The sequence below is a fragment of the Phacochoerus africanus genome, chromosome 8 (genome assembly GCF_016906955.1).
Source record: "Phacochoerus africanus isolate WHEZ1 chromosome 8, ROS_Pafr_v1, whole genome shotgun sequence".
NCBI lineage: Eukaryota > Metazoa > Chordata > Mammalia > Artiodactyla > Suidae > Phacochoerus > Phacochoerus africanus.
The window spans coordinates 155531318-155603406 of record NC_062551.1 but is presented as its reverse complement, the minus strand read 5'-3'; the positions used below and the strand labels follow the sequence as shown (position 1 = coordinate 155603406).

The 72089-nt window shown below is 42.4% G+C and overlaps 1 pseudogene; it reads left to right on the top strand.

Annotated features, from left to right (window-relative positions):
- The first annotated feature begins 12192 nt into the window (after positions 1 to 12192).
- LOC125133393 (glutamine synthetase-like) lies at positions 12193 to 57777 on the top strand (annotated as a pseudogene).
- The last annotated feature ends 14312 nt before the right edge of the window (positions 57778 to 72089 follow it).

The following is a 72089-nucleotide window of genomic DNA, read 5'->3' as shown; positions in this document are numbered from 1 at the left end:
GCTTCAGGAAGGATTTAAACATCCCAGTTGAATCTCATAAATCACAGGAATAATTTATCTCAGTCTTTTTGCCTTTCAAGGAGATTTACCGAAAAACAAATCAGTTCATATCCTTTCCTATACTCATTGGGTCCCAGGACCCCAGCACTGGAAGGACCCCTCACATCCAACCTCACAAAATACCACCAGTTCTATCCTATTGCCATTTCCCACACCTACCTCTTTAACTTTATCCCAGCTTTCATTCCCCCAGTCAAGCCTTCATCACTTCTTACCTAGACTATTGCAATCATGCCCACATCTTCAGGATGCTGCCAGTCTACCCTCCATGTTGCTGCCAAAATCTTTACAATGTATCAGTAGGCTCATACAACTCCTTGCTTAAAATCCTCCAGTGGATCAGCACGAAATGCTCACTTTGGCCACTGGCACTCAGCATGCCTTGCTCTCCAGATGCCTCCTCTGCTACCATCTTCTTTATACTTTGAAACCCAACCATAAGGAACTCTAGATTTCTCTTTTGTTTCTAGAAAGCTTTAATACCACCTAAGAGCCCCTACGTGCCTTTCAAAATAATGTAAATATAATCTCTTTTTGAAGGCCATTTCTGACCTCTCTGCCCACCCCCAAGCACAGTTATTTGCTTTCCTCTCTGTGGGCCCATTTGCTTTGTATCCACTCTATTACACTGTCTTAGAATTATCAGTGTGCATGTGTAAGTTCCCCACTACGCTTCAAATTCCTCAAAAGCTAAAGCAATGTTGTGTCACCTTGTCTCCCACGTTCAGAGAGTAGGTGTGCTTGCACTGACAGTTTGAAAATACTCACTGAACATCTACTATGTGTGTAGCACAGAGAATCTAGGGATGAACATGTACCCTACACTCAAAGACCCTCCCGCTAGAAGGCATAGCCAATACATAGGTAAATAATAACACAATATGACATGGTAGAAGGAAGCACACGACGCTCTTGCTGGAGCCCCAAGGAGGGGCCCTGAACAGTATGAATGGGGAGAGAGGGGAGAGAAATGCTTCTACAAGGAAATGATACAAATTATTTTCTTTAAATTTGAATTGCATTTAGACTTTCGGAATTTCAGGTTTATGGTTTACGATGGCAAAATGGACATCTCTCCCAGACAAGACATCACTGAACAGGTAATAAAGATATTCAAGATAGAATACATCTTTTTGATGGTCGAGTTTTTGAAAAAGAGAAGGTGCTATCTACATACAAATTTCTGAAAGGTAGAAGGCAAATGAGATCACTGAGGCATAAACTAGAGCATTAGAGGTGGGTATAAAACCTGGAGAGACGACGGCAGTGTGTGATCTGATGTAATCTGATGGAGCAGGTATGGAGAGCCAGAGAGGGCTGCGGGATGGCCATTGTGAGGGAATCATTACTAGCCTGGGAGGGCCTAGAGTCTGGGTGGAGGCAGAGAGGAGCTCAAGGTAAATATTTCCCCCTTGACCTGAAGAAAAGGATGAAAGATGCTTCTACCCAGGAGGGAAAAATGTGCTACAGTGAACTCATTTTCAACTTGGAAATTGCAGAGTTTCAAGAAAACTGGTCTGCTCCCACCATGCATAATAAAGACAAGCCTGCCATTCATTAAGACCTGTTCATCCACACAGAGCCCTCCATTTGCCCTCCCGTGTGGAGAAAAAGCCCTTTGTGGTAAGTGGACCTGCTGGGTTACTAAGGGAAACCATGCCAGCTACCTATGCTGCCAGATGAGAGATTCACAAATAAAAGTAAGGCACTTCAGTCAAGAGTTGAGGCAAATTGATGTGAAAGAGAAAGCCCAAGACTAAAAAATGCAAACAGCAGCCCCCAAAGGGAGTATGCATAGGCAATAAATAAAAAAGGATTTTCAAAACAAATCTGATCAGCACCCTTAGAGAAATTGGAGAAGCTACTGTTACTATGAGAGACAGGCAGCCAAGAGTTATTGGAATTGTGAACTACCTTGGCAACATTTTAAAACCACCATGAATTGGTCATGGTTAAAGACCAAATTAGTAATCTGGATGATGAAGTCAAGGAAATCTCATGGAACACATCCACAGGAAAAATGAGAGAAGGAAAATACAAGAAAATTAATAAAAGTTACACTAGATAGAGAATAGATTCACGTGATTCAGCATCCTTCTCGTTCAGATGTAAAAAGAAAAGATGCAGATTAGTGGAGGCCATGGGGAGGGGGAGGGTGCAGATGTTGAAGAAAAACAGAAAAGAAAAAATATTTCTTGTCCTTAAATAGAAATTCAAGTTTTTGTGTTGAAAGGATCATTCCAGTATGAAACCTGGTGGATGAAAACAAATCAAACAAACGAATAAAATAAAAACTCACTCCCTATTGTAATCTGATGAAATTTTGAGGAGAGGATCCTAAAAGATGCCAAGCAGTAAATGTGCCTTAAAACAAAAACAAGGAGTTCCCATTGTGGTGCAAGGGAAACAAATCCGACTAGGAACTATGAGGTCGAAAGTTCGAGCCCTGGCCTTGCTCAGTGGGTTAAGGATCCAACGTTGCCATGAGCTGTGGTGTAGGTCGAAGACGTGGCTCGGATCTGGTGTTGCTGTGGCTGTGGCTGTGGCATAGGCCAGCAGCTGTAGCTCCAACAAGACCCCTAGCCTGGGAACCTTCATATGCTGCAGGTATGGGCCTAAAAAGCAAAAAACAAACAAACAAACAAACAAACACAAGAATCAGACTTCACTCAATTCTTGTGTCAACAATCATTGACTCTAGATGACAAGAAGAATATCTCCAAAGTTACAAGGAAACATATTTTTGAACCTATAACTCTCTTAGCAGTGTGAAGCTAATTTAAGAAATTTCAGGAGGGGAGTTCCCATCATGGCGCAGTGGTTAACGAATCCAACTGGGAACCATGAGGTTGTGGCTTCGATCCCTGGCCTTGCTTAGTGGGTTGAGGATCCGGCGTTGCGGTGAGCTGTGGTGTAGGTCGCAGATGCGGCTGGGATCCCGCGTTGCTGTGGCTCTGGTGCAGGCCGGTGGCTACAGCTCCAATTCGACCCCTAGCCTGGGAACCTCCATATGCCGCAGGAGAGGCCCAAGAAATGGCAAAAAGATAAAAAAAAAAAAAAGGAAAGAAAGAAAGAAAAGAAATTTCAGGAGGAGGCAGACCATGACGGTGGAGGAGTAAGAGGTCGCACTCACCTTCTTCCACAAACACATCAAAAAAACACATCTACATGTAAAACGACTCCCAGGAGAATCTACTGAATGCTGGCAGAAGAACTTAAACCTCCAAAAAGGGCAAGAAACTCTTGACATAACTGGGTAGGACAAAAGAAAAAGAGAGAGAGAAGTAATCAGGACAGGACTGGCTTTCCTAAGAGGGAGCTGTGAAGGAGAAAAGGATCCCACACCCTGGGAAGCCACCTAACCAATCAGCCAAGATCGAGGGACCTCAAAGTCACTGAGAAAAGTGCAGCAGCTGAATTCAGGAGGGCAAAGTAGAGTGACAGCACAGATCATCTGCAGCATCGGCCCAGACACCACAGCCTGAGAAGCTTGGGCAGGGGCTGTGCACTGAGACCTAGGTTCCAGAGGTCAGTCCTGGGGAGAGGACCAGGGTTGGCTGTGTGGGGCTAAGCCTAAGGGGCTAAGAAGCGCTGTGCCACAGGCTGAGGAGCAGTGTGCTAGGGGCTAGGGAGTGGAATGCCACAGCAGAGGGAACCCAGGAGAAGGTCTGGGCCTGCAGGAGAAGCAAGGGGCCATTGTTGGGGAGGGTGAGAGGAGGATGGGCAGATGGCCATAGGAATCTCCCTGCGCATGCCAGCCCAGGCTCTCAGAGGGCAGGGCACCTCTGGTGCAGGCTACCGGTGTCTAGAAGCCACTTGCTTGGGCTTCGGGAGATGGGGAGCTTCTTGCGCAGGCAACGTGTGGCTGGGAACCTCTTGTGTGGGCTAAGGGCAGCGGGGGCTCAGTGCAACATGGTGCCTCTTGTGTAATCTACAGGCAGCAGGGACAGGACATGGCAGTCCTCTTGGAGGCCAGAGGGAGGCGTGGCCTGCCACCACTGGGAGCCTGTGAGTGGGCTCCACCTGTGGCCTCAGTCACGTCAGAGGTCAGCAAAAAAAAAAAAAAAAAAAAAAAGAGGGCACTGCAACCAACACCACACATTACTGCTCTCACCCCTTGCCCACCCGCAGGAACACACCTGCCCTGCAGCTGCCACTGCCAAACACTCTGGACCGCACCCAGATGCTTGATCACTGTCCCTTCCCAAGACCCTACAACTAGGACCAGCTGGTGCAGCACCTCCTGCGTGGGCTAAGTGGAGCGGGGTGCTTCTTGTGTGGTCTCCAGGTGGTGGGGGCAAACCACGGCAGTTATCCCTGACTCCAGAGGTGGGCGTGGCCCACCGCCACTGGAGATCCCTGAAGAGAACCACTTGCAGTCCCAGCCACCTCAGAGGGCACCGCAAAGGAGGACATTGTGACAGAACACCACATGCTGTTTCTCTCGATCCCCTGGGAGCACACCTGCCCTGCAGTTGCCACTGCCAAACGTTCTAGGCAGTGCTCAGACACTTGATCACTGTCCCTTCCCAGGAAGCTACAACTAGGAGCAACTGGTAAAGTACCTCCTGTGGGGGCTAAGCAGGACAAGGTGCTTCTTGCAGGACAAGGTGCTTCTTGCATGGTCTACAGATGGTGGGGGGAAACCACCACAGTTATCCCTGACTCCAGAGGTGGGCATAGCCTGCCACCATTAGGGGTCCATGAACAGGCACCACTGTGGCCCCAATCACCTCAAGGGTACCACAGAGGAGGGCATTATGACTGAACACCACCTGTTGTTGCTCTCGCACCCCTAGGAGCACACTGGCCCTCTTGCTGCCACTGCCAAACTTCAGGCAGTGCCCACATACTTGATCTCTATCACTTCCCAGGATCCTGAAACTAGGAGCAGTCTGTGCAGCACCTCCTTTGTGGGCTAAGTGAGACGGGGTGCTTCTTGCATGGTCTGCGGGCGGAGGGGGCAAACCACCACACTTATCACTGACTCCAGAGGTGGGTGTGCCCCACTACCACTAGGGGTCCCTGAATAGGCACCACCTGTGGCTCCAATCACCTCAGAGGAGGGCATTGCAATTGAGCACTATCTGTTGTTGCTCTCGTTCCCCTGGAAACTCACACCCTCTGCTGCAGCCACTGCCAAATGCTCTGGACACCTTGTATATCCACCTAGGCTCATTACCACTTCCCAGGGCCCTGCAACTAGGAGTAGCCTGCAGGTCCTTGCTGCTGTTAAGAGCCCAGCAACCAGGCACTGACTACTAGACCTACCCATTGCCTCCTTCTCCCTGGAAACACACTCAGCACCCTAGGGATAACAGCCTGCTCACACCAAAGAAAGAGACAGAAAATATTCAAATTCCCATGCCAAAAATAAATAGTAACCCCCCACAAAATACAAAAGGGTGCTCTTGCATAGAAGTAGCCCTCCAAGACTACAGTTTGGCTTCCCTAAACTCACAGAAAAAGAAAAACACAAGCAAAATGAAGAAGCTCAGGAACCATTCCCAGTTAAAAGAACAGGATAATTCACCTGAACCAGCAAACAATAAAACAGAACTCTGCAGCCTGACAGACACTGAATTCAAAAGGGAGGTAGTGAAAATACTGAAGGAATTAAGGCTGACTATCAAGGAATTAAGAGCGGATATGAACAGTAATGCAGATCCCTTTAGAAAGGAACTAGAAAATATATGGAGGAACATAGAAAAATTATAAAATTCATTTGCAGAGATTCAAACTGAGGTAAAGGCACTAAAGAGCAGAATGAATAATGCAGAGGAACAAATGAGTGACTTGGAAGATAAAATAATAGAAATCACCCAATCAGGACAGAAGACATAAAACCAAATGAAAAAACATGAAAGCAATATAAGAGATCTATGGGATAATATAAAGTGGGCCAAACTATGCATAATAGGAATTCCAGAAGGAGAAGAAAAAGAAAAGGGGATTGAAAATGTATCTGAAAACTTTCCAAATCTAAAGGAAACAGATATCAAGATACAGGAAGCACAGAGATCCCCAAACAAGTTGAACCCAAATAGGCCCACACCAAGAGATATTATAATAAAAGTGGCAAAGGTTAAGATAAAGAGAGGATTCTAAAGGCAGCAAGAGAAAAACTAAGTGTTAATTGTAAGGGAACCTCCATAAAAATATCAGCTGATTTCTCCACAGAAACACTACAGTCCAGAAGTGAGTGGCAAGATAGACTTAAAGTGCTTAAAAGAAAAAAATCTGCAGCCTAGAATACTCTATCCAGCAAGAATATAATTTAAAATAGAAGAGGAAATAAAGAATTTCTCCAACGAACAAGAGCTAAAAGAGTACAGCAATAGTAAACCCATTCTAAAAGAAATATTGGAAGAGCTTCTCAAAATAAAAAAAAAGAAGTAAAAAGAAAGAGGACGGAGGAAACCACAATTGGAAAGCAATCACTTAAAGAAGCCAGCATATAGATCTAAAAGAGAGAGGGAAAAAAAACTACTATAAAAGTTATGATAAACACAAGGATCAGCAAAAGGATGCACATGAAGATGTTAAAAAAGGAATACAAAATCACAAAATGTGGGCAAGGAAAGTAAGAAAATACAGATTCATCTTTCTTTTTGTTCTTCTTTTTTTAAAATAATGTGTTTGAGCCTATATGACTATCAGGCTAAAGCAAGCAGATATAGGAAGGGGTTAACAGACTTAAAAAACAGGGCAACCACAAATCAAAACCAAACATTACATTCATAAAAACTGAAAAGAAAACTACTCAAGTATAAAATAAATGGAAATCATCCAACCAAAAAAAGAAAGGAAGAAAGGAGAAACATAGAATCAACTGGAAAACAAGGGTTAAAATGGCAATACATACCTATCAATAATTACCTTAAATGTCAGTAATTGGACTGAAGGTTCCAATCAAAAGACACAGAGTGGCAGACTGGATAAAAAAGCAAAAACCTACAATGTGCTGTCTACAAAGGACACATATAGATTGAAAGAGAGGGGATGGGGAAAGATATTTCATTACCATGGACAAGACAGGAAAGCAGGGGTTGCAATATTCCTATCAGACAAAATAGACTTTAAAATGAAGGCCATAAAGAAAGACAAAGAAGGACACTATTTAATGGTAAAAGAATCCATTCAATAAGAGTATATTAGAATTGCCAATATATATGCCCCTAATATAGGAGCACCCAGGTACCTACAACAAATACTAACAGACATGGAAGGAGAAATTGATGGGAATACGATCATAGTGGGAGATTTTACACCCCACTCACATCAATGGACAGATCCCTAGACAGAAAATCAATAAGGTAACAGAGATCCCAGATGACACAATAGAAAAATTAGACTTCATTGATATTTTCAGAATATTATATCAAAAAAATCAGAATATACATTCTTCTCAAGTGCACATGAAACATTCTCAAGGATTGATCACATACTGGGGCACAAAGCTAACCTCAACCAATTTAAGAGTATAGCATTTATTTCAAATATTTTCTCTGACCACAATGGCATGAAAGTAGAAATCAACCACAGGAAAAGAAATGAGAAAAAACTAACTGTATGGAGACTAAACAACATGCTACTAAAAAAACAATGGGTCAATGAGGAAATCAAGAGGAAATTTAAAAATACCTCCAGACAAATGATAATGAAGACTCAACAATTCAAAATCTATGGGATGCCCCAAAAGCAGTGCTCAGAGGGAAGTTAATATCAATACATGCCTTCCTCAAAAAAGAAGAAAAATCTCAAATCGACAGCTTAACCCATCCACCCAAATTGGGAAAAGAAGAACAAATGAAACCTAAAGTCAGCAAAAGGAAGGAAATCATAAAGATCAGAGAGGAAATCAATAAAATAGAGATTCAAAAAACAATAGAAAAAATCAATAAAACCAAGAGCCATTTCTTTGAAAAGGTAAACAAAATTGACAAACCTCTGGCCAGACTCAGCAAGGAGAGAAAAAACCCAAATAAACAAAATAAGAAATGAAAAAGGAGAAATCACAATGGATACTGAATAAATACCAAACAAAAAACAAAAAACAAAAAACAAACAAACAAACAAAAACCATAAGAGAATACTATGGGAACAATTGTATGCCAGCAAATTTGACAACCTAGAAGAAATGGATGACTTTCTAGAGACTTACAGCCTAACAAAACTGAATCAAGAAGAAATAGATCAACTGAACAGACCAATCACTATAAATGAAATTGAATATGTCATAAAAACACTCCCTACAAATAAAAGTCCAGAACCAGATGGCTTCACAGGTGAATTCTACCAAACATACAACAAGGAAATTTCCATCCTTCTTAAAATTTTCCAAAAGGTTGAAGAAGAAAGAACACTCCCAGAGACATTCTATGACACCACCATCACCCTAATACCCAAATCAGACAAAGATACCATGAAAAAAGAAAACTATAAGCCAATATTTCTGATGAATATAGATGCAAAAATTCTCAACAAAATTTTAGCCAACTGAATCCAATAACATATATAAAAGATCATACTCCATGACCAAGAGGGATTCAGCCCAGGTTCACAAGGATGGTTCAACATAGGCACATCAATCAATGTCATACACCACATTAACAAAAGAAAAGTCAAAAACCACATTATCATCTCAATAAATGCAGAAAAAGTCCAATATCCTTTCATGATCAAAACTCTTACCAAAGTGGGTATATAGGGAACATACCTTAACACGGCAAAAGCCATTTATGACAAACCCACAGCAAATATAATACTCAATGGAGAAAGGCTGAAAGCCTTCCCACTAAAATCTGAAACAAGACAAGGATGCCCACTCTCACCACTGTTATTCAACATAGTATTGGAAGTCCTAGCCACAGCAATCAGACAAACAAAAGAAATAAAATTTATCCAAATTGGAAGAGAAGAGGTAAAATTGTCACTGTATGCAGATGACATGATGCTATATATAGAAAACCCTAAGGTCTCAACGCAAAAACTACTTGAACTGATCAGCAAATTTAGCAAAGCATCAGGATATAAGATTAACTTTCAGAAATCAGTAGGATTTCTGTGTACTAACAATGAAATATTAGAAAAGGAATGCAAAAATACAATAACTTTTAAAATTTCACCCCAAAAAATCAAATACCTGGGAATACACCTGACCAAGGAGGTGAAAGACTTATATGCTGACAACTATAAAACATCAATCAAGGAAATTAAATTCAAAGAAATGGAAAGATACTCCATGTTCCTGGGTTGGAAAAATTAATATTGTAAAAATGACCATACTATTCAAAGTAATCTACAGATTCAATGCAACCCCTATCAAATTACCCAGGACATTTTTCACAGAACTAGAGCAAGCACTCCAAAAATTTATATGGAATCACAAAAGACCCAGAATTGCCAAAGAAATTGCGAATAACAGAAATTAAGCAGGAGGCATAACTCTCCCAGACTTCAGGCAATAATTACAAAGCTGCAGTCATCAAGACAGTGTGGTACTGGTACCAAAAAAGACATACAGACCAACGGAACAGAATAGAGAACCCAGAAATAAACCCAGACACTACAATCAATTAAACTTTGACAAAGGAGGCAGGAATATATAATGGAAAAAAGACAGTCTTTTCAGCAAGTGGTGCTGGGAAACCTGGACAGCTGCATGTTAATCAATGAAACCGAAACACACCCTCACACAATGCACAAAAATAAACTCAAAATGGCTTAAAGACTTAAACATAAGAAAAGACACCATCAAACTCCTAGATGAGAACATAGGCAAAACATTCTCTGATATCAACCCTTACAACTGTTTTCTCAAGTTAGTCTCCCAAAGCATCAGAAATAAAAGCAAAAATAAACCAATCTCACTGACAAGCTTTTGCACAGCAAAGGAAACCAATAAGAAAACAAAAAGACAACTTACAGAATGGGAGAAAATAGTTTCAAATGATGTAATGGACAAGGGCTTGATCTCTAGAATATACAAACTTATACAACTCAACAGCAAAAAAGCCAACAACCCAACTGAAAAATAGGTAAAAGACCTAAATAGACATTTCTCCAAAGAAGCTATACAGATGGCCAACAAGCACATGAAAAAATGCTCAACATTGCTGATTATTAGAGGAAGGAAAATCAAAACTACCATGAGATACCACCTCACACCAGTCAGAATGGCCATCATTAATAAGTCTACAAATTACAAGTGCTGGAGAGGGTATGGAGAAAAGGGAACCCTCCTGCACTATTGGTGGGAATGCAAGTTGGTACAACCACTATGGAAAACAGAATGGAGGTACCTTAGAAAACTATATATAGAACTAGCATATGACCCAGCAATTCTACTCTTGGGCATATATCCAGATGAAACTTTCCTTGAAAAAGATACATGCACCAACAAGTTCATTGAAGCACTATTCACAATAGCCAAGACATGGAAACAACCTAAATGTCCATCAGCAGATGATTGGATTAAGAATATGTGGTATATATACACAATGGAATACTACTCAGCCATAAAAAAAGAACAAATTAATGCCTTTTGCAGCAACATTAATGGAACTGGAGACTCTCATACTGAGTGAAGTAAATCAGAAAGAGAAAGACAAATACCATATGATATCACACATCTGGAATCTAACATACAGTGCAAACAAACCTTTCCACAGAAAAGAAAATCATGGACTTGGAGAACAGACTTGTGGTGACCAAAGGGGAGGGGGAGGGAGTGGGATGGACTAGGAATTTGGGGTTAATTGATGCAAACTATTTCCTTTGGAATGGATAAGCAATGACATCCTGCTGTATAGCACTGGGGATTATATTTAGTCACTTATGATGGAGCATGATAATGTGAGAAAAGAGAATGTATACTTGTATGTATAACTGGGTCACCTTGCTGTACAGCAGAAAATTGACAGAACATTGTAAAGCAGTTATAATGGAAAAAATTAAAATCATTATAAAAAATAATAAAAAATTTTAAATAAAAAAGATATATTTAAAACTAAAAAAAAATTTCAGGATTTAGGGGGACACCAAAAGTTTACGTGATAGGCAAAAGAATGACCTCCCCCCAAAGGTGTCCACATCCTAATTCCAGAAACCTGTGAGTACGTTACCTACCATGGCAAGAGAGACTTGGAAATGTGATCAAATTAAGGACCTTGACATGGGTCATTAAAAGTAGGAAAAGTTTTCCTTGGTGGTCAGTGGGAGATGTGACTGTATAAGAGTGACTAGAGATATTACTGAGCCACGTTGCTGGCTTTGAAGTTGGATGAGCAGACCATGAGCCAAAAGATGTCAGTGACCATAGAAGTCAGGAAAGGCAAAGAAGCAGATTTCCCTGAGTGTCTGCAGAAAGGAATCCAACCCTGATGATACTTTGATTTTACCCTAGTGATATCCAAACAGCACATCTAACCTATAGGACTGTTAAAATCATCTATCTGTGTTATTTTGGGATAATAAGTTTGTGATGATATGTTACAGCAGCAATGGAAACCTTTACATTTACCTCCTACTCTTCTCTTCTGAAAATTACTTGAGGACATACTCTAGCAAAATGAAAAAAGGAAGCTAAAAAAGAGAAATCTATGTGATGCAAGAAACAATGAAACTAATTCAGAAGTAAAATATAAAGCCAGATTTATAGCTGTGCAAAAAATCTACCAAGCATTCTGTCAAAATCAGGTTTTGGGGGGAAAAAAAAGGAGAAAATGACTTCTATTGCAAAATTATAGGGCTAAGATGACCAATGATGTTAAATATATCATGAAAATGTATATTCTATGATTTTTCTCAGAGATTAGAATTTTGTGAAAATCAAAATTGTGTAAGGACATCATGATCCAAATGCACCTGATTTTAAGCAAGTGACTTAGAATAAGAAAAGATCATCCAGATCCAAGAATTGGAAGAAGAGAGGATTGTCTAAGCAGCACCCCTGGCCTTGCCTCTCGTATCCACACCTCACTCTCACAGCCTGCTCACCCTGCCACCTGCTTGGACCAGCAAGAGCCTGAAATCCACAAGAGCTGTGAACGCATCTCCAAAAAGAGAAGGGCTAAGGAGGGCTACCCCATCAATACCATTAATCTCATGTGGCTGGGAACCCCTTCCACCATGGCCACCTCCACAAGCTACCACTTGCACAAAGGCATCAAGCAGGTGTACAAGTTCCTGCCTCAGGGCAAGAAAGTCCAAGCTACATCTGGATTGATGCTAAGGGAGAGGGATTGCACTGCAAGACCCGGACCCTGGATTCGAAGCCAAGTGTATAGAAGAGTTGCTTAAGTGGAATTTTGATGGCTCTAGTACTTTTCAGTCTGAAGGCTCCAACAGTGATATGTATCTGGTCCCTGCCGCCATGTTTTGGGACCCTTCCCAACAAGCTGGTATTCTGTGAATTCTTCAAGTACAACCGAAAGCCAGCAGAGACCAATTTAAGGCACACCTGTAAATGGATAATGGACATGGTGAGCAGCCAGCACTCCTGGTTTGGAATGGAGCAGGAATATGCTCTCCATGGGCACAGATGGGTACCCCTTTGGTTGGCCTTCCACCGACTTCCCTGGGCCCCAAGGTCTGTACTGCTGTGGTGTTGTAGCAGACAAAGCCTATAGCAGGGACATTGTGGAGGCTCACTACTGGGCCTGCTTGTATGCCCAGATCAAGATCAGGGCCACGAATGCCAAGGTCATGCATGCCCAGTGGGAATTCCAGATAGGACCCTGTGAAGGAATCGACACGGGAGATCATCTCTGGGTGGTCTGATTCATCTTGCGTCGTGTGTGCGAAGACTTCAGAGTGATCACCACCTTTGATCCCAAGCCCATTCCTGGGAACTGGAATGGTGCTGGCTGCCCCATCAGCTTTAGCACCAAGGCCATGAGAGAGGAGAAGGATCTGAAGTATATTGACGAGGCCATCAAGAAACTAAGCAAGCCTACAATCATCAGTACCACATCCAAGCCTAAGATCTCAAGGGGGCCTGGACAACGCCTGGCGCCTAACTGGATTCCACAAAACCCACATCGACAACTTCTCTGCAGGCGTGACCAACCATGGCGCTGGCATCCACATTCCCCAGACTGTCGGCCAGGAGAAAAAAGGTTACTTCTAAGACTGATTCCCCCTTTCAGCTGTGACCTTTTTGCTATGACTTTTGCAGAAGCTCTCATCCGCACATGCCTTCTCCACGAAACTGGCAACGAGCCATTCCCATACAAAACTAAGTGGACTCAACTTGTACCCCTCCTACTTCTACATCCCGCCCCCACTTTCACCCCTGTCAACTGTTATAATAGCTATATTCAAAAGGCAGAATAGCAAGGTCTTTTTTTATTCCTCATGCCCAATTAATATCTCTTGCTTTCTTTGGCCAGAAGAGAGGGCTCAAGTTCTTAATCTCTTCACACACACACACACACACACACACACACACACACACACACACACCTTTTTTATTTTCTCCTATCACTGAAGTTTTCTAGTACTTAGTGGGGAGGGAGGTTGGGAATCACAACTCCTGCTTCATTTCAGCAGGTGTGTTTGTCCAGTAGGCACAGCTATCTGGACGGAGAACATGGTGTTTGTGAAGGGAAGGGGAGGACTTTCTCTGAGTGGTAGTTGCGTGGCGGTCAGGGGACCTGACTCTGGTTGGGTTAGAATTTCCCTGCTTGGTGGAAGTTCCATTGCTTCTAAGGTTATAGCCAACTTTCCATTCAGTGTAAGAATTAGGGGAGAAGGAAGTGTGGGCAATCAGGTAGGAAAATGCCCTAGATCTGGTGTGGTGCTTTCCTTGCCCGGGGCTAATGCCGTGATAAGTTCAGCATAAATGAAAGGATAGCCCTACATTAAAAGAAATAGATCTTATTGTTGGGTCCTCCATTTATAACACAAAGAAGAATAGTATTTAATATTTCAATGCAAAAACGAAAGGTTATATATATGGGTGTGCAGGTAAATATGTGTTTTTTCCTAAGGGGGAAAAAACCATTTTGGTCACTGGGAACCAAATTCGAGAAGGTAGTCTGCTTAGAAATAAGGATCTCCTGGAATGCCCCTATGGCACAGTGGGTTAAGGATCCCACTGCAGTGGCTTGGGCCACTGTGAAAGTTCAGGTTCAATCCCCACCCAGGTTCAGGTTAAATCCCCACCCAGGTGCAGTGGTTTAAAGGATCTAGACTTGCTGCAGTTGCAGCTCGGATTCAGTCCCTGGCCCAAGAACTTTCATATGCCATGGGTGTGCCCATTAAAAACAAGGATCTCCTTCTGAATGGGGTGGGGGTGGAGCACATGAAAAGTTAACTATTTGGGGCTGTTATTCCCTCACTGCCATCTCAGGGCTTCTCTGTGCCCAGCCCACCCTTCTGAGGGGGACCAACACTGGTTGGTTAACAGGTGGAAGCCCGTGATAGCAGGAGCTGTCACCTGATCTCTGGGGCTTTGGTATAAAAGACACATGTACTTATACACACAGGGGTTTGGAAATCTGAGTTGACTGATCAACTTGGGCATGTTACTGACAAGGGGGTATTGGGGTTATTTTCTGGTGGGGTTCGCATGTCACTAAAGCAGGGCTTTTGATGTAGTAAAAAAAAAAATTTAAGCAAAAGAGTTTAGATTTTAATCCTATTTGTAAGATTTCTAACTCTTTGTTTCACAGAATTGCTTGTTTGCTTCAGCTGTCTCCTTCCTATGCTCTTGGAAGAAGTGGGTCCTAAATGCAGTCAACACACTTGTAATTTTGTACCCAAATGTCTATCCTTTAGAGTGTGAAATAGTCCCTTCCTTTGCAATATTCTTGAGGAGCTATTTTTTTTTAATAAAAAACACCTTCATCCCTAAAAAAAAAAGAAAAGAAAAGGAAAGATCATTCACTGACTCTTGATAACAGGAATACTTCTCTTCAGGTACTAATGGCTTACAATTATTATTTCTTCTCCATGAGTTTAATAATACTTCTAGATTCTATAGTTTACCCATTTACAAATATGTAGCTGAATGCCTTTTTCAGGTCAAGCATTTTTAGAATCAACCTATAGACAAAACAAAGATTTAGTTATAATTACAGTACAAGGCTTAATATGAAAACAATATGATGGCCTCCTGGCCATCAGAAGTCAAGTCAAACTGTGTCTTCATTTTATATGGTGGGAAGTCAGTAGAGTCTGTCTAAATGGCTGACAAAAGTTTAAGTACAACATATTTTAACTCAAATATAATCACTTATTCATTTCACAGATACTGATTGAATGATTCCCTATGTTAGGCCCCTTTCTAGGTATTAGGAATATAATAATGAACAAAATAGATAATGCCCTTTTTTTCTTTACAGTGGTTTAAACAGATAACAGTTTACTTTTATTGCACAACAAAGAATCTATGAATAGGCAGCTTAGAGTTAGAATTCAACCAAAAACTCAGGGGCATCAGCCACATCCATCTTTCTGCTCCACCATCCTTAGTGTCGTGGCCTTCATCCTTAAGCTTGTAACCTCATAGTTACAATACGGCCTCTGTACCTCCAGACTTACAACCATATTCCAGGCAGGAGGAAAATGGAAGAAAGAAAGAGAAAGAGGTAATGCATGTATCGGGTTGGCTAACATTTTCTCCGAAATCATCACTGTGTTGAGACAAGATAAATCATAAGCAAATAAATAGTGATTTTTAAGTCAGATGGTGATGAATGCTACAAAGCAGAAATCAGCAAACTCTTTATGTAAAGAGTCAGAGAGATAGTAAATATTTTAGGTTTTGCAGACCCTAAGGTCTTTACTATTATAGCAAGCAAGCAGCCATGAACAATATATAAATAAACACAAGTAGCTTTATTCTAACAAAACTTTATTTCCAAAACAAGCGGAAGGCCAGATTTGAACCATGACCCAAAAGAAGTTTGTACACCCTGGCTATGTAGAAAGATTAAACAGGGACGGGGGCTATAGGGTGAACCATAAAGAGAAGGAATGCCATTTTAAATAAGGAGATAAGGAGTTCCCATCGTGGCTCTGTGGTTAGCGAATCCGACTGGGAACCATGGGGTTACGAGTTCGATCCCTGGCCTTTCTCAGTGGATTGAAGATCCGGCGTTGCCGTGAGCTGTGGTGTAGGTTGCAGACGCAGCTCGGATCCAGCATTGTTGTGGCTCTGGTGTAGGCTGGCGGCTACAGCTCCAGCTGGACCCTTAGCCTGGGAACCTCCATATGCCGCTGGAGCGGCACAAGAAATGACAAAAAAGACAAAAATACATAAATAAATAAGGAGATAAGAGAAGGCTTCAGAAAAAAGTTGATATGTTAGAAACAACCTATGCGGGGCGGGGTGGGGGGGGCAAGAGTGAGCCTTACAAATACCTGGGAGAGGAGTGAAGGCAGAGAAAACAGCAAGTGTAAAGACAGAAGTGGAAACATGCATGAGGCTGGAGCAAGAAAATGGAGGAGGAGAACCATAAGAGACCAGCAAGGGAGGATAGTATGCTGGTTGTGGAGATCAAGAAGTCTTGTAATAAAATTGCGGTCCATGAACCAATAGCATCAAATCACCTAGGATCATAATCTGCACTTTTAACAAGACCCCAGGTGAACAATATGCACAGTAACATTTGAAAAGTCTTGGTAGGAGCTTCTTGGCTGTCACAAGGAATTTGGCTTTTATTGTGAATGAGAAGGAAAGTCATTGGTTGATGTTGAGCAGAGGAGTAACATGATCTGATATTCATTTAAAGAAGAAAAAAAAAACCTTCTTGGCTAAAACTAACACAATACTGTAAATCAACTATACTTCCAAAAAAAAACAAAAACAAAAAATCTTCTTGGCTACTATTTTGTAATTAGACTGTAGCAACCCAAGGAAGGAAGTAGGAAGACAAGTTAAAATATTTTAATAATTCAAGTGAAAAAAATAATTCAATTGAAAGATGACAATGGTTTAACAAGGGAAGGTAAAGAGGAGTGGTCAGTGTCTGGATATAATTTGAGGTAAAGCCAACAGGATTTTATACCACTTTGGATGTGAGACATGATGGGGACAAAAATGAATGGGGTGCAATTATAAGATTTGGGATCCAAACAACTACAAAGATGAAGCTGGCCTTTACTGAGTAAGGAAGACTGGGTGGAGGGGAGAGGCAGAGTGGGGTGAGGTCAAAGGCCATGAATTTAGTTTGAGATATTTTAAATCTGAGATGTTTTGTTAGATATCCAAGTGGAGATATCAAGTAGGCACTTGAGTATGAGTCTAGAGTTCAGTAGAGAGAAGCACCTACTTGAAGAGGTAAAAGTGCCAGGAAGAGGAGTTCCCGTCGTGGCTCAGTGGTTAACAAATCCGACTAGGAACCATGAGGTTGCGGGTTCGATCCCTGGCCTTGCTCAGTGGGTTAAGGATCTGGTGTTGCCGTGAGCTGGTGTAGGTTGCAGACGTGGCTCGGATCCCGCGTTGCTGTGGCTCTGGTATAGGCCGGCGGCTACAGCTCCAGTTCGATCCCTAGCCTGGGAACCTCCATGTGCCGTGGGAGCGGCCCAAGAAATGGTGAAAAAACGACAAAAAAAAAAAAAATACCAGGAAAAAATAAAAACAGTAACATGAGAGATGGGTAGTATGAAGGAATTCTGGAAGTGCAGCTACAATGTTAAATCTTTCATTGGAAGGAATCAATAAAGACGGTTTAAATTTGAGAGATTAAGTAACATCATATAAGCATGTAAATTAGAGTTATGGTGGTAAACTACCTAAAATTAAAAATAGTCAAAAAGACAAATACCATATGATATCACTTATGGCTGGAATCTAATATATGGCACAAATGAACATATCTATAGAAAAGAAACAAACTCATGGACATGGAAAACAGACTTGTGGTTGCCAAGGGGGAGGGAGAAGGATGGACTGGGAGTTTGGGGTTAGTAGATGCAAACTGTTGCATTTGGAGTGGATAAGCAATGAGATCCTGCTATATAGCACAGGAAACTGTATCTAGTTACTTGTGATGAAACATGATGAGGATAATGTGAGAAAAAGCATATGTATACATATGCTTATATACTTATAATGCTTATATATATATGTGTGTGATTATATGTACACATGCTTTTTCTCACATTATCCTCATATATATATATATATATATATATATATATATATATGAGGTTACTTTGCTGTGCAACAGAAATTGACAGAACATTGTAAATCAACTATAATTAAAATTTTTTTAATAGTCAAAAAGAAATGTCATGTTAAGTGAAATAAGCCAGTCACAAAAGGACAAATATTGTATGATTCTACTTATATGAGGAGCCTGGAGTAGTCAAATTCATAGAGACAGGGTGTTTGCCAGGGCCTGGGTGGGGAGAGGGATGGGGAGTTACTGTTTAATGGGTACAAAGCTTCATTTGGGGAAGATGAAAAAAAAATGTAAAGATAGAAGGTGGCAGGGATTAATCTTCAAAATACATAAACAATTCATACAACTCAATATCAAAAAAAATGAAGATCCCAATTTAAAAATGAGCAAAAGACCTGAATAGATATTTTTCCAAAGAAAGTATACAGATGGTCTTTAGGCACATGGAAAAAAAAAATGCTCAACATTGTTAGTCATCAGAGAAATGCAAACCAAAACAACGAGATATCATCTTACACCTGTCAAAACAACTATCATCCGAAAGTCTATAAATAAAAAATATTGGTAATGTGGAGAAAAGGGAACCCTAGTACACTATTGGTGGGACTATAAATTGGTGCAGTCAGTATGGAAAACAACACGGAGCTGCCTCAAAAACTACAAATAGAACTACCATATGATCCAGAAATTCCACTGCTGGGAATATATCCAAAGAAAACAAAAACACTAATTTGAAAAGATATGTGCACCTCAATTTCCTCAAGTAGCATTATTTACAATAGTCAAGATATGGAAGCAGCCTAAAGGTATATCAACATATGAATGGATTAAAAAAAGATGCAGTATACATGCATGCGCACGCACATACGTGTGCACACGCACACACACACACAATGGAATACTACTCAGCCATAAAAAAGAATGAAATTTTGCCATTACAACTGTGGATGGACCTAGAGAGTATTAAACTTAGTGACACAAATCAGACAGAGAAAGATAAGTACTTTGTTATCACTTACATGTGTATTCTTAAAAAAATAAAACAAATAAATTATACAACAAAACAGAAACAGACTCACAGGAAAAACTAGTGGTTACCAGTGGGGAGAGGGAAGAGGGAGGAGCAAAGTACGTGATTAAAAGACACAAATTACTGCATGTAAAATAAATAAGCAATAAAGATATACTGTACAGCACAGGGAAATAGGATATAGTCATTATTTTGTAATAACTTTAAATGGAGTATAATCTATAAAAATATTGAGTCAGTATGTTATACACCTGAAACTAATTTAATATTGTAGATCAACTATAGTCCATTTTTTTAAAAAGGGATAGAAGGTGGTAATGGTTGCACAACAATGTGAATGTGCTTTATGCCACTAAACTAGACACTTGAAGATGGTTTACATGGTAAATTTTATGTTATGCATTTTTTACCACAATAATTCTTTAAAAATTTTTATAAACTCATGTAATAATCACAGACCAAGAAAAGAAATAAATTGCTACCTCATGGGACAGAAGATGAGAAGAGAGGAAGGATGGGAGATTTTTGCTTTGTATTTTGTAGTTTTCTATACTGTTTGGATTCCTTAACCATATGGACACATTATTTTCATATTTAAAAATAAAATATTTTAAAAGAACGAATATGCAAAGGGAGTATTTCAGTCCATGTTTCTGCTTGACTTGCATTCAGTTTCTCAAACACTATTTTATAGAAGCTGATTTCCAAGAAGCGTTCAAAGCCCCTCTTTATTATTTTTTTTGCTAGAAGCCATTCCCTTGGAATCAGACACTCGTGTTTTTCCAATGGAGCTCACATTCAAAGCCTGGGAGGGTGAGTGAATTTGGAAGCCTACTCAGCACAGCCCTCTGCCTTTGAACGGCTATGTTTTCCTGGGCTCCTCACATATTTCTCCTCCAATTGGCCTCCCATCTAACACATCCATCAGGCAGCCAGTATTTATCGAATTGCCCATGGAGGTGGCCAGAGCCTATGGGGAGCATGCCCATTAAAGAGATCCTCCACCAGCAAAGCAGCCCTCAGGAAAATTCCTGACTACAGCTGCTCATCGCCAGGGCTACGACCAGCTGGCTACGCAATGCCCATAGGAAGGCCTCAAATAAGGCCATCTCATCTTAGAGAATTTACAAGAAATTGTAGATTCTGGTTGGAGAATTCTAACATATCAGAGTCGGAAGAGACCTCAGAAGTCATAGTGCAGAACCATTCTATTTCACAGAGGGGGGAGCAAGGCCCAAAGATGCACAATCACAGCAAGTGAGTGGGAAGCTAAGCCCAGACCCCAATGTAGGTGCGAATATCAGGACACATACCAGGCTCTAGAAGAGTCTGAAAGTCCTGGTTGTGGGGGGACTATCCTGTGGGGGTAGGCAGAGGACCAGATGGTGATGAGGGGATCAAGAAGAAGGAAGCAAGCAGGGAAGGAGTACACAGAGTTAGCCTTGGCAGAGAGAGTAATTACATGATGAGTAAACCAGAATTTTTTTTTTTTTTTTTTTTTTTGCTTTTTAGGGTCGCACCTGTGGCTTATGGAAGTTCCCAGACTAGGGGTTGAATCGGAGCTGCAGCTGCCAGCCACAGCCACAGCAACACGGGATCCAAACATCATCTGCAACCTACACCACAAAGCTCACAGCAACGCCAGATCCTTAACCCAGTGAGGCCAGTGATGGAACCCACATTCTCATGGAGACCAGTTGGATTCGTTTCCACTGCACCACAGTGGGAATTCCCCAGAATATTCTTTGATGGGCTATGAAGTCATTCCGTTAATGGACTTTTTCTCTGTTGATGGACTCTTTTTTGTCTTCATGTGTCAGAGCTTTTTCTAGGTACTATGGATATAGACTTGAATCAGACACGGCCCTGCCCTCAAGACAGTCCAGTAGGCCAGATGTTTATCACAGCTGCTAATAGAGACAGTTGCAATACAGTGTTATAAGCAGGGCATAGAGCAGTATTTCCTAGGCTTTTCTAATCATAAGAATTACCCACTCCAGGAGTTCCCATCGTGGCTCAGGGGTTAATGAATCCAACTAGGAACCATGAGGTTTTGGGTTCGATCCCTGGCCTCGCTCAGTGGGTTAAGGATCCAGTGTTGCCATGAGCTGTGGTGTAGGTCACAGATGTGGCTCGGATCTGGTGTTGCTGTGGCTCTGGCATAGGCCAGTGGCTACAGCTCCGATTAGACCCCTAACCTGGGAACCTCCACATGCCACGGGTGTGGCCCTAAAAGGACAAAAGACAAAAAAAAAAAAAAAAAAGAATTACCCACTCCAGTTGTATTGAGTTAGAGTAATCAAAGAGAGGGCCTGGTAATCTGTTTTTTCTTTGTTTGTTTTGTTTTGTTTTGTTTTAGCAATAATCCACCTTTAACCCCACCCTAAGTAGTTCTTATGATCAGTCACTCTGGCTTTAGAATCACTCAGAGCTGGATTCTAACTCTCTCTCAGGCCAACGGCCTTTATCCAGACATTCACCTTTTACCTGTGCCTTTCCCACCTGTCAAAGATCACTTTGTATCATTGTACAGGTTGTGTACTCCAAAAAGACACCAGTCAAAAGAGGGACTATTCGCTGAGATTCCACTCTATCCTAATTCCTCTGCCCAGAAAGGGCTCCATTTTTTCCATTCAAAGGTTGTAAACTTTGCATGCTGCTGAGTGGTGTCTTCTCAAAGGAAGTGAGGGGGCACTTTTTTCTAATTTGTACACAGGTGCCATATAAACTAGCAGGATCCTAAAAACAGTGCTAGCACTTGTCACCACTCCAACATTACCCTACCATGGACGACTGACTTTATCTCGCCAGTGCTTGCATCCTAGTGTAGGATCTTACAGTCTGGATCCTTGCCAGTCCACTCAGTCCTGCAATAAAGTCTGCATCATCCCAAATACCGTCTGTCCCATGCCTGGAATGAGAGGCAGTGTAGCTTGTGATTAAAAATATGAGCTTTGTTGGAGTGGGTAAGCAATGAGATCTTGCTGTATAGCACAGGGAACTATATCTAGCCACTTGTGATGCAATGTGATGGAGGATATTGTGAGAAAAAGAATGTATATATATGTATATATGTATGACTGCATCACTTTGCTGTACGGAAGAAATTGACAGACCACTGTAAATCAACTATAATAAAAATTATGAAAAAATGCAAAAACAAATAAAATAAAAATATGAGCTTCAGAGTCAGACAGACCTGAGTTTAATCCACAACCTCAACTTTTGCTGTGTGACTTGAACACATTAAGTATTACTATAAAACTTTCCTCTTATGCAAAACTTGTGGTAAGGGTTGAACGAGATAATGCATGTGAAGTCCCTAGCACAGAGCCTCACATAGTGAGTTTTGTTTCCTACATGCTATGTCTGTTTTTTGCTGTTGTGATTTTGGGGTTTTTTTTATTTTTATTTTTTGTCTTTTTAGGGCCACTCCACGGCATATGGAAGTTCTCAGGCTAGGGGTCAACTTGGAGCCGCATCTGTGACCTACACCACAGCTCACGGCAACGCCGGATCCTTAATCCACTGAGTGAGGCCAGGGATCGAACCCAAAACCTCATGGTTCCTAGTCGGATTTGTATCCGCTGTGCCACGATGGGAACTCCAGCTATGTCATTTGATTTAAACATCCCCTGAATACCTTTGGATAGCTATTAGTATTATGCTCTCCCTTCCACATCTGAACAAAATGAGGGTTGGAGGCGAGATGGAGGGAAGGGGTACAGAGCTGATATCAAAATCCAACTCTAATCGTCTAATCCACTTTCCCGCTGTTTTGCTTCTAGATCCCGACATCAACTTTTCTCAGGATTCCAGGTTTAAAGAGAGGAAAGGATGAGATTTCACCCTCGACCTATAAATGCACCTAAATTAGGTCTACCAAGACAGGTAGAATGCAAATAGGTTTCTGATCGTGAGTGCCAACTGAGAAGGCTTAGTGATTACCGTGTTCTAAAGGATTGCGGGAGCGAGTCAGAATTCATTAGAGTATCATGATTGATTAATGGCATCAACCACAGGAATGGGAGCCAGGATGATGGCAGGTCCTGCAGAGTGTACCTCACCCCTTTGAGATCCCAAAGTCTGCCCAAAGTCAAGCACACTTGATAAAAAGGGAGGTCCAAGGGTACTAAATAAAGCTGTTAAAGACCATTAGCACCTTATTAAGAACTTTTCCCAGATGCAGCCAGAAACAGCCAAAGAATACAGAGTGGAGGAACAGTTTGCAGAGAAAGTGTGGAGCTATCTGATTCATTTTACATAAGGAGCAAAAGTTCAGTCCTGCCTCTTCCCAAAGGCTCTAGGCTTTTGCTTCCTGAACATCCAGGTAGGTGGAAGGAGGTCACTGTGGAATTCCAAAGCCTCATGAAGTCCAAGAGGAGCTTAATGTGACCTTGGGCAAATAACTTAGGCTCTCCCAACCTTGGGCCTGTCATCTGTGGAATGTGAGAATAATCTCTAACTCAATGTAGTTATGCAAGTATTAAATTAGGTAAATTATCTACAAAAACTACAGACAACCCATGTAAAGAATGTGTTTAAAAATTGGAGTTCCTTCACAACTCAGTGGTTAATGAACCCGACTAGCATCCATGAGGATGCAGGTTTGATCCCGGTCTTATTCAGTGGGTTAAGGATCCAGCGGTGCCATGCACTGTGGTGTAGGTCACAAGCATGGCTCGGATCCAGTGTTGCTGTGGCTGTGGTGTGGGCTGGCAGCTATAGCTCCAGTTGGACCCCTAGCCTGGGAACCTCCATATGCTGCAGATGCTGCCCTAAAAAAGAGACAAAAAAAAAGTGTTCATTCCCCACCACTTCCCTTTCTCCCTCAAAAGGAACACTGCGACATAATTCCTAAGTCAAGGTTGTTGAGGTATAATTTACATACATTACAATTCATCCATTTGAGGTGAATGTTTCTATGAATTTTGGAAAACATATACAGCCATACAACTATTACTACAATAAGATAGAGAAAGGGCCATCACCCCAAAAACTTCCCTTGCCCCCACCTCTAGCCCCTGGAAAATGCTAATCCTATTTCTGACCCTCAAGTACTGCTTATATTGTGACCGATTTTAAAAGCATGAATCCAAATAGCAAATCATTCTCTCAAGTTTTTCTTTCATATCCTACTCAAAAATAGCTCAGCTCTGACAGCTTAGCTTTCTTCCAGGAAAATTCTTCATTAAATAAATGAATTCCATGTGCATATTAAAAAGACATTCTGCTTAGTATTCCTTCTATTTATAGCCAGAGTTCAAGCAGCAGGGGCCCAGCAGGCCTGTCAGGGTCCACTGGAGCTCTCACTCTGCCCTGCCTGCTCCGGCCCAGCTGCAGAGCTGGCTGCAGGCCCAGGTGGCAAATCCAAGTCAGAGTGCTGAAAAGGGCCCGAGGAAGTGTTTCCCTGTGCTCTGTGCTCCTCAGCTTTGGGTGAAACATCAGGACATGCTGGAATTCCCATGGGGAATATATGGCCATATGATAATTAACAAGAGCATATAGAAGAAGGGACTTGGACTAGAAACAAAGGTAGAGGAGGGATGGGTAGGGCCAAGTGGTCTCCAAAGGTCCTTTCCAGCAGAGAAGTCCCATGAGCCAGGGGTCCAGAGGCCAACCCCCCTCCCTCCCCACCATGTACCAGATGTTGCACCAGGCGTAGGAATTCAAGGTGAGCAAGTAGCAGAAAAATAATTAGACCTGGTTTCTGCTCACCAAGAACTATCTAGTAGAGAAACAAAACTTGCAGAGAAGGATATGGCTGAGAAGGAGGAATAGTACGGGCTATGGTGCTAAAGGGAATGAGATTTTAACCCAATTCTGCTATTTGCTAGCTATGTGACCTCGTGCTATTACTTAACCTCTATGAGCCTCAGTGTTCTCTGTAAGCTGGAAGTTACATCCACCCTCAGAGGGGAGTTATGTGAGATGGATGAGGTCATGGATAAGGAGCACTGAACCCAGTTCTTGTCATCTACAGGCTTAGGAAATGAGAGTCTCCTTCGAACCATCTGTATTAGTCAGGGTGGTCCAGAAAAACAGAACCAGTGAGAGAGACATGTTGGGGGGGGGGGTTGGGGGGAGGGATAAAGAGATTGATTATAAGGAATTGGCTCAGGCAAGTCCCAAGATCTGCAGCAGCCCAGCTGGAGACCCAGAAGAGCCCATGGTGGTGTGGACGGGTTAAGTTCCAGGCCAATACTGAAGGCCTGAGAACCAGGAGAGGTGAGGGCGTAGTTTTAGTCTAAAAGCCAACAGGGAATATTTTGTCAGGTCATTCTCCCAAAGCAACAGAAATAAAAGCAAAAACAAACCAATGGGATCTAATCTAACTGACAAGCTTTTGCACAGCAAAGGAAACCAAAAAGAAAACAAAAAGACAACTTACAGAACGGGAGAAAATAATTTCAAATGATGCAACTGACAAGGGCTTAATCTCTAGAATATAGAAGCAACTTATACAACTCAACAGCAAAAAAGCCAACAAGCCAGTGGAAAAATGGGCAAAGGACCTGAATAGACATTTCTCCAAGGACGATGTACAGATGGCCAACAAGCACATGAAAAAATGCTCAACATCCCTGATTATTAGAGTAAGGCAAATCAAAACTACCATGAGATACCACCTCACACCAGTCAGAATGGTCATCATTAATAAGTCCACAAATAACAAGTGCTGGAGGGGGTGTGGAGAAAAGGGAACTCTCCTGCACTGTTGGTGGGAATGTAAGCTGGTACAGCCACTACGGAAAACAGAATGGAGGTAACTTAGAAATCTACACATAGAACTACCATATGACCCAGCAATCCTACTCTTGGGCATATATCCATACAAAACTTTCCTTAAAAAAGACACATGCGGAGTTCCCGTCATGGCGCAGTGGTTAACAAATCCGACTAGAAACCATGAGGTTGCGGGTTCGATCCCTGCCCTTGCTCAGTGGGTTAACTATCCGGTGTTGCCGTGAGCTGTGGTGTAGGTCGCAGACACGGCTCGGATCCTGCGTTGCTGTGGCTCTGGCGTAGGCTGGCAGCTACAGCTCCGATTCAACCCCTAGCCTGGGAACCTCCATATGCCGCAGGAGCGGCCCAAGAAATGGCAAAAAGACAAAAAAAAAAAAAAAAAGACACATGCATGTACATGTTCATTGCAGCTCTATTCACATTAGCCAAGAGCTGGAAACAACCCAAATGTCCATCGACAGATGATTGCACTAGGAAGATGTAGTATATATATACACAAAGGAATACTACTCAGCCATAAAAAAGAATGAAATAATGCCATTTGCAGCAACATGGATGGAACTAGAGAATCTCGTCCTGAGTGAAATAAGTCAGAAAGAGAAAGACAAATACCATATGATATCACTCATATCAGGTATCTAATATAGAGCACAAATGAACCTTTCCACAGAAAAGAAAATCATGGACTTGGAGAATAGACTTGTGGTTGCCCGGGGGCAGGGGGAGTGAGTGGGAGGGATTGGGAGCTTGGGGTCAATGGATGCAAACTATTGCTCATGGAATGGATTTACAATGAGATCCTGCTGTGTAGCACTGAAAACTGTCTAGATACTTACAATGCAACACAACAATGGGAGAAAAAAAATTATGTATACATGTATGTGCAACTGGGTCCCCATGCTATACAGTGGGGGAAAAAAGGTGTTTGGGGGGCAATAACAATAAAAAATAAATTTAAAAAAATAAAAAATAACAACTGTATATCTGAAAAAAATCTACAAATAATAAATGCTGGAGATGGTGTAGAGAAAAGGGAACTTTCCTACACTGTTGGTAGGAATGTAAATTGGTGAAGCTACTATGGAAAATAGTATGAACCTTCCTCAAAAAACTAAAGATAGAGTTACCATATGATCCAGCAATTCTACTCCTGGGCATGTATCCAGACAAAACTAAAATTCGAAATTATCCACACACCCCTATGCTTATTGCAGCACTAATAGCCAAGACATGGAGACAACCTAAATGTTCATCAGCAGGTGAATGGATTAAGAAGATTCGGCACATAAATAAAATGGAATACTACTCAGCCATAAAAAAGAACAAAATAATGTCATTTGTAGCAATGTGGATGCAACTAAATATTATCATATTAAGTGAAGTAAGTCAGAAAGAGAAAGACAAATATTATGTGATATCACTTCCTGTGTGGAATCTAAAATATTACACAAATAAACCTATCTGCAAAACAGAAACAGACTCACAGACATGGAGAACAGACCTATGGTTGCCAAAGGGAGGGGGTCAGGGGAGGGGTGGAGTGGGAAGTTGGGGCTAGCAGATGTGAGCTATTACACACAGAGCAGATAAACAACAAGGTCCTACTGTATAGCACAGAGAACTACATTCAATGCCCTATTATAAACCGTAATGGAAAAGAAAAATAAATAAATAAAAGCCAACAGGCTCGAGATCTGAGAAGAACTGATATTTCAGTTTGTGTCCGAAGGTAGGCAAAGCTGGAGGCCTCAGCTTGATGTACAGGAAGGAGCTGTTTCCTCTTATTCAGCCTTTTTGTTCAATTGACCATGTGAGGCCCATCCACATTAGGGAGGGCAATCTGTTTTAGTCGGCCATCAGTTGAAAAATATGAACCTCATCCCCAAAACCCCTCCACAGACACACCCAGCACAGTATAAAACCAGATGTCAGGGCACCTTACGGTCTAGTCAAGTTGACACATAAGACCAACCATCACAGCCTCCAAGAAAGTAACCTGTGTTCTAAATCAGGTTCGGTTAGAGAACTATAACATCTAAAATCAGAAAACAGGTACTCTTGGCTGAGAGGTATGGAGGAAGTGATAGTGAAACATTCTTGTCCTTTTTTTATTTTTATTTTATTTTTATTTTTTGTTTTTGTTTTTAGGACCATACCCATGCCATATGGAAGTTCCTAGGCTAGGGGTCGAATCAGAGCAGCAGCTGCTGTTCTACACCCCAGCCACAGCAACACCATATTCAGGCTTTGTCTGTGACCTACACCACAGCTCACAGCAATGCCAGATCCTTAACCCACTGACTGGGGCCAGGGATAGAACCCGAATCCTCATGGGTACTTGGGTTTATTACCACTGAGTCACAACAGGAACTCCAACTCCAAAGCTTCTTCTCTTAACTGCAGCTGCACTATCCCCTGAAAACCTGACCCATCCTACAGGGAAGGTCTAGGTTTAAGTCTCATTCACTTCCAACCAGCCTCAGCTACATTCCAAGATGTCACCTCTCACTTTCTACCTTGTATTATGGTCCTATCTCAACTCTACTTGTCAGTAGGCTTCTTAAGGACATTGACCACAACTGATGCAGTCTTAGTGCCTGGCACATGGTAAAGGCACAGGAAATATTGGTTGAATGACTATGCTATCTTATCCAACCCTGTCATGCAACAGATGAAACAGCTAAGGCTCAAGACTTATTTATGTGTTCACTCAACAATTTGTTGACCCTCTTCTATGTTTTGTGAAAATATAGAGATAAGCAGAGTTTCCATTGTGGCTCAGCAGAAATGAATCTAACATCCATGAGGACTCAGGTTCAATCCCTGGCCTCACTCAGTGGGTTAAGGATCCAGTGTTGCTGCAAGCTGTGATATAGGTCACAGATGCAGCTCGGATCTGGCATTGCTGTGGCTGTGGCACAGACTGGCATCTATGGTTCTGATTCGACCCCTAGCCTGGGAACCTTCATAAGCTGTGGGTGCGGTGCTGAAAAGACAAAAACAAAAAAAGACAGAGATAAGCAAGACATCATATACTCCCCTAAAGCTCAGGCCACTACAGTGGAGGGACATGAAAAATGGGAGCTCCCACTTTGTGTAAGGGCCTTTATGTACATGGCTTCACCTTATATCGCCAATGTCCATTCATTCATTCATTTTTCCAAAAACATTTATCGAGCACTAACAGTTCTAGGCATTGTCCTACATTCCAGAGATACCACAGCAAACAAAGGAGGTAAAATTTTGCTGATATAGAGTTCCCAGTCTGGTGGGAGACACAGACAAAAAGAGAGGTAAAACAAAACGTGGCAATTATGAAAATGACAGTATTTGCAAAATGTGGAGGAATCAAAAGAGAAAGCATATGCCATATGTCTGGGGAAGTTAGGAAAATTTAATAGAATGTGAGCTGAGAATTGAAGGAAGAGGGCATTTCTGCAATGAGATGCATAGGAAATATTGAATGTACAAGACAACTGCATCTTAGGCCATGAGAATAGTCCATACAATTTTTTGGCCACATGGGAGAACATGCACAAATAAAAAATTTCATTCCATGATGGTGCCTCTTAGCAGTTTAGTTTTGCCCAAAACATTATATTCAAACACATGACCACAAACCATTGCACACCACAGTCTAGCTCTGATTCTTTATTCTAGCTGGTGAAATGTAACCCTCTCTATGGCTGAAATCCAACTGCCTCCAACATTTCACTGCTCAGAAAATCATGTCAAGTTGGGCTATAACTGCTGGATCATAGAGTGCCCTTGGGCAGGGGATACCCTTCTACCACCACTCTGTATATCTTGTGGCCCTTATGGTATTTGCCTCAACCAATCATTATTACTTCCTTTGGATTAAATTCTGCTTTCAAGGATCATAAGCATGGAAAGCCATCAGAGAGTTGAGCTGGAGGTTTAGTACTGCTCCTAACTTGTTCTGTTACCACAATCAGAACACCCTCATTGAGCCTGTGTTCTCAATGAATAACTGCTCATCTTTCTGGAGGGCTTACTATATGCCAGGCACAGTTCTAGGCACTTATAGTCTACTGTCAAACACATGATACCTCCTCTCATCCTCGCTATAATAAATGACTGTGGATATAGGTGTTAGGATCCTCATTTTACAGTTGTGGGAACCTGAGACCCAAGAGGGATTAGCTGAATTTGTCCAGAGTCATACAGATAGGATGAGAATGTGATCTGGAGCTCAGCAAACTCAACTCCTCGTCTCTACCAACTCCCTTCCAGAATTAAGAGGTGAATACAATTCAACTGCATAAAAAAAAGAGATATGTAAATATGAATTACGCCATGAAGCTTGACGGTGCCGTTCTTAAACTTAAAAAGGTTGTTCACATCCTCCTTCTCCAACCACAAGACAGTCCTTTCTCTTTGTATGGCATTCGATATCTTTTACAATCTAGCTCTCCCCACCCCTTCAGCTTTAACAGCATTCATCTCCTTAACCACACACTAAATACTGCACATAATAACACTTGAACACCAAACTACCTACCATAGGTAATATATGTACAGTTTCTCAGTTTTCTAATCTGTAACATGTGAGATTTGACAACAGACAATAAGTGTTCTGTGAAGATTTCTACTTCCAGCCAAGATGGAGTCATAGGGACCAGATTAATCTCCCCCCGAAACAAAAGCAAACAAACAAAACAGTGGTTCTCAAGACATTGGGTATTTAGGCAATAAAGGACCATGGTCCCTCAGAGCCAAGAACAAGTAAGTTAAGCCTTATGAATGTCCCTTTACAGTCTTAAGTGAGTTTCTACATCATATCACAGCACAGGATGGGAAACCCAAGTGGAAGTCAGGGCATTTCCTGATTGCAGAAACAAAACTGAGAGTCTGGGGAGACCAAGACGGCAGTGTGCTGGAAAGAGAGCGAGAACCCTGAAATCTGCAGATTGTTCCCTTTAACTATTCAGCACATGCATGTAAGAACCAACGTGTTATAAGGAGAAGAATCAATCAGTTGACATGCACCCAGAAGATAAAATTACTAGACAAAGACATAAAAATTTTGTTATAATGGCATTCCATATGTTCAAGAAACTAGAGGAGGAGTTTGAACATGTGAAGCAGGGAAATGAAAGATGTAAAAAAGACCCAAGATACAAAATTGAATTGGATGGGATTAATGGCAGATTGGATATTGAAAAGATAGTGAGCATGAAGGCTAGCCATAAAAAAAAAAAAAAAAACCCACAGAGGAAAAAAAAAAAAAACAGACTGGAAAAACAATGAACAAATATCTGTGAGCTTTGGGAAGACACAGACCATGAAAAGACAAACCACACACTCAGAGAAGATATTTTCTAATTGTATATTTGAAAAAGCACTGGTATCCAGAATGTATAAAGAACTCTCAAAACTCAGCAATAAGAAAACCAACCACCCAATTAAAAAATAGACAAAAGATGTGAACAGACTTTCTACCAAGAAAGATGTATGGATGGCAAATAAGTACGTGAAAAGATGTCCAACATCATTAGTCGTTAGAGAAAAGGCAAATTAAAACCACAATAAGATGTATTACTCACCTGCTAGAATGTCCAAAATTCTAAAAGATGGACCTACCCAGTGTTGGTGAGGATATGGAGCATGTGGAACACTCATACATTACTGGTGGAGGTGTAAATGTTGCAACTAAATTGGATAAGAGTTTGGCAGCTTTTTTTAAAGTTAAACACACATCTATTCTATGACTTAACCATTTTACTTCTAGGAATTTAACAAGACTAAATTTCTTGGCCACTTTCTTTCTAGAAGTCAAAACCTGGAAATAAACCAAATGTTCATCAACAAGTGAAAGGATAAATTATGGAATATATTTACAATGGATGTGGCAACAAAATGGAATAATGGTGCATGCAGGAAATAACAAGGTAAGCCTCAAAATAATCACACTGAGTAAAAGAAGCAGAATTTTAAAAGAATACCTTAGTTGTGATTCTGTTTATATAAAATGCTAGAAATGTAAACTATTTGGTGGTAACAAAAAGCAGATCCGTGACTGCCTAGAGAAGGGGTGAGGAGGGTGGCAGATAAAGGTGGGAAGTACGGATTCTGAAGGGCAGGAGGCAACATGTGGGGTGATGACTGTATTAATTATCTTGATTAGGTTGATGGATTCATTGTTATATACATACACTTAGCAAATTGTACACCTGCTACATGTGCAATTTATTGTGTGTAGAGAAGAAGGAGGAGGAAGAAAAGGAGAAGATAAAAGTTAACTATGATTATCTATTTTTCTTTCACCCTCCCTTTGGTACCGACTTCCCTTGGGGTAAAGACCAGATTCCTTAATGTGGCTGCAAAACCTGGCCCTGTGTGTACCTCTAGTCTAACACTCCACCTTGCTCACCACCCAATATCCTCACTAGGGAGATGACTGCATAATTTCTCATCCAAACAGGTGGCAGGAAGGCTCTATTCATGAGGACTCTGAGCCTAGAAAGGGGCTGTCCCCACCAAACAGAGGCATATTGTCACCCTACACACTGGCCTTCTCTCCTCCCCAGTCTTGGTTTGTGGCAAACTCCTCTGTACGCTTATGCAGGCTGCTTTTCTTTCCTACTCACTTTACTTGAGCACCTATTATTCATCCTTCAGGACTCACCTCAATTGACACTTTAAGCTGAAGGCCCTCATGGTACCCTCAATTCCTTTCTCCCAATACTTCCTGAAACATTTCATTCAACAATTATCTCTATCGGTGTTGATTTATGGCTCTCTCTCCCACTAGACCATAGCCAATAGGCCATGACTGTCTCACTCATCATGGTATCTCAGCTAATGAGTGAATGAAAGAATGAATAAATGAAATCACAATCACATGTGTCCTTGCACAAAAACTATGTAAGATGGAAAAGTATTATCATCATCCCAATGTATAGGTAGAGAAACGGACACAGAGAAGTGAAGCCCAAAAAAAGAAAAGTTAAGCAACTTGCCTAAAGGTGTACAGTGAGTGAATCATGGAGTAAATGGGACTCTGACCCCCAGCTCAGTGCATTTTCTGCTCCCCACATTGTCTCCTTTTTTTTTTTTTTTTCTTTTCTTTTTAAGGCTATACCTGTGGACATTCCAAGGCTAGGGGTCAAATTAGAGCTGCAGCTGCCAGCCTACACCACAGCCACAGCAATGCCAGATCAGAGCCACATCTGCCACCTATGGCCACATCTTGCGGCAATACCTGCAGGGGATCCTTAACCAACTGAACAAGGCCAAGGATCGAACCTGCATTCTCACAGACACAATGTCAGGTTCTTAACCTACTGAGCCACATGGGGAACTCCCACATTGTCTCTTAATACTCCGTATTCCTTGTCTCCTGGCCTAAACAATTACATCTCTACAGCAAATAGCTAATGCAAGAGAAATCTCTCAGAACATAGAAAGCCCTCTTCTTGTTTCAGTAGAGAGACTTTGGAAAGGAAGCTTACTTCAAATAGATACAAGAAATAAACATTTTTACCAGGGTTGAATATAAGCCTATTCCAGTGGTTATTTTGATTAAAGCCCCAGGGCAAGGTCCCAGCCGACCTCATCTCTCTGTGGGCAGCAGAGTGCCACCAAGTTCAGGCCACACTCTGGAGCCTCGGCCCGGGAGCAGCACTCCAGGAAATAGTTCAGAATCCCAGGACTCTAAAGCTGCCTTGATGGCTGTAACCTGAGAGGCCTCTTGAACTTGGAGGGGAGATCAGTCAACCCAAATGCTCCATTGTCTGCTGAGAGAGCCAGCACAATTCTAGATGCCTCCAAAAGAACGTTATTCTCTTACAGCAGAGAGCTTTATGTTTTCTCCAAGTGCTTCCATAAACAGTATTGTCTTCCTTTTATCCTACCAACCAACTAAAATATAAAGGTATGGGAACAGGCAATGCTGCAAAAATGGGTAAGCTCATGAGATTTGAAGCTGGAATGATTTGGATTCTGTTTCTGACTCTTTGTGTCTAGGGAACTCGCGTGAGTCACTGAGCCCTTCTGAGCCTCAACTTCTTCCCCCATAAAATGAAGTAATATTACATGCAGGGATATTACAGAGTTAATTTGGTGATATGAATTAAAGTGCCTGACATGTATATTCAATAGCAATTCAATATTCATCCATCGTCCTTCAGTCTAAATGTCTAGGTTCCATTACATTGAGTGAGATTTCTTTATAAGGAAGCCCACCAGCAAACCTCCCCCACAACCCTGTCAGTTAATCTCCATAGTTTAACCAGCAGGCTGAGTAAATATTTGTAGGATGCATCAATAAACCAGTGAATCCCTGTCCCATGATGGCACCAGGAAGCTTTTTTCCACTCTCCTGGTTCAGAGCATAAATGCTTCTGGAATAACAGACTGTCAGGCATTGATAGATCACAAACGTGTGGATTTACCAATGCCCTTGGAGCAACCAAGTTGAAAGAACAATCTTTTCAGTCCCATTGATGGGGGTGAAGAGAGCCTGGCTGGGTCCTGATGAATCCCACACTCAGCCTGACAGGGTGAGTGGCAGTTTCATCAAATGGCTTCTTGGCAGAGGCCCTCGGGGAGTTCTCACTTACCAACCTCTTCAGACCTGTCTGTCTGTCCCCGGCAGACCCCGCCTCTGATTGGGGAGGCCTGAGTCAGGCAACCAGGAGGCCTACTGATTGGAGTCAGCTCTCTGGGCTGTCAGCTGGGGAGAGGGGGATATTGAATTCATCAGTCATGTTGACAGAAGACGGAGCTGGGGGAAGGGCTCTGAGTGTGCAGGGGAAAACCCAGGGTAGGACAAAGGCTGTGAAGAGCCACTGGTTTGGTTTGAGCAGGGTGACCCCTTAAGCCAGATTAACGACCCACAACTTTTCAGTTTTGCTTCTAATCGCACTAAATGATGGATGATAAACATGAGCCCCTGATCCTCAACCAAATAGCCATTCAAAAAAAAGCAGCGGACAGTTTCCTATGTTTTTTCCTTAGTATTTGCATATATTCTTGTTGTCATACAACAGTTTGCTCTTCAGTAATTGGACATTCTGGCTGAGTGGGTTAAAAACCCGACACAGTGTCCTTGAGGATATGGATTCAATCCCTGGCCTCACTCAGTGGGTTAAGGATCCAGTGTTGCTGCAAGCTGTGGCATGGTCAAAAATGCAGCTCATTTCTGGAGTTGCTTATGGCTATGGCATAGGCCTCAGCTGCAGCTCTGACTTGACCCCTAGCCTGGGAACTTCCATATGCCACAAGTGCGCCTGTAGAAAGAAAAAAGAAAATAAAAGAAATAAAAGTTACATTCTGTTACTTCTGGGAAGAAGAAAAGAAATTGGAATTTATTGAACACTTAATATGTGCCATGCATATAAGTCACTTTATTCCTTGGAGAAGTGTGTTTGAGTATTTCCCAAATTACACATGAGGATGCAGGGAGAGACAGAGGGCTAACCTGCCGCGTCACCTCAAGTCAGTGACAGAACCAGACACCAGCTCAAAGCTATTCAACTCTGAAATGTGTCCATCTAGTTCCCTAGACGAAATTCACTGGTTTATTGATGCACCTACCTCCTCTGCTCCAGGAGTCAGTAATTAGAGTTGATAACATGCATTTATTTTTCACCGGTTAATTTTTGAAGTCAATTATTTCTCTTGATGCAGTTCAGCTGAAGCCCTGTTATACTACCTGGCTAAATCTGCAGGTCAGTTGTCTTCTCTCCTAAGTGTCATGAGGAGGTCTAGTCAAGGTGGAATATGGAGAATCCTTCCTAGAACCCACTCTGGGTCTGGTCCACTCCAGGACCCATGAACTTTTTCCTAGATTCTCAGAGCTGGAATTGTCCCTGAAGTTCTTCTTTTTCAAATTGCTGGGCTTTCCTAATTAGTAAGTGGTAGAAGGAGAAAAAGAATTTTACAATGGATACGGGGAGCTGGGCCAAGGGCTCTGCTGAGTAATATGCTCTGGAGTTCTGTGAATTAAAGGTTCCTTTCTGGTTCGGAATCCATATCCCACACGTCTGCTCTCCCAGCCTGGCTTCCATGTCCATGAGTCTATTGCTAGTTTTAGTGCTTTCAGGTTAACGATGCTGAGTCACAGGTTTGGAAGGGACTTTGGGACTGTCAAGACCAGTCTTGGATCTCACCTACAACATCCCTGCTTCCCCTTCTCCGAAATTCCTTCTGTGAATAAAGTGGCTCTTAGAAAGCTCTTCCTTCCATCATGTTGTTTCAGGCAAAGGGGGCAATATGAGCCAAAGCATGGAAACACAGCTGTATACATTCAAAAGGGACTTGGAATCAGAAGACTAGATTTCAAGACAAGTTTTCTATCTCTTAGCTGATGACCTTGAACAGATTACTTACTTTTATGGACTTGAATCTTCCTTTCCTTCACTATGAAATAGACTAGTAATACCTGCCTTATCTACCCCTAAAAAGTTGCTGAGAGGTTCAAATGAATCATGAACAGTTACTTTCACAGAGAAAAAGACTGTGAGCTTTAAAGTACAACAGTTATCATCGTTGATATTTTCTTAGCCAAACTTTTCCACTTTAAACAAGAGAGAAACCAAAGCAGTTGTGTTTGTTACTATTTGCAAAAGAGAGGTTTAAAATCTATTATAAAATCCAGGGATTTCCCATTGTGGCTCAGCGGTAAGGAACCTGACTGGTATCCATGAGGACTCAGGTTCCTCAGGATCCCTGGCCTCGCTCAGTGGGTGAAGGATCCAGCATTGCCATGAGTTGCAGTGCAGGTCGCAGACACGGCTTAGAACTGGCGTTGCTGTGTCTATGGTGGAGGCCAGCGGCTACAGCTCAATTTGACCCCTAGCCTGGGTAATTTCATATGCCACCAGTGCAGCCCTAAAATGACATTAAAAAAAAATCCTTGCCCTTGCCCATCTTTTGCCATTTAGTGCTCCGAAAATATTCCCCAACAATGCCATGACATTGCTTTTCCCTCATCTCCAAACACTTTTCCTGATCCAGGCATGTTCCCGGGACTTCTCCAGGGAGGAGTCTGACACTCACACTGATTTGCACCCATGCCACCTGGGACTTGCATTGACAGAGACAAATGTCAACAGGGTGAAACTAGCAAATTAATTTTACCTGATGACCTAAGCTGGATGTGATGGAGGGAAGAAGCGGAGGGGAGACATGGTCAATGTCCATAATTCATGCCATTTTACCAAGATTGTCTATCAGCCGGAGACCTCAAAACTGTTCTATACTCTATAAAATCTTTCTGAAACAGGGTCCACAGGTTATCCAGACTTGAATACCTCTGGATAACTGTGACTATGACCCTTTGGGAAAGACCTGCTTGAAAATTTCAAATGCAACAAATTGTTCTTGATTTAGATGATTTCTCATTTAATTCTCAAAATAAACCTATGTGACAAATTTTATCATTCTCACTATTTAGACACAAAAATTAAGCCAAAAAAGGAAAAGTGAATATCCGGGCTCATAAGGTTAACAGAACCAAAACTAAAACTAAAGTCTTTGAATTTCAGATAAAAATAAGTATTAAAGGCAACCTCTCTCAAATGTACATTTCAACAAAGATGTCTATTGACTAAATCCCTTCTCTGTTCAAGGCTCTGCATTAAGCACTGGAGGTGGGGTGAGGGTTTAAAGAAATAGCCCATTCTATTGAGGAAGAGTTTTGGGAGAAGTTTCTTTTTGTAAGCTGCCAATTGTGTGATTTTCAGGTCTGCCCATACAACAAATACATAGTGATACCCGCTAGATGCCAACCAATGCCCTGGGTGTTAGAGAAATCAGAGATGGATGATCCATGCCCTCAGGATGAAGATGAACGATTAGAAGGAAGTTGCTCCCTATGGTCAAATAGATGCTATGGTCAGGGTCTATGTAGGGTCTATGAGAACTCAGACAAACCTTAGGTAGCACAGCCCTAGACTGAAGTAGTGCAGGGAGAGGGAAGTCAGAAAGGCTTCTAGTTAACATATGAAGAAAGGATATTCCAGGGAGTAACAACAGTGGAAACCAGAGGTAGAGCTAAAAAGAGTGCCGGGTATAGAAGACCACAAGCTTAAAGCCTGGTGAGCAAAGTGGTGAGGGCTGAGACTGGACTGAATGGCAAGGCTTGGATCATGAAGGACCTAAGAAGCCAGATCATTAGGATATAGAAATGCAACTGGTTGATTTTGTATCCTGCAAATTTACTGAAATCGTTGATTAGCTCCACCAGTTTTTTTGGTTGAGTCTGGGATTTTCTATGTACAAAATTATATCATCTTTAAACAGCAACATTTTTACAACTTCCTTTTCAATTGGGATGCCTTTTATTTCCTTTTCTTGCCTGATTTCTGTGGCTAAGATTTCCAGTACCATATTGAATTAGAGTGGTGAAAGTGAGCATCCTTGTCTTGCTCTAATCTTAAAGGGAAAGCTTTTAATTTTTCTCCACTGAGTGTAATGTTAGCTGTGGGTTTGTCATACGTGGTCTTTATTATGCTTAAGTATGTGCCTTCTATACCCATTCCGTTGAAGTTTATCATCATGAAAGATGCTGTATTTTGTCAAATGCCTTTTCTGCATCTACTGCGATGATCATGTGATCTTTATCTTCATTTTATTAATAAGCACACAGCGTTTTAATATGAGATAGTTTTCTTCTCCAGTCGTAACGTGTTTCTGAAAATAGTTGTTTTTGCAGGTAGTTAAATTTTGTGTGGATCTGTTTGATTCCTTAGAGACCTATTTTTAAGATTTTCTAAAGCAGTTCCAAAATAGGCTTTATTACAGGAATTGTTCAGCCCACAATAAGGAATGACCCCTCTGGAGTTTTCTCTGAATGCCCCAGGTGAACACCAAGACTTTCGAATTTGACTAGTTGGAGCTTGAATGTTTCCCTGATTTTTATGAGTTCTGGGAATTGTTCTGATTACAATGCCTGGTCCTTCTTTGGCCTTTTTTCACTCTAAACACGTGTGACTTCTTACTCAGCAAAGATTCCAGGGGCCCCCATGCAGATTTTGGGGGATATTGTTCTGCAGAGCTCCCTTCTTTCTGTAACTCTGCCCTAAAAGTTCCTAACACCACAGCTTCCTATCTTTCTTTGCTCTTATGCTCAAGTCAGAGGGGTCTTCGGGCTCATTCAGCTTCTTCCTTCCTGAGCCTGCAGTTCAGAGATGTAGACTCATCTTATTTGTTTACCTTTATTCAGGGGTCAAAGCCCTGCAGTACCTGTTGTCCTATCCTGGAGGATAGTTCTTTTATATATTTTGTCCTCTTGTTTTTTTGTTTATGAGAAGGCGAAGTACACATGTTATTACTTCGTCCCAGTTGAAAGTGGAAATCTCCTATGCTAATCTTTTCCTCGGTCCTCCTACTCACCCAATCTTACTTTCTCTTTCCTGATTTAAATCAGATCCCTGATTCTGCCACCCACCTACCCTTTTCCTACTTATCCAAATTGCCAGTTATTACCAAACGAAGGAAACTTTTGCCTAAGGCTATTTTTCTCCTTAAGGATCATCCTATACCAGTGTTTTTACTTTCTCACTCCCCATTCTTGATTTGATCTAATGTAATTTGAATTGCACTAGCACCATTCCATGGCCAATGCTGTGGGTGACACCAATAATCTTTGTATTCTCAAATTCAGTGGGAGCACTTCTGCTCCATTCTCTTTGATGTTTCTGCAGCATTCGATATTGCTGACTCCTTCCTCCCTGTCAAATCTGCATTCTCTTGGAGGAAAGAAAACAAAACATTGTGATTAAGAGTTCAGACGCGTAGTCAAGGAGACGGTGTTCTAATCCAAGTTCCACCACTTATATAGATATAAGAATGTGGACTAATGACTTGGCTTCCTTGAGTCTCATTTTCTTCATATGTTAAAAGAACATAATAATGTCAACCTCACGGTACTGTTGAAAGAGTCAATGAAATAAATTCATAAGGTGCTTCACTAAGTACCTGGCACATAGATGGCACTTCATAACTGAAAGACATGATCACCTTTCTTCCAGTTTCTATGACAACTTCACCTGGGTATTTCTGGCCATTAGGTGGCCCTCCATTTCCTGATTCTTGTACATATCACTTCCTCACTTATTTTTAAAGTTTTCCCACAACCGTTTAGTTTCACAAGCATGTGAACTTTATATAAAGAGAATCATGCTGGATGTTCTCTTCTGTAACTTTCTTTTTTCTATTTAACATTATGTTCTTGAGATTCATCCATGTTGTTTCTGAGATTCTGTTTCATTATTTTTCAATGTTTCATCATTCTCATTGTACAAGTACCCCAAAATTTATTTAGCCTTTCTACTGTTGATGGATATTTGGACTGTTTCCCATCCTTTGCTAGTGCAACAATGCTGTCATGAACTTCTTTTTTTTCTTTTTGGCCACACCCGCAGCATGTGGAAGTTCCCCAGTCAGGGATCCATCCATGTCATAGCAGTGACCCCAGCTGCTGCAGTGACAATGCCAGATCCTTAATCTACTGTACCACAAGGGAACTCCTGTTGTGAACTTCTTTTATATATCATCTCTGAAACTGTCTAGGCTATACAATCAGGACTGGTATTGCTGCATGAGAGGGTTTGTGCGTTTTTGCTTGGTAAACATTGTTTTCCAGAATGGCTGCATCAGTTTACATTTCCATCATCATTGCATAAATATTCCAGTTATTCAACATCCTTACCAACACTGGGTAGAGTCATAATTTTCTAAGTTATTTGTCACTCTAGCCATCTCCCTTAGTTTCAGTCACCACTGCTGCGCTGAGGACCCCCAGACAATGACCTCCAGCTCCAGATCCAGAGTCACCTCCCTGTTGAACATCCCTTCCTGGTTGTCTTCAGCCAGAGCAAATGCAACGTGTCTCAAACTAGCAGATCTTTTTCAGTAACTTGCACCATCTTTACTCAGTCGCCCAAACCAGAAACCAAAGCCTCACCCAAAGAGGAAAAATGTCCTCTTTTCCCTTTTATCCCACATCTGAATCCTGCTCATCCCACTCCCCAAACACCTCTTGAATCTACTCGTTCTGTTCTACTGCGGTTCGCTGGTATTTCTGGCACTCCTCTCTCAGGGCTCATAGTAAGACTGAACTTCCTCATTTCATGATGTTGATAAGGCCTTACGACTTGCTTGTGCAGATAGAACACCACAAGGCAGAAGTTGTAAGGCCTGGTTCATGATTCACCATGACCTACAGCCCTGCCACAAGGACTGGCAATCATACCTGGTCCAAGGTCCATCAGCCTCAATTTTGGAGTGAAAACAGCAGAAACCTGCTTCAAAAAAAAATGCTGTTTTAAATCACTGAAATGTTGAAATTACTTGTAACTATAGCATAACCAAGACTATCCTGGCAGATGTGCCCTCTTTCCATCTTCCTGACTCTTGAACATGTATAAGCAGCAGAGTGAGAGAATTTCCCAGTGCCCTTGGAGTTCACTCTAGGAGATTTGAATTTTTTTGTAACTTCCTAAATAAACTCTTATGTTGGCATGGAAATAATAGCCTTTGAATGCCCAACTTTAGAGCTTGCTGAGCTCTTTCCAAGGGGCATTAGTTGAGGTTTTGGCACTTTCATCCAGAGCACAGCCATCCTCTATCTGCTTGAACATCAGCTGTTATCTTCCTTCCAAAGCCATCAACTCCCAAAATAGTATAAGTTGGGAGTAAGTTAATATCTTCCTGGCAAAGTCCAGTGTCAGGTTTTAACGGCACCATTTGAATCTAGCTGACAAACTAGATGGTCTATAGTGCTCAAAGACCTACGGAATTTTGCTTTAAAGGAACTAACTAAATTGAGGTCTTGTTATGACACTAACCAAGGGAAAGGAAATTAACATTGCTTGAACCAGAGCATTTTATATATACTGTCTTTTTCAGGCTTCAGGACTATTTTGTGCATTAGTTATTATTAGTCTAGCTGACAAATCATTCCCAGAAAATAGATCCAAATTGAGTAAGTGACTGGCCGAGGTCAGGGTGAAGACTCTGGGTCCAGGGCCCAGAGTTTAGGCCTTTTCCTAAGGTATTCTTTTAACCTCACCACAGACTCTTAATTGTGTCACTTCACTTAAGGTTTAAAAGTAACCCAAATGCAGGCAGATGATTTTCTGAGTCTTGACTAACCCATCAAGCAAACATTGCCTCCTACTTACTCAGTGTGACTGGCAGTGCTGGAGAAAGAAAACTAGAATAAGACAAGATAGAGCGGATGAACAGAAGAAATCCCTGCCTTCTAGGGAGCAAGGATTGATATGGTTTACAGTAGTATACAATGATATGAAGGCAGATTAATTACAATGGGAGTGATGAGTACATCCATTCATTCATTTAACAAACATTCACCAAGAATTGAAGATTTGGAGACAGTACCCCAGCACCTGTCTTCAAGGAGCTCACAGTCCAGTGCCACAGGTAGAACAACAGAAGTTTGCTGAGTGGGAGCATCAGGAGTGTCTGGCCAGTTGTCTCAGGTGAGTCAGCGAATTCTCCAGACCTGGGGTGATTCTGGAGATCACTTTTTTTGAGAGATAACTATCATATAAGTTTAAAGTGTACAATGTGTTCATTTGATATGTTTATATATTGCAATGTGATCACCACCATAGCATTAACAGAGACCTCTCTCAGTGTCACATAATAATCAGGGAGATCAGTTTTGAAAGATAAGATAAGAACCACAAGAAGAAGATCATTCAGGCCACTAGACCAGCACCTGCAAAGGCTCACAGGGCAGGGCTATGAGTTCTCCCTTAGAAAGAAAGGGAAATCTTCCCAGAGGAAGCAATAAGTATGAACAGAGCCTTGAAGTATGACTAGGACAGAACTTACCAAGAAGATGCAGAAAGGCACTACCAGAGCAGACAGAACACACCAAAGCCAAAGCATGGAGCTTCTTCATTTTTTGTTGTTTTTTTTTTTTTTTAATTTAATTTTATTGGCATACAGTTGATTTACAATGTGGTATTAGCTTCTGGTATAAAGCAAAGTGAATCAGTCTTACATACAAATATACCCATTCTTTCTTTCCCATACAGGTTATTACAAATTTTGAGTGGATTTTCCTGTGTTATATGGTACATTCTTGCTAATCATCTATTTTACAGCGTGTATATATTATTCCCACTCTCCTAATTCTTCCCTCCCCTGCAATGGTTTTACCTATGGTAATCATAAGATTGGTTTTGAAATCTGTGAATTTTTTCTGTTTTTGAAACAAATTATTTTGTATCATTTTTATTAGATTCCTCATATAAGTAATACCATATGATATATGTCTTTCTCTGTCTGACTTACCTCACTTGGTCTAGTCTCTTCTTATAAAGGCACTAATCCCATCTCTAAGCAGTAGAGAGCTATGGTTGTAATGTCAGTATTTAAAACACACACACACACTCACACACACACACTTAGAGCAGAGCTTCTCACACAATAAGTCCTTAATCTCTAGGTCCATCCATGTTGCAGCAAATGGAATTGTTTCTTTTTATGGCTGAGTAATATTCCATTGTATGTATATAGCACATCTTTTTTATCCATTCTTCTGTGGATGGACATTTTGGTTGCTTCCATGTCTTGGCTATTGTAAATAGTGCCTCAATAAACATTGGGGGGCACTATCTTTTCAAATTAGTTTTCTCTGGATGTATGTCTAGGAGTGGGATTGCTGGATCATATAGTAGTTCTATATTTAGTTTCTTAAGGAACCTCCATCCTGCCTCCATAGTAGTTGCACCAGTTTACATTTCCACCAACAGTAGAAGGCTTCCCTTTTCTCCACACTCTCCACCAGCGTTTACTGTTAGACTTATTGATAATGGCAATTCTGACTGCTGTGAGGTGATAACTCATTGTAGTTTTGATTTGCATCTCTCTGATAATGAGTGATGTTGAGCATCTTTTCATGTATTTTTTTGGCCATCTTCATGGAGGCTTCTTTGGAAGAAATGGCAAGCGTTTGAGCTTGCCTGCGGATCAAGGTACATAGAGGGGAATAGCAGCAAATGGAACTGGGAAACAAAGATCAGAGGTGGATCATGGAGAGCCTTGAATGGTCTGCCAAGAAAACTGTGATATTTCATAAAAGCAGTAGAGAGCTATGGATGTAATGTCAGTATAAATTTAAACACACACACACACTTAGAGCAGAGCTTCACATACAATAAGTACTTAACAAATGGTAGTATTATTAATTGTTGTCTTAGTTCAGGCTGTTACAAGAAATACGGTAGGCTGAGTGGCTTAAACAACAGAAAGTTATATGTCACAGTAACTTTGAGAGGCTAGAGGTCTGAGAACAAGATGCCAGCAGGGCCAGGCTCTTGTGAGCGCTCTCTCCCTGGCTCTCAGATGGTCACCTTCTTGTCGTTTGCTCACATGACAGAGAGAGACAGGAACAGAGATGGGGACAAGGGGACAGCTCTCTAGTCTCTTCTTAGAAAGGCACTAATCCCATCATAGGGACTCCACCCTCAGGACCTCATCTAAACCTAATTACTTCCCAAAGGTCCCACTTCCAAATACCATCCCACTGAGGACTTCAGGATGTAAATTTTGTAGGGACATAAAACACTCAGCCCATAGAAGTTATCATTATGAAAAGGAGTTATAAGAAGGAAGTAATATGGTCACATTCACTTTAGAAAGTTCACCCTGGTAGATATGTAGGATCATAAGTGAAGTGATCTCGCCATCACTGGCAGTACCTACTCGTGTTGGCAGGTTAGGTCCAGGCTCCTCCTCTCTGCTTCCACAATGCCTCTGCTTCCCTCTCTCATCACATTTAGTATACGTGTCTGCATTTATGTTGGTCTCTCAAGTTAGATTATTAACTTTGTGAGGGCAGAGATTGTGTTGATCTCTGTGTCTTTAGCACTGTCTATTTAAAAATATTTAAATGCACGTGACTCCACACTCCCCCATGGCACTGTGGCTGATCCATCTCCTCCACTTGGTTTCCCCTCCTCCCTCCATATTCCACCTTCAAGTGCCTGATCACTGCAGCCTGCTCCTGTCTCAAGCTTAGGATGCCATGTTTCCAAAGTTCCACTCAGACTGTGGGTGGTAGCTATGTTGTCTGGCCCCCCTCACGTTCCAGAACCATTCACATCCGTGTTTCCAGTTTCTTTGCACTTGCCTTGAAATTGATGACAAATGAATTTTGCAAGCCCATCTAGGAAATTACCTCAGTACTCAAGTCATTTCCTGGGGCCATTTAAATTCTTAAATGTGTGGAGAAGGTTGAGGTCCTTTTTCTTTTTAAATTCCCTGGACCACTGGTAAACCCCTGTCACCCTAATAAAGGGATGGGAGATGATGTCACAGAACTGTAAAAGCTCTCGTTGCTTCAGCCCTCCCCTCATGGTGGTTCAGGACCGACTTAGATTTCTCTGACCTTGAGGCTGATGTGTCAGATCACTGGGATTTGGCTCAGACCTTCTGCTGCTTGAGGTAATGGATGGTCAGAGAGGTCTTGGAAGAAGACATTAACTTTTTTCACCATCATACTGTTAAGCTGCACATCCCACTGACACAACCCATGCGGATCACTTAGCCATTCATTAGTTTAAGGAACATTTATACTGCTCTTACAATGGTCAAGGCCGTGCTGGATTCTGAGGTCACGGAAGTGAGTGAGACATATGCACTACCCTGGAGGAGACAAAGCATCATGCCAAAATGAAGCAGTCATGACTAAGACTTGCTCACTGATATCAATCATTTCGGGGCTCATAAATAAAGAATATGTATGACCACATGGCTTTTACATGTGGTTATATGTAAACAATATACAGGATAATACAATATTGAGGACAGCAAGGGCTTTAAGGAATGTATATATGTATACATATATTTGAAATAAATATATAGCTATTATGTGTGCATATATTATATATATCTTTGTATGTTTATATGGGTATGCATACCTACATATAGCTATCCTATATATAGCCTATATATTTCCTGTATGTATATTATATGTATATATTTCATATGTATATATTTACTGTAGTATTTACTATTAGCCAGGGCCTTTTTCAAACGTTCTCACAAATTAACTCATTTAATTGTCATACTACCCCCCATGAAATATGTACTATTACCATTATCCACATTTTACAGAATAGGAAACTAAAGCTTAGACATTTTAAGTAATGCACTCATGATCTACTAAGTTGTCGAGCAAGGAGTTGAATCAGGCAGAGTACCTCCAGAGGCCATGTTATTAAACTGTTTGCTGTAAACTGTGAAGGAAGAAAATAATAGAATTCTTCCCAGCTGAGGAAGCTGTATTTGCATGCAGACTTTGGGGCAGGAGAGAAATATTTGAACAAATTATTTGAGGTGGAACTTTGTAGACCATTCTCAAAGAATGGGCAAATGATTTAATTTGGTTTAACATAAGAAAAGGATGCCTGTCTTTTGCTTCTTGAGGAGGTCATGTGGAAGAGGGGTTTCAGTCTGGAGGGTAGCATGAAAGCCAATGGGGAGAGGGTACAGGGACACAGATGAAGGCTGCCTTTTTACCAGCAAAGATGAACAAGTGTGGGGTATCACCTGTTTGTCCCAGCTTGGCCTGTCTAAATAGTCTAGCCTTCTGGTCCCTCCCTTTGAGCTCTGGGATTCCACGAAGTTGACTTTGTAATACAACAGCGCTAAAACAGGAGAGGGCTCCTGTCTTGCCTGAAGAGATCACCAATATCCACAGCTGACAATAAAGGCACTTAAATCTGGCCAGTTGTCTACTGCTATAAAACAAACCCCACCCCAAACTTGAGATTATAAAACAGCAATCTTTTTATTGTGCTCCCAGATTCTGTAGGTCAGGAATTGGGAAAAGCCATGGTGGGTACATCTACTCTCTGCTCTGCAATGTCTGGAGACCCAGCTAGAAGGCTCTAGGTTGGGGTAACTCCACAGGTGGGAGCAGGAATCATCTGAAGTCTCCTCTACTCACATGTCTGGGGTTGATTCTGACTGTTGTTGACAATGACCTGTGAGACTGTCAATTAGAACACCTATAGGAAGATTCTCCACATGGCTGGTTGTGCTTCCTCCCAAGATGTCAGTTGGGTTCCAAGTGTTACCATACAAATAGAGCCAACTGGAAGCTGTATTGCCTTTTATGACCTGGTTTTGAGGTCACATAGAGTCACTACTAGTATAGTCACAAGCCCATCCAGATTCAAGAAGAAACTAGAATCCTACAATTGAAATCGCGAATGTCAAGTTTATATTGTACAATGAGCACATGGGATGGGAGAGCTTGCTGTGGCCATCTTTGGAAAATGCAGTCTCCCACAGAACCTCATCTTCAGAATGGGATGTGGAGTTTGCTTATTAAAAACAAAAACAAAATCAGTCCATCAAAAAGTCATCAACATCAGCCCCGCCCAGTTTCCAAAGTCATCTGACCACTGAATGCTTTTCCTATGAGACTCTTAAAAGATAAGCATTCCTCAAGTCTACCTTTAAATAGAGTAATCCAGAGACTATTCATACAAGATGTGACTTCAAAATAAATTCTTTCCCAAGTACCCCCTCAAGGATTTTGCACCAGCTCTTTTCTCTGCTTTCAAAACTCTTCCCTCAGATCTTTACAAGAATGACTTTCTCTCCATTCAGGGTTACTCAATCACCAACTTTTTGGAGAAAACTTCCCAGATTACCCAAGCTAAAGTGCCCACTCTTTCCAGCACATTATCTGGTATTTCTTAATATCTGAAATTATCTTGTTTATTTGTTTATTTTCTGTTCTTCTCCCCATCTCACTCCTTCTGCATGGTAAGCCCCATTAGAGCTGAGACCTCACTCTTTCTGTTCTCACTCAGTGCCTGGCACACAATACACGTCCATTAAATAGTCATTGAATGAATAAGTGTGAAATGGTGCAGTATTTGGAAATCTTTTTGTCTCTTGTTTGTGGGACTTGGAGTAAAGAGAATAAGGAAATTTTACATATATCTTAATGAAATGTAAACTTTCCTTTTTTCATCTCTCCACTTCCCAAACTCTCTCCCACATTTTCCTCTTTAAAAAAAAATATATATATATATGGCACTCAGAAGAGGGTTGCACGTTATCGTGCAAAATTCTAAAGAAGCAAAATGTAATAACTTCTTTTGAATTACCTCCCATAGAATTTCAGGTGGTTCAATATATTCCATTTATAAACTCCTCATATACCACTGTGGATGGGTAGCTCAATTGGTTAGAGCATGGTGCTGATATAAATTCCTCTTATGGAATTCTTTTCAAGTACAGCTAAAAAAATAATAAGAAGAATATATAATAAAATGTAGTAATTCATTTATATATAAAATATTTATATTTATATATAAACATTGAATATATCTATATTTTATAAAACATTTCATGTTTATATAGTATAAAATTTCTACTACATAAGTGATAATATTTATATAAAATGTAAAATTTAAATGTTATAAAATATAATGAGTAGCTTAAAAAACCATTTTGATCTCTTTTAAGTATCTGATCTTTCTCAAAGATTTTATTTCTAAATAGTTAAGTGACTATCACTGTGATACAAAAGTGTATATCAAAAAACACTATAACTATCAAAAGCATTAAAAATAGCTCACTTGAATTAAACAAAGCCATGGTTTGAAAAAAGCCCCAGACATGAATAAAATGAAAGTCAAAGAGATACAGCAGAATTTTATCTTCATACACAGTCACTCATATATTCTCTATTCTCTGATGAGAGGATTAACAAACATGGCAAGCCTCCCTGAAGTAGATTTCAACACACAGGAAGTTTTTCATCCAAGACTCTTGGAAAGGATGACCTCCAAGGAGAGGGATCTCCTTTCTCTTCTAAGGAATATCCTTCCCTTCCTGAGCCTCGTCTTCCCATCCTTCCCTCTCCCTTCCCCACTCCCTTCCCTCTCCCCACACCACACTGTCCACTCTGACTCAGCAGCACTCATTAGCCACCTGCAAGTGCACAAGCTCAGGCACATCAGATCTGACCCAGAATTTTTTCACAGAAGTCAACTTATATTCACCCACACACCCAAAAGGAGGTCTGCTAGAAATCTTTTAAAAACCGGGTGCTTAATTTAAATGAGACGGTGTCTAGACATTTATTTTCTGGAAATATTTAACTTGGATAAGACATGTGGCCCCCAAGATGAATGCAGGATTGAAATATTTCACTTGAAAATGTGTGCAAGGAAACGTCTGGTTGAGTGCAATGAGGTTAAACATCGACATATTTTCCTAGATGGAAAGGTCATCCTGTTTGCCATGTGCTAGCAGGACCTCGCCTCTGAATACTCCCAATATTATGTTAGAAATATAGTTAGGCGATAATTGCTTGTGCTGCACCTATTTTTCTGGAGTTATATGTGCAGTTACACAAATCTATATGTGAACATTACAATTTAGTCATTGGGAGAGAAATACTAGAGATGGAAACTCTGGAGATTATATACAATGAAAGTTTTATGTGAATTAGAAGTTTTTGCCTCAATATCTTAGGCCATAGGGGCCAGCAAATTTTTCTGTGCAGGACCAAATAGTAAATATTTTAGGCTTTGCACGTCATTCAGTGTGTCACAGCTTCTCAACTTTGCCACTGTAGTGTGACAGCAGCCAAAGACAATACATGCACTAATGGGTAGGCTGTATTCCAATAAACTTTGTACACAAAAACAGGCGTGAGCTGACCCCTCTCCTAAAACAGTAGCTTTTGAGTTGTTTTAACTGTGACTCATAATAATAAACGATATTTATGCCATCACCCAAAACAAATATATGCATGTGTGTACGTGTATATGCGTCTGTTTTTCTGTGCATGTCTGGATATGTGTACATTCACAAAACAATACCTACCCTTATAATGAGCATATGCCAATATTATCTATGCTATCCACTTTGATTCCAAAAATCACTTTCTTTTTCACTTGTGATAGAACATAATGGAGGATAATGAGAGAAGAAGAATGTATGCATATATGTAACTGGGTCACTTTGCTGTACAGCAGAAATTCACAGAACATTGTAAATCAACTATAATAAAAAATTTTTAAATAAAATGTTTTAATTAAAAAAGGAACTATAATTGATTACAATGTTTCAGGTGTCTAGCAAATTGATTCAGTAATATTAATACATCTATTCCTTTTTCAGATTCTTTTCCACTATTGGTTATTACAAGATCTTGAATATAGTTCCCTGTGCTATACAGTAGGTCCTTGTTGCTTATCTTAAAAATCACTTTCTAAATGCTGGCAGCCACCATCTAGGTTGATTTCAAGACCCACTAGAGGGTGGTGACTCTCAGTTTGCAGAACACTGTACCAGGCTAACTCTATGCTTGTGTTTAAAGCGAATAGCGTGCGAACAGCCAGAAGCAGACAAAGAATCACTGTCCCTCTGTTAATGAATGAAATTGCTTGCGCTTAGCCTGAAACCTCTGCTGCCTGCTTGGGTTTTCCCATCCCTGGAATCTGATAAAGTTGTGACCCAATAACCAGAGAGATCATGCATCGCTGAGAATGAGTACAAATTCTGGGTAAGAGCCACAGGGCAGGGAGCTGGTTGCCTTATATTTTCAAAGCTGAATGGGGAAATAGAATCTTGAGTCTCGTCTCTTTAGAATGAGTCGAATAGAGCTGATGGAAATCTTTCCCCAAAGGGAGCCCCAGTAGGCAAGTAAACAAGGAGGAAGAACTTTTTTGGATACCAGAGACCAAGTCCCAAAACAAACATCAGATACCTCAATCCTAATCCTGCCCTGGCCACTATTTAGCTGATGGTCTGGGCAGGTCACTACTCTCTCTCAGCCTCAGTTCCCTATCCTGCTAGCTAGGTGACCTTCAGCAAGTTTCTGCACTTCTCTGAGCTTCAGATACCTCAACTGCAAAGTAATGTTAGCCACCTCAGAGGACTGTGATGGGGACTGCATAAATTAACTATGTATGTAAAGCACTTAACACAAGCCGAGCACAAAGTCCGTGCTTGATATATAATACTTGCTACTAACACATGGCAGTCAATATGTGATAGTCTTGCTAGTAGGTATATAACACTTGATATATAATACCTGCCACTATTTCACTCACCTTTTTGTTTTGAAAAGTTTCAGAGAAATTTCAACAGAAAAGTAATAGTCCAAGTAATTCCTATTTTTTTCTATGCAGGCTTACAAGCTGTTAATATTTGGCCACATTCACATATGCCCTTTTCTTCTCTCTTTCTAGATTGATTGATAGATAGATAGATAGATAGATATACAGATATACAGATATAAATAAATATATATTTTGTGAACCATTTAAACACAACTTGCCAACATCAAAACACATCTCTAAATGATTCAACATATATTATCTATCTCTTACAATTATATTCTCATAGGATATCATGTTATGCCCGCCAAATTTAATATTTATAAAATATTATCTGATATGCCACTTTCTATATTCAAAGTTTCCCAATAGTGTTCCGTACAGCTGTTCTTTCTTTTTCCCAATCCCACAATCCAAACATGTATTATGCACTGCATTTGGATGTCATGTCTCTTTAGTTTTTCAAATATATAGTATTCTTTATGCCTTTTTTCTTTCTTTTATTCATGGCATTGACATTTTTGAAGAGTCCAGGATAGTTGACCTGTTATGTGTGTTTGGGTTAGAACAAATGAGTAAATTTTTTTTGTGCAAATTTTTGTGAAAACCTAGATTCTCACTGTAAAAAATGAGAGATACAGATATGAAAGAGTTTGCTGAGCAAGAAACTCAATGGTATTGGATTTGAACTACGGATATAAGACTTTATATTAGTCGGGGTTCTCCAGAGAAACAGAACCAATGGCATGTGTATCTTTAGAGAGAGGGATTTATTCAAAGAACTGGCTCACACAGCTATGGAAGCAGGCAAGCCCAAAATCTACATGGTGGGCAGGCAGACCCAGAGCAGAGCCAATATGTGGTTCAAATCAAAAGTTTCTCCACTGTAAAATTCCCTGTTGCTGAGAGGAAATTAGTCTTTTTTTTCTAGTCAGAACTTCTACTGATTCGATGAGGCCCACCTACGTTATGGAAGGCAATCTGCTTTATGCAAAAGTCCCCTTTTTAATATTTATTTTTTTATTAAAATATAGTTAATATACTTTAACAATTAACAATGTTGTGCCAATTTCTGCTGTACCGCAAAGTCACTCAATCATACATAGAGATTGAGGAATATACAGGAAATATACAAGAAATATATAGAGGATAATATAAGAAAAGAAATATATATTCTATACACACACATGCACACATACACATACATACATACATATATATATACACACACACACATTCTTTTTATTATATTATGTTCCATCATGCATAGTCTATCCCAAGAGATTGGATATAGTTCCTGTGTTATATAATAGGATCTCACTGCTTATCCATTTAAATGTAATAGTTTGCCTCTACTAAGCCCAAACTGCCAGTCAATCTCACTCCCTCCCTGCCTCTTGGCAACCACAAGTCTGTCCTCTATATCTCTGAGCCTGGTTCCATTCATTTTTCCATATTAAAATATTGGTATCCCACATATGTGATATCATATGGTATTTGCCTTTCTCCTTCTGCAAAGTCCATTTGTTTAAATGTTTATCTCATCCAAAAACATCTTCACAGGAACATCCAAAATAGTGTGTGTCCAGCCAAATTGGTATATAAAATTAACTATCACAGACTTCAGTAGAAGTATACATATATTTATTTTAGCTCTGTACTGAAAGAGCCCAAAAGCAGTGATACCCCAGTAATACTGAGCACACATAATGTCTAAACCCTAGTTTCTTTTTTTTTTTTTGTCTTTTTGCCATTTCTTGGGCCACTCCCGAGGCATATGGAGGTTCCCAGGCTAGGGGTCTAATTGGAGTTGTGGCTGCCAGCCTACACCAGAGCCACAGCAATGCTGGATCCGAGCCACAACTGCAACCTACACCACAGCTCACGGCAATGCCGGATCGTTAACCCACTGAGCAAGGGCAGGGATCGAACCCGCAACCTCATGGTTCCTAGTCAGATTCGCTAACCACTGCGCCACGACGGGAATTCCAACCCTAGTTTCTTTTTTCTTTTTTTTGTCTTTTTGTTGTTGTTGTTGCTATTTCTTGGGCCGCTCCCGTGGCATATGGAGGTTCCCAGGCCAGGGGTTGAATCGGAGCTGTAGCCACCGGCCTACACCAGAGCCACAGCAACTCGGGATCCGAGCCGCGTCTGCAACCTACACCACAGCTCACAGCAACGCCGGATCGTTAACCCACTGAGCGAGGGCAGGGACCGAACCCGCAACTTCATGGTTCCTAGTCGGATTCGTTAACCACTGCGCCACGACGGGAACTCCCAACCCTAGTTTCTAAATACCATTCTCCACTAAAAAAAAAAAAAAAAAAAAAAAAAAAAAACAAAAAAAAAACAATGCTTCTTGGAGAAACAGCTGATTCTGACCCTGGAGCAAGGCTTGTGCAAGGTAAGTCTGGAACATCTTGTGCCAGAGAATGAGGAACTACTCAAAGATCTATGGACATATATCAAAAGGACAGACACTAGTTTAAAGGAATTCCCACTGGTCAAATTAATTGGGAAATCAAAACATATAATGTTGCTAGTGATTTATAGCACATTCAACAGCAGTAAAAGAAAAGACCCTATAAGACCATGATAATACAAAAATAAAATTGCAGATTGCATGGGGCCAAGGAGCAAGCTATTCTTTGGAAGAGTTGCTACTGGAAAGAGGAGGCGTTTTGGCAGACTCCATCAGAACAATGACACCAATCCTTAGGCACAGATAAACCAGATACCTCCGCAAAAGGAAATTGCCCTGATATTGGTTGCGGGGGGGAAGGTGTGGGGAAAGGGTAATAGTTATAGAAGTTAGTGAAGAATGGTTGAACCAAATTGGAATGATGATAGGGCTGGTGATAATAGCTGTTATCTGTGGAGTGAGTACCAAGGGCTAGACACAGCCCTTTTACAGTTAGTCCGCTAGCCCTTTTACATGCGTTGTGTTCTACCCAATGTCAGTCCAAGAAAAGTAATAGTGACTTAAACTCAGAAAGTCAAGGAGGGTGCTTGCTGCTACTCAATAGCAGAACTGGAATTTGACCTAGACCTACGGACATCAGTGTCCCTGCTTCTCCCCCACTTGGCGCAGCACACACCTGCCTGTGGTCTGAATGTGGGAGTAATAACCAGGGGAAACTTCCAACTCTGCCTCTATATGGCCTTAGATAAAGTATTCCCCATCCCTGAACCTCAGTTTCTATAATAGGGAAGAACAAACCTGACTCTGTATTAGATCTCTTTATTTCACTTTAAACTTTGTGCCCTGTTGCCTGTGCTTAGTTGTGCTGGCTCTGCACCTTTTGTAAAAGAATGTTGCCCACAGCCTGAAATGTACAGGATAGCCTATTCTCAAGGCTCTGACCTTTAAGGATATAACACTCTTCCATTCATATAGAGATAAAAAGTTACAGAGCAGAGAACAGCATTTGTCTTATTGGAGGTTCACAGGAACTTCATGACCTGACCTCCCTGGACAGCTACAAGAACAAAGGATTCTGATACCAGAGGTTTGCAACAATTAACCACACCCCTCTCTCACCTTGGCTTTAAAAATGCTTTGCTGAAACCCTTTGGGGAGTTAAGGGTTTTTTAGAAAGGAGCTACCCATCTTCTTGCATGGCCCTCCCATTAACATTTCTCTGCTCCAAACTCCAACTTTTTGGTTTGTGTCGCCTCACTGTGTGTTGGGTACATGAACTTGCACTCGTAACATCTTTTCAACCTTTTCTCAAAACCTCGGCTTTCCTGGTTCTCTCCCTCTTCTCTCTGACCTCCTTCCCTGTCCCCACCAGAGCTGCAAGGCCTTCCAAATGAAAAGAAGTCTGTCTCTTTTCCATCTGCCCAGCAGTTTACTTTATCTCTGTAAACACACACACACACACACACACACACACACACACACACACACACACACACACACACACACACACAAGGCAGATGCCTAGAGAAGAAGGACCAAACACTGCCAAATGTGTATCTTTTCCTCCATCACTGCCCCCAGAGCTTTAATGTGGAGCACAGTGGATAAAGTTAGGGAAGAAGCCCTGGCTTAGTTAGCTGTTCTCTTGTTTTATAAAATATCCCATACACACAGAACAGTTCAAAGACTGACAGAACAAACACGCTGAATCCACTGCCTGGGTCTAAGAATATTAACATTTTGGCATGTTTGCTTCAGATGTTTTATTTGTTTTAAATTAAAACATTTAGTTGAAGATTCAGTAGAAGTCTTCTTTGCAAGCTTCCTTGACCTTGGCCTCCTTCCTACTCCGCCGAAGAAATTAACATGTGTGGTGTGTATTCTTCCTGACCAGATCGTTATGGTACATAAAGAGAGTTCATTTTAAACATGCAGGGTTGCTTTACATGTTTTTTAAATGCACATAAATGATATCATCTTGTCCTGTTTTCTGCAACTTGCTCTCTTTTATTTAATATCTGCAATTTACCCCTGTCACTAAGTGGAGCTCTAATTCATTCCTTCAGTGGCTGTTTCATATTTCATCTACAAATGACCAGCTTATTTATCCATTCCCCCCTCAATGTCCTTTTAGATTGTTTCCAATATTTTACTATATATGAAATGCTGAAACTGAACATTTTTATGCCTTTCCTTTTGCACATAGGCAAGAGTTTCTCTAGGGATTTTACTTCCCAGCAGCAGCCCTGGTTCCAAGGTCACGTCCATGGTCACCTCTATTAAGTGTTGCCAGTTGCTTCCCAAACTGATTTTTACCAATTTCTAGCACCATGTTATGATGGTTCCCACGTCTCTTTATCCTCATCAACCCTTGGTATTCTCGGTTATTTTTGCCAATCCAGTGGATGAGAAATGGTGTCTCATGATTCTCCTTTGAATTTCCCCCAAGACCAGCAACACCAAACATCTTTTCATGTGATTATTGGCCACTTGAAAGGCCTGTTCACAATCAGCCCATTTTTCCATTGAGTTGTTTGTCTTTTTCTTATTGACTTGTTTGAATTATTTATACATCCTGAATAATAATTTTTTAAAACTTGAATGTGTTGTAAATATTGGGACCAGCTTTGTAAACTTCAAAGAGGCGTGAAAAAACACTGTTTTTTATTAGTGTTCGTTTTACTCTTACATATGTCTTATCACCTAAACCAGAGCCCCCTAGAGGACAGCGAATGTGGCTTCCTTATGTTTATTTATCCAGAGCGAGTGTTAATAGGAAGCAGCCTAGAATTATGGGGGGAAATTATGGCTTTAAAAATAGAAATGGAGTTAATACTGCCTCTGCTCCTCAGTAGCTCTGTAAGCTTGGTCAGGCCAAGCTTAATCTCTCTGAGTCTCTCTTTCTTTTGTTCCAAATCGGGAAGGATCTCTCCCAAGAGAGATCAAGAACCACATAAGATAATGCATGTAAAAGTGTTTAGCCTGGGGCATGGCATATGCTAGATCTCATTAGATATTAGCTGAATAGAAAAGCTGGCAAGTCTTTGTTGGTGGTTAACTTAATTCTTCAATGACTCAATAATAATAGCTCTAATTTAATGACTATTTCTTATGTGTTAGACACTACTGTACTTAAACAGCTATCCTCTATTATATTTTTAGTCCTTTTTATGGATAAAGTCTCCCTGAACGAGAAAGATGAAGCAATTTGGACAATTTTAAGCTTACTGATGGTGGCATTAAGCTGCAAACACTGATCTTATTCTTTTTTAGGGCCACACTGGCGGCATATGGAGGTTCCCAGGCTAGGGGTCCAGTCGGAGCTATAGCTCCTGGCCTACACCACGGCCGCAGCAAATGAGAGATCCAAACCACATCCACGACCTACACCACAGCTTACAGCAGACGCCAGATCCTTAACCCAATGAATGAAGCCAGGGATTGAACCCGAATCCTCACAGATCCTAGTCAGGTCCGTTAACCACTGAGCCATGATAGGAACCCCTGATCTTATTCTTGTCCTGAAATATATTCATTCTTCCAACCATACTTACCACATGTCAACTCTGCGCCAAGGAGTCCACTGAGCACCGGGCTACACTGGCCACGAACGCTTTCTTTCAAGGAGCAATATGTTTTTACTAAAGACCAAAATAGAAAGCAAACAGGCAAATAAATTGTGATATGTTATGAAATTAAATACACAGTTAAGACAGAATGCAGCAAAGAGCTTGGAGTTTCTCTTTCAAGGAGGCAATCAAAGAAGGCTTCTCCAGGAGATGACGTTGAAGCCAAAAAATAAAATCGATGAGAAGTAGCAACCTGGCTATTTGAAGAATAATTGCATTTCAAGCAGAGGCAACAATAGTCCAACCTGTTTCCAAACTGTAATAGCCTCTAAATAGAAACTATTTTTTATTCTGTATCCCCCACTTGTGCCTCCTGCTCACTCTGTTTAGCCTAACCCATGGCAAAGAAGAAAAAAGTGTGAGCCCCAGGCAGCTGGGGAAGCCATCGCTCAGACCTGGGCCCGGATCACCCCCAGCTAGGCAGCAACCACCTGGACATCTTCCCGATGTGTAAGCCTCCCTCCTCCTACCAGCTTCCCTTCCACGTCACTGTTCCCTCTCCTAGGCCCCACGCCTGTGAACTCAGCCAGATAGGTTTGGCTTTGCTTCCCAGGTAAAAACTTTTACCCTATAATTCTATTCTCCACACCATCAACAGGGTGGACATTTGCAGATTGGCCTGTACGTGGACGAGCTGAGAACCCCGGAGAATTGATTCACGCCTGGACAGGTGCCAGGTTTTCATTAAACCCCTTGTAAAGCCACACTGTAGTTCTATAGAGCCACATCTGCCGAGGAAGCCATCTGTGATTTGTATCGTCGTGCTCCAACAAAACGCCAGCAGTGTGAAAAACTCTCCCCTCTGCTCCGCAGTGAACTGGAAAAGTAACATTAGTAATCACTTCTGCAGGCTCCATAATGACATAATGGGCATTGGCTTAAGTCTTAAACCGTGGCCGATGGTTCCTGCCAACAATCTAGGCGGATCCGAGTTGTCCTAGAAATTAGAGGTCATCCCTCTGGCCCATCACTCTACCTGAGAGAATACAGATAGAGAATTGCCACTTTGTGATACCGGGAGGAAAAATAACTAATGTTTAATGAGGATCTGCTAAGGACCAAGCACTTTACAACCCTGACAGCCTTCTAAGGCAGGCGTCATTATACTCACTTTACAGCGGAAGAAACTGAAGTCAGAGATGTTAGATGCCTTACCCAAGGCCACGCAGATGAGGAACAGAGCTGCAAGTTGAACCCACATGTCATGAACTCCAAAGTCTGTGAGCTTTCCATCACCCCAGAAAGAACTCTGAGGATGGCATGCAAACCAAGTGTTTGGTAGCTTGGTTTTTAAAAAAAAAAAAAAAAATTAATTTTGTCTTTTGATTTTTTCCAAGACTGCAATTCAAAAGTTCATTAAAAATTAAATAAGGAGGGACAGGGAGGCCATCGTCCACCTACAGTGGCTTGGATCCAAGTAAAATCACTCAATAATGGGATCTACAAGTATGTGACTTAAATCCATGATGCTTGCTTTGAAGTAGGTGAACTAAAGGGAGCTGACTGCCCTGTTTCTTTCTTCCTCCCCTCCGAAGGAGGAAAAAAAAATACAGCCTGTTCCTGATGCCTGAGCCCACATCCAGAAATAGAAACCTTCACCAGTTCAAACCTGTCCATTTCAAAAAGATCATCTTCCCAAAGCTGGGATCATCTGCGTCTGCTGGCATGGATTTTGGTGGTCTCCTGCATCATCAAAGCTCAAGTCCGAGGGAGTTCCCGTCGTGGCGCAGTGGTTAACGAATCCGACTCGGAACCATGAGGTTTCCAGTTCGATCCCTGGTCTTGCTCACTGGGTTAGGGATCCGGCATTGCCATGAGCTGTGGTGTAGGTCACAGACTCGGCTCGGATCCCGTGTTGCTGTGGCTCTGGTGTAGGCCGGTGGCTACAGCTCTGATTAGACCCCTAGCCTGGGAACCTCCATATGCCGCGGGAACGGCCCTAGAAAAGGCAAAAAGACAAAAAAAAATTTAAATAAATAACAGCTCAAGTCCTAGAAAGAGAACATAATGGGGACCACTGGAGAAACTGGAATAGAGTCTGGCTCCTGTTAATATAATAATATATATGCCAAGGTTAATTTCTTAGTTAGGAATACCATGGACCATGGCAAGGTAAGATGTTAACATGGCAGGAAAGATGGGTAAAGCATGCAAGGGAGCTTTCTGTGCCACACTTGCAACTTTTCTGTAAATGTAAACCTTGGATATTTTCTGTCAATACAAAATTATTCCCAAAAAAATTGTTTTTCTTTTAAAAAAATGCTCAACTCCTCTTTCTTCTGAACTGCAGGTATGCAGTTTTCTCTGGATCTCCCCAGAGCTATCCAGAACAAAGAGACAGTCTAGTTTAGAGGAAGCAACAGCTTCCATCAGTGGACTTTCCGACTCAGAAGCAAGGAGTTGCAGGAAAAAAAAAAGTCTGTGGCTTTAGGCTACAGTTTGAATCTTGGCCTTGACACCTCATCCTTGTATGATCTCAGACAAATGTGTACCTTTCTGAGCATCCTCAGGTGGCAAATGGATCTAACGACACCTGCCATACAGGGCGACTACGAGGAATATCCAGACTCAGGCAGGTGGGAGATTTTAATAAAAGTTAATTGGCTTTCCTGATCTTCCATGTTTATCTCATATTTGGCTGAAGCTTCAAAGAAAGGCTCCAAAGCACGTCTGAAAGAAAGGCTGATCGTTTTCTTTTGGAAGGATAGTTTCTGATATTTCAGATGTTGTTGGATCATCCAAAAGTTTAACTCTCGGCAGCGTTTCCTCTTCCCTCATATAAACACCTAGAAATAATTTCCTGGTCTCTGTCCCATGGCAACCGAAAGCACCTGGACAAAGAGAATCAAATCACATTGAACTCGCTGAAGAGAGCTCAACCTTCTGCAGACTGCCAGGTTAGCCAAAGGTTTAGCTTTTTTGCAAAAGGGAGATGGGGAGTGGAGGAAAAGTGCTGACAACGAAGGAAAACTGCTGCTGTGGGAGAGTTTTAGGCCCAGGATTCACGAAATATAATCATCTTGTACATTTCCATAGTGTAATTTCTACAAAGAGAACCCGGTTGCATGCCTGGCACTCTCCTGTGAGCAAATCGCTCCATGCCTCTGAACTTCAGTTTCCTCTGCTCTGAAGTGGAGATTGGAGATGATGATAACTACCTCGCAGGATGGTTAAGGGGATTACAGATTAAACCCACCAAGCTACTAGGCTCAGTGCCTAGCAGGGAGCAGGTGCTTAATAAACGGCTATTTTATTGCTTACAAAACACTCTTGATGGCCATAGCCAGCCTCATGGTAGGAATCACTGATCCCATTTTTTTAAGATGAGGAAATGGAGACTCAGAAAAAAAATAAAACATGCTCAAGATCGCACAGCCCTGGCTTTGCACTGAGAGGATCGGCATGCAGATTTATTTGGCTGCAAAGCCTGTTTTCCTTCCAGTACACACACACACATACACACACACACACACACACACACACACACACGCATGCAGACATTGCTGCCACGTCTGCTCCTGTGGATGCAGAGGGGGAAGGAGATTTTAAGGGCATTTCGGCTCCACTTCCTCTCCTCTGGCTCATTTGTTCCATCCCCGAATCCCCGACTTAGGCCTCACTGTGCCACCAAGCGAGGCTCCTGTGCAGCCAAAAAGGCATTTGAGAAACCACATCCCCGCCCCTCCTCCCCACCTCGGGCCTTTGAAGTGAGCCTGTCAAGTGCCAGGTACCTACTCAGGCTACAAATCCCAGACTCCCTTCCGACCTGGAGCCCTGGGCTCCCCCCGTGGTTCGGCGCAGACCCTAGATATGCCTGCCTTATTTTTCATGGGGCTTCATTTCTATCCAGCCTGAATTGACTGCATACCTACTCTGTGCCAGACACCAGGCTTGGCTCTGGAAAGAGAGCCATGAGGAAAACACGGGCCCTGCCTTCAAAGAGCCCACGGAACAGGACAGAGTCCAGCTTGGTTTCGTTTAATAAATAATTGCTGAGCACTGAGCCATGCCAGGCCCTGTGCTGGGTACCAGGGATACAGAGATACAGGAGATGCCGGTGGCTGGTAGCACTCCCAGTCACTCAGCATCCTCACATGCTCCTAGCACACACGTGTTGCTGGCTATCCCTGACCTGCTCTGGCCCCCATACTGCGCTTTACACACATCCTCTCCAGGCCTCCAAGTAAAATAACCTTTTCAGATAGATGTTTGAAAAGGCAGAAAAGTCCCTCTGTCCAAAACCAGTCATGATGATGAGGATTCTAGAATCCGGGTCTGCTTTTCGTCTCAAAAGTTGCTGGGTTTTTTGGCAGGGTTAGGGCAGGTTCGTTGTTCCTATCATTACCTCACATTTGAATGGTGTGCTTGAATTTTCCAAAGCACATTCCCTCTATTATCTCATCCGAGCTCCGCATCCCTGTCTCGAGCAGTCCAGGGCTTTTTGTGAGGCCCACAGATGGTGACAAGTCGGGGGAAAGAGGGTCAGCCAGCGCCAACCCCTGCCAAGTCCACTTACTCCTCAGAGAGCCCCAGAAAGGAGCGGACCTTGCTCTGCTGCTCTTCATTTTCCACTGGAGGAAACTGAGGCTTAAAGCATCCTTCCCAAGAAGGCAGGACTAGGCAAGAGAAATCCTGGGCTTGAACCAATCTTGCAGTAGCCAGTACCTCTGACAGCCAAGTCTGTCCCCCTAATAAAGCAGTGCTCTCACCATGGAGCTGGGACAGTGCGGCCTGCTTGGTTGAGAGGCGGGAGTGGCTTTGTAGGGGCTCAGCATAAGCTTGTCTCCTCGGCCTTAGGACTTTGGGAGGCTCCCGCAAACTTCTGGGCCTCTGTTTTTCATTTGTCAAGAGCTGATGCTAAGCTGTGCTGCCTGCCTGGGTTCTGTGGGGGCCTGCTGAAACGTGAAGTGGATGGAAAGAAGGCTTTGGGGAAGCCCTAAGGGTGCAGGGCCGCCCTTCACAGAGGGTCTGCTGACATGTTACTATGGAATCAGAATCCCCCGAGATGAAAAGCAGACAGGCCACCACCCCCTCCAGGAGCCCTGCTCTGGAACCAGAACCCGCCCCTCCAAGGGGTCCAGGAGAGGGCCCTCGTCCACAGGGCCAGGCCCCTGCCCTGGTGATTTATCTGCCTTTGCCTCTCCAGCCCCGCTTGACTTGCAGACACAGGGATGGGGGAGGGGCCATCACAGAAACCGACGCGTCTGGTCACAGGGTGATGGCGTCCATGCCAAGAGCCCACTTTGTTTTAATGAATGACACCAAATACTTAGGCCATAAACTCTTCACAGTGCTGTGTCTGGCAGTAATTACATGCCTCCCATTAATAAATCCTATTTCTGAATGGTTTACTGCACTGCGCCCCTTTCTTCAAACACTGCAGGCTGAAACCTGTCAGATGAGGCCAGAGGCAGGCCTGTGAAGAGAAGGCAGATAAAACAGGGTGGTTTTCTGGGCAGGAAAGGGCCACAGGCCATGCTCAGCACACAGGTTCCAAGTAGGCAGGAGGTTTGTAATCCTCACCCCCACATTCAGTCCCTTGCTCACTCCCCCCAAATTTTGACCCCCAAATTTATCTTGATGGCATCACCACTGCCTTGGTTCAAAAGGCATCGGCCTCACCTGGAATATAATGACAGCCTATCATCTTGTCACTCTCCAGCTCACCTGCCACATCCTGCTGGAGTCATCCTCCCGGCGTAACATCTGACCACATCACCCTCCCACATAAAAACTCCGCAGAGGTCCGTAGCATTCCAGGATAAAGTCCCTCCTCCCCCTCAAGGCCCTTTGGGACCGGAATCCCACTACCTGCCCCAGCTCATTTCCCGGAAACTACCCTTCCCACTAGACTCCACCGGTGCTTCCCAAAGTGTGGTCCTTGGACCTGCAGTATCAGCGTCATCGAGGACCTTTTGCAAAATGCAAATTCGCAGGCCTCACCCAGAGCTACTAGTTCAGAAACTCTAGGGTGGGACCCAGTGGTACGGTTTTTTAATAAACCTGCCAGATGATTTTGATACAAACTACAGTTTGAAAAACATCTCTCTTTTTTTTCTTCTTACAGCTGCACCTGTGGCATATGAACGTTCCCAGACTAGGGTTGGAATCAGACCTGCAGGTGCTGGCCTTCCCCACAGCCACAGCAACACCAGATCTGAGCCGCATCTGTGACCTACACCATAGCTGTGGCAACGCCAGATCCTTAACCCACTGACCGAGGCCAGGGATCGAAGCCATCTCCTCACCGACACTATATACGGTTCTTGACTAGACCATAGAGTTCCAGTTCACAACTAGAACTCCTGAAAAAGCATCTCTTAACCTACTCTTTCTCTTTTTTTTTTTTTTTGGTCTTTTTGCTATTTCTTGGGCCGCTCCCGCGGCATATGGAGATTCCCAGGCTAGGGGTCCAATCGGAGGTGTAGCCACTGGCCTAAGCCAGAGCCACAGCAACGCGGGATCCGAGCCGCATCTGCAACCTACACCACAGCTCACGGCAATGCCGGATCGTTAACCTACTGAGCAAGGGCAGGGATCGAACCCGCAACCTCATGGTTCCTAGTCGGATTCGTTAACCACTGCGCCACGACGGGAACGCCTCTTTCTTAAACTTTAATGTGGACAGGAACCACCTGGGGATCTTGTTAAATGCAGATTGTGATTTAGTTGGTCCAGGGTGGAGCTCAAAATTCTGCTCTTCTAGCAGCTTCCCAGGGGATGCTGGTGCTGCTGGTCCACACACCAAACTGGGCAACAAAGCCCAGTGAACTTCAGCGAACTCATGATTTCAAAGCCCACCCAGTGCCCCTGCAACCTGAGATCTGACCGCATCACTCTCCCGCATAAAAACTCATGCCTTTGTGAGCACGGTTCCTTTCCCATCCCTAGTTCACCTTTCCTCCCTTTCCCATGTTCCTTTCCCATTGAACAATTCTAGTCACTTATCAAAAGTCAACATGAAGAGCCTCTGCACACGGAAGACTTCTTCACCCCCCACTCCCCATCCTGCAGGTGGATGAAAGCCCTTTTTGCCCCTGCTCCCACATGACTCTGCAAACACGCACTTCGTCCCAGCACTGATCACATTATACTGTCTGTCTGGGTGACTGGCTACCTGGCTAGTGGTGCCTCCCCCTCCAAGAAAAATACTTTAGAAACGGGATCTCTTGCCTCTCTGGATCATGGCACCAAAACAGTGCCTGGCACATAGCAAGAGAATAGTGGATGATAGAGAGGGACTGGATGAATCCTTAACAATTGGTCCTACCAGTGGATCAAGCAGTCAACAAAGTATTTGGGAGGAATGGCTACTTATGACTGTACCCACCACAAGATTTGTATTAACTGCCAGGTTCCTCTTTTTTTATTTTTTTATTTTTTTATTTTTTTTATTTTTATTTTTTTTTTTGTCTTTTTAGAGCCACACCCATGGCACATGCAGCAAAGGATCTGAGCCACATCTGAGACCTACACCACAGCTCACTGAAACACTGGATCCTTAACCCATTGAGTGAGTCGAATCTGCATCCTCATGCTTACTAGTCAGATTTGTCTCCACTAGCCAAGACAGGAACTCCTGCCAGGTTCCTTTTAAAGCAGGCAAGCGGCAAACACTTTTTTCTAAACCGAATAAATTGCCTAATCCTAGAAGACAAAAGCCAGAGAAATGGTCACCTGGAACCAGGAACCGCAGAAAAAAAATTTCCAAGAGGGAATATGCAAGCGGGAGATAGGTACATAGGGATGTCTCATCAAGGAAGATTCCACACAGGAAAAGTTCTCCAAGGAAGTTCCTTTATTAATGGACACCCCAAGAGCATTTATCAAACCCTTACTGCGTGACAGATATTTGTAAGAATGTAAAGTGTGTTAGATCTCTCGTCCTGTCTAGTGGGGAAAATAGATACAGAAATCTGTCAAGACAACGCCGAGTGACAAAGGCTGTGCTTCAGATGTGCAAAAACCATGGAGCAGATGCTTTCCATTTTGCCAGGAGGGATAGGGACAAGCATCAAAGAGATGATATTTGAGCTGAGTTTGTTTTTCAGGAGGAAAATGGGGGAAAGGGTTTTTCAGGCAGAAGGCACAGGCCAGGCAGAGCAGCAGAGGCCAGGAAGAACGGTGCCCTCGGGGGGGACGGCACACACTGATACGTAGGGGAGAGGGGTGGGGGTGGGGCTGTGCTAGGAAGTTGAGCAGAACCAGATGGTGATCATTTAGCCAACACTGGTGAGCACCGGCTCTGTGCTGAGGCCGGCCCTGGAGAGGCCACTGTACACAACACAGAAATGGCTTCTGCTCTCCTGGACTTGACAGCTCACAGTGCAGGAGCGGTGGGGAAAACACAAACGGACCAATGGAAAAAGGCTCAGCACACTCTAACAGACAATTAGCTGAGCCTGCAGGAGAGCGAGAGCCTTACCTTCAGGTTCACCTCTCGGAGGAGGGGAACCTAATCCAACAAGGAGGGAAAGAAGGGGAGAGTGGAGAGGACCCCAACCTGAAAGAGAAGATTAGGCAGGACCCCCCCCCCCATGGGGGAGGGCACATGGCAAATTCCAGAAACCAGTGGTAGAAGGAATTAATAAAAGAACAGTCACACAATTTGACAAGGAGGGACTGCAAAGGCAAACCGGCCACAGTGCTTGGGTCCTGCAGGCCATGCTGGGTGTCTGTCTTGATGCTAAATGCAGGGGAGCCTTTGGGGTGGGGGCTCCTGAGCAAAGGGATAGCACGACCTGGTTTGGAGTATTTTCTTTTCCCCTTTCTTTTTTTCTTTTCACAGCCACACTGGCAGCATAAGGAAGTTTCCAGGCTAGGGGTGGAATCCAAGCTGCAGCTGCTGGCCTACACCGCAGCCACAGCAACACCAGATCAGAGCTGCATATGTGACTTACGCCACAGCTCGAAACCAGTGCCGGATCCTGAACCCACTGAGCGAGGCCAGGGATCAAACCCACACTGTCACAGAGACTATTTCGGGCCCTTAGCCTGCTGAGCCACAATGGGAACGCTCTTCTGTTTTTCTTTAAATGGATAACTCCAGTTCCTTAATTTTTAAAAAAATAGATTGAAAGGAGATTGGAGACAGATTCTCACTGGAGGCTTCATAATCATCCTGCTGAGAAAAAAAGCCAGGCTAGAACTGACGTGCTGGCAACACGGACGGAGGGAGCAGTCCCAAGAGAAGGTCTGCCTTAGGAAAACACCTCATGAGGAGCCCCAGACAGCAACTTCCTCCACTCAAAGTGCATATATAGCAAGTTCTCTTTCGGGATGTATATAATGAAAAGAGTACCTTTCCTCTTCTCCATCTGCCTTAATCTGCCTGAATTCACAGTTGCAGTGCCACTTGGCCCCAGGCATGAGGAAGCTCTACCCAACCCACACAGGCACTGATGCTGGCAGACACTGGAAGAGGCAAGGGTAACACACAGATTTTCCATTTTGCCACTGCTGGGAGGCCCTATGACAACCCGTCCAGCCAAGTTTCCCATCAGCCTGAACCCATGAGGAGCTGGGATCTGAGGAGTACTGGGGAAGGGATGGCTTGACAAAGAGAAGGGCCAATGGCATGCAGGAGGCATGCAGCTGCTCCCTCCTCTCAAACCCTCTAGGATGCCTGTCCTGTGAAAGACACCTTTGGGGATTTAACAGGATTTTAGGACAGAGTTTTTACTGGGCTTTTCAAACCTTTCAAATCCCAGTCCTAGATCTCAAAGATCTCCAAGGATTATTTACTCTAACCCCCTTTTTTGACAGATGGGCAAACTAAGATTCAAGAAGAATGACTTCTCTGAAGTCAAGAAGCTAGTTTTTTAGCAGAGGAGGAGCTGCAGGGCTGGTCGTAATTCTCAGATCTGGGCCCTTTCTCTATGACTCCACACACAGTCCCCTGGATAATTTGTCAAGCATCTATTACACTCTGGGCTCTTGTTCTCCAGGCCACTAGAGAAATGCAGTTTTGCAGAAGGATATACTAGGCTTATTGAGCATCTTGAACATAGTCATGGTCCCACAACACGGTGAACTCCTGAGAGCAAGGGACACATCTTATAGTCTCTACATATCCAGTCAAGAAACCAGGAAGATAGTCCCATTTATCACTGCAGAGAATAAAGGAAGGCATCCTGTGATGGCTGAAGATTGTTCGCAGCTATAAAATGGGGCCAAGTGCTGTGTGGTGCAGAGTGTTCCAAGCAGCTTTGCTATGCTGGGGGGTCTCTGAATGGAGACTCTGCGGTAGTGGGTGTGTGGCAATGCTTTTTTTTCCCTTGCTGGTCAATTGCCTTTTCAGGTGGTCTTTATTAAGCCATCAATCTTTTAACCCTGACAGTCACTGTGACCCACTGCAGCTCAGGAAAGGAATCTTTCTTAATTACCAGATCTTTCTGGCTCCCTCGAGGGCCTTGAGTACTACACCAGGTGGAGCTGATGGATGTGTCGTCTGGTTCTACCAGCAAAAGTGAGGTGTCTTATTTGCTCAAACCTGAGGGCACAGCTTGCTATCCCAGCATAGTTAGAGGTGTGGCCCTGGCCAACCAGCCATGATTCATGTCTCCAGGAAAAGACTTCTTTGCTCCAGCCTTTGGACTATTGCTAAGGGGTTAATCACGCAGACTTCAGAGCCAGACCAATGAGCTTAGATTCCCATCTCTGCTGCTCACTGTGAAGCCAATTGCTGGACTCCCCCAGCTTTGATTTCTTCAGGTGCAATGGGTTCCTCTTGCACCACTTTGAGAGGCAGGACAGCCGAGGCCTCTGGCTGCTTCTCTCATCCGTCTAGACTCACTTCCATAATGATCTTACCCAGGGCTTTAAATACGGTGCACAGGTCAGAGATTCTTACATGTTGATCTACCCCAGACCTCTCCTCAAACCCCAGAGTCACAGAAAGACAAACACCATATGATATCACCTATATGTAGAATCTAAAATGTGGCACAAGTGTGCCTATCAACAGAACAGAAACAGAGTCACCAACATGGAGAAAAGACTTGAGGTTGCCAAAGGGATTGGGAGGGACAGTGGGATAGCCTGGAAGTTTGGGGGTAGTAGATGCGAACTCTTACATTTTAAAGGGAAAAGCAAAGTTCTCGCTCAGTGATAATGAACCTTGCTAGTATCCATGAGGACTCAGGTTCAATCCCTGGCCTGGATCAGCGGGTTAAGAATCTGGCATTGCCGTAGCTGTTGTGTAGGCCAGGCAGCTATAGCTCCGATTTGGCCCCTATCCTGGGAACCTCCATAGGCCACAGGTGCAGCCCTAAAAAGACAAAAAATAAAAATAAAATAATAAGCAATAAGCAATGAGGTCCTGCTATATAGTACAGGAAACTATATCCAATCTCTTGTGATAGAACATAATGGAAGATGATATGAGAAAAAGAATGTGTGTCTCTCTCTCTCTATATATATATATATATACACACATACACACATACATACATATGTATAACTGGGTCACTTTGCTGTACAGCAGAAATTGACTCATTGTCAATGGGAACATACTTCCCCTGGTTACCCACATGACTTGCCCTCTCATTCTTTTCAGATTTCGGCTCAAATGTCACGCTGTCAGAGAGGCCTTCCCTTATCCTCCTGCACGACAGCAACCTCCCTTCTTGCACCCAGCAACCTCCCTTCTTGCACCGTCACCCTCCACCTTCTGCTTTATTCTCCCTCATCATCTTACTGCCACCTGCAACAGTCATTCAGTTGTTTCTTATCTGAGAGCAAGGACTTGACCCTGATCACCACTAGGTCTCCAGCATCAGAATTGTGCTTGGCCCATAGAGGCTGTTTATATATTTTGTTGAATGAATAAATTAGAGGTAATAGTTTACTTAATAAGTAACAGGATGATGGGGGGATGGAATGGGATGGTGTGTGTAAATCCTCCTGCATATTGTCTGTAGGTGATCCTTCTCCCAGGGGAGCTTCCAACATGACGGCTGGTCATGGTCAGTGATGGAGTCAAAAAACCACTCCAGCCCCATTATGCAAGAATGGCGAACTTGAACTTCTTCCAGTTCTTGTACTAAGATTTACCTTTTTTATATTATTTAAGCAAACCGACAAAGGGCTATTCCTGATGGTATAGCTGCAGGAAGTGAGGTTTGGAGGGGTTAGAAATGTAGATTGCACATGTATAAAAGAGCTTCTCATATACGAGGTATGTAACACCAGTGCAATGACTTTTCTGTCCAAAGGTCTGCCTCTGGCAGGCAATTGAGGACCTGTTGGCCTACTAGGCCTCATTAGACCCCAACTATCCCTACAGGCCAGATTTTAAAAGGCAAAGAAGAAGGAACTGTAAGAACAGAGTGGGGTCCTCTTCCAAAAATTGGGCCTGTGAAGAAAACTGCCCTTAAAACTTTAATTCTTCCATCATAGAGGAAATTAGGTCAGCCACACATGAACCTTTCCAACACTTCTTTAGAGAAAATCTACCAGGGATGCACCAAAGTGGCTATGTATTTGAGCATACAGGTAAGATTTAGCCTGCGTTTCTACTTCCAAATCTTGCCAAGTTGTCCTCTGTCAGTTGAAGGAACATGGCAATAAATAGAATCAGGCCTCTCTCTCTCTCTCTCTCTCTCTCTCTCTCTCTCTCACACACACACACACACACACACACACACACACACGCACGCGCACGCGACAGAAATAACTGCAGCAACTGTGTCACTAGGTTCAGACTCACAGATACGAGGCTCCCAAGGACTTTAAAGATGTGACCCCCAGGTCTCAGGTTTCCTAAGCAATTCTGAATCAGGAAGAACAAACAACTGTAAGATCAAAGGCATTGAAATGATGAGAGTGAAAGAGGAAGAGCACCATGTTGGGAGGCTAACAGCTCAAAATAGATACTGTTATGCACAGATAGGGAAGGGTGTGTAGCATACACGTCATGCAGTGTTTTGTATGTAAAGAGAGAGATTCTGCAAGCATGTATAATAAAACATCAAAGGACTTATCTCTGAATAGTGGGAACATTCATGGGATTTTTATCTCTTTTGTCCTTATCTTTATTTTTTTTTCTGCAATGAACATATTTCATTTGTATAATAAGAAGGAAAAAGAAGCTATTAGCCAGAAGATAGATAGCAAGCCTCACCATTGCCCGGACAGCATGGTCCCTGGTTTCAAGCAGTCCACCAGCAAGTACAGCCTCCCCCATGCTGGTAGAGGTTGGAGCTTGGCCTTTCTCCCAGTTTGCTGGGCTCAAAAGCACCTGATTCCTCAACTTTAGCCCTCTTCTGACCCAAGAATATACATCACTCATCCTAACATGCACATTTTGCTTTGAAAAATTAGCCTTCATAAAAATAACAAAAATAATAATAAAAGAGAAATTCGCAAGTATCAGTCCCATGGGAAGGGAAATGATCAACTGAAATAATAGGTGAGATATGCACATCACAATGAAAGTGATCAACCATATGTCTCCTAATAATTTTTTTTTTTTTTTTGCTTTTTAGGGCTGCACCAAAAGCATATGGAGTTTCCCAGGCTAGGGGTCGAATCAGAGCCACAGCTGTCGGTCTACACTGCAGCCAGAGCAACTCAGAATCCAAGCCACATCTGCGACTCGCACCATAGCTCATGGCAATGCCAGAACCTTAACCCCCGGGGCGAGGCCAGGGAACGAAGCTGCATCCTCATGGATACTAGTAGGATTTGCTTCCACTGTGCCACATTGGGAACTCCTCTCCTAGTGACTTGAATCATCGTCGTCATCATCCCCAGCGCTGGCAAGGGCACAGGGACATTGATAGCCTCCCACATTGCTGAGGATACTGTGAACATGTCCAATGCTTGGGGAAAGGCGAACTGGCAACATGAATTAAGATCCATGAAATACCCCAAGATGTTCATGACAGCAGAAAACAAAATATGAAACCAGCATTTAAAACGACCGCCATGGAGTTCCCGTCATGGCGCAGTGGTTAACGAATCCGACTAGGAACCATGAGGGCGCAGGTTCGGTCCCTGCACTTGCTCAGTGGGTTAACGATCCGGCGTTGCCGTGAGCTGTGGTGTAGGTTGCAGACGCGGCTCGGATCCCGCGTTGCTGTGGCTCTGGCGTAGGCTGGTGGCTACAGCTCCGATTAGACCCCTAGCCTGGGAACCTCCATATGCCACGGAAGCGGCCCAAAGAAATAGCAAAAAGACAAAAAAATAAAATAAAATAAAATAAAATAAAACGACCGCCATGAAGACGGGGCAACATGCTTGTGGCATCTACAGACCAACACCACTAGTACAGGTCCATGTACATCATGGAGAGAACAGGCTACAACATCCTCGGCAGAAACACACCAATAAACACACACTGGATGAGAAAAAGAGGTAGAAAATGAATGTCTTTATTGAGTTTTCTAGAATGTGGGCATGCCTCTTTAAGAAATCTTTTTAGGGTGTTCCCAGGGTGGCTCGGCAGAAATGCATCTGATGAGGATCCATGAGGATGCAGGATCGACCCCTGGCCTCGATCAGTGGGTTAAGGAGCCAGTATTGCCATGAGCTGTGGTGGAAGTCGCAGATGTGGCTCAGATCTGGTGGTGGTGTGGCTGTGGTCGAGGTCGGCAGCTGTAGCTCTGATTCGACCCCTAGCCTGGGAACCTCCATATGCTGCGGGTGTGTCCCTAAAAAAACGGAAAAAAAAAAGAATATGTTGTGATATTGGGCACATTAATGTTTGATACATTAAATAAGCCAAAACTTTAACATACGCAGTACAGTGCCTGGCACATTGCGAAGACTGAATGCACGTTCCTTAGTCTTCTTGTTCTTTGACAATTTGTCCCTACCTTGCCTCTTCATTCCTCTCCCAACACATCATTCTAGGGAATTGCTCTTTTTCTTAGGTCCTTTTAGCAACTCCCTACTTGATCTGCCTCCAGACTCTTATGTGTTACCTGTCCTAAGCACAATTTTCTAAAAACAGGCAAAAGCGAA